Below are 72089 nucleotides of genomic sequence, written 5' to 3'. Positions count from 1 at the left end.
TGTTTGTTTGATCTATAGATGGGTCGAGGGCATGGCGCCTGTTTTCTCAAAGTCCGCTTGGCCATGTGTGTGGCATCTTATCCAGGTAGACTTTATCTTCATATGATTTCTTAACCATGTTCTGTATTTGAACTTCTATTGTACCAGACAATATGACTGTTTTCCTTTCAGTGATCCACAAGTTCTGAGCATGAATTGTACAATATGGTTTATGGTGTAGCATTAGATGTCCATGTGCATCGTATTCCTATTTTGGAATTTAGAGTCAGGGAATACTTGGAACATGCTTAACCGTGAGTAACCATGTTGAGAAAAGCAGGGGTGGAAACCCAAACAGGCAAAGCTAATACAATTTTTAACCTGGGCTTAGTGTTGAGTCTTCACATTTTGTTTCTTTCTGATATGTGTGATGTCTTTATATTTTGCTTCTTTCTGAAATAATATGGAGTGCAGAAGCAATAGATATATACAAGCTAGGAGCTAACTACTTGTCTCATTGGCTACAATATATTTTTTGATTTATAATATTCACAAATCACAAGGTCAGTTTTGACGCTACATTCGTCAACATTTTGTGTCATTACTTGTGGATAATTCTTGAATTAGATTCATGTTATTTCTATGTATTATTATCCTCTAGCTGAGTTGGTTAGGTGGCTTGAGTAACACTCCTCAGGTCCTTGGTTCGACTCCCCGTGGGAGCGAATTTTCAGGCTAGGGTTAAAAAAATCTCGTCTGTCCCATGGCAAAGCACAGGTCTAAGGCCCAGCCCCGATCGTGGTCGTTCTCACATGGGCTATGGTGCTGCTGTGTATGGGTGGGGAAGGGGTTTGAGGGTTTTCTCGACCTTCTTAATGCAATGCTTGAGGGCTGTCTTACACCCGTAGGTTGAGTGTTTTTATGGTCCTAGTTTTATAGGTGTTTATGAACTCACTACAGTGCCTTCACATACCTTCATTGCTCCACGCATTGTCACTGCTGCATTTATCAGGGACACAGGCAAATATGAGTCCACATTAGTTCATAGGTCTTTAAGCTGTTTTTGAAAAAAAAAAAGTACTTTATGTGATAATCTCCTTTGTCTTTTATGGTTTTACCTGATTGATTTTTGTGGAGTATTCCAGATATTAATATATCTACATTGTATTTATACAGAATGATCTTATCCATGGATGGGGTATCGATTACAAGTTTGGATATTGTGCTCAGGTTTGATAAAAATGTTGTTCAAGTAACTGTGGCATGCCTTATAATTTAAGTTCATCTAAAGCACAAAGTATTGAAAGTTTTCGTTTGACCTTTGTCCATGCAAAAAAAAGTGTTTATTTTAAATTATATATTATGATCAGTATTCCCAAGAAAAATCATATAGCACTATTTTCCATCTGTTCAATTAATATAATTTTTGTATGGTAATCTATTGAAAGTTATCGTTTTTTGCCCGAGGTGATATATAAAGGAATAGAAACATTTGTACCTCTTTATGCTCTTATGCATCTTGCATCTTTTAACATAGTCATTCTGAGTTCATGACCTCATTGTCCAAGCAAACTTTGTCGTCTTTTTAGTAAAGACTTGAAATAAAAGTTTTATTTTTCAAAAAAAAAAGAGTTTTTTTCTTAAACTGATTTCAGGGTGACAGGACAAAGAACATCGGCGTAGTTGATAGTGAATTTATAGTTCACCGAGGAGTGCAGACATTAGGAGGTTCTACAGTAACAAAGGTTTGTCTTAACTCCTGTTTTGTTGCTGCAAGTTAGAACCTTGGTGTTTCCTGCAACTCTTGCATACAAAACATGGTTATGTCTAAGAACAATAGATCATGGCAATATTTTTCAGTACATTCCATGAATTTGAGCTGCGCTTCCTAATGCAATAATACGCAAGCTTTTGTGTTTTCTCAGAGAAAAAAAAATGTGGTTCATCTGCACTTGTGCATAATTCATACAATCCTTAATTAAGTTTTTTTTATGAGAACAAAAGCCCTTTGTTTCCTCATAAAACTGGTTACATGCCATCAAACTTCTGTATTTCTGTTATGGGAGTATTGGAAATGGGGTTGACCTCAGTTAAGAAAAGCCCTTTGTCATAATTAAAAAAAAACTCGACCCGTGGGGTTAAGACAGCCTCCGGCATTCTACTTAAGATAGAAGGTAACCTTCTCACGCAGGTCGAGAAAACCCCCGAAACTGCCCCACCCATATACAGCGGCACCATCACCTATGTGAGAACCTGAGCTGGTTCTTAGACCTATGTTTTGGCGTGTGACAGATAAGGGGATTTTTTAACCCCATCCGTTCGCTCCCGAGAGTTACTAGAGCCATCTATCCAGTTCGGCTAGAGTCATAATTGATATTTTATGAGGTAAAGTTATTATGGGAACTAGGAACTTTGGGGCCGTTCACTGGTCTTATCAGACCAGCCCGCCGGCTGATCCCCCCTCTCAATACACTGTTCACCAAACCAGCCAAACAATGTTTTTCTCTCACAACAAACCAGCCGGAACAGTGTTTTCCAGCCAAGTTTCAGACCAGCGAACGGGGCTAAAGGAAATGTCTTTTGATAATACTATGCCTTCTATCTGTATATTATGAATGTTCTTTGTTGGTGTGCAAATTAATGTAAAATGTTTCCTCTGTTTTTTTTTTAAATTCTGGAAGGATGGTACTCGTGGCAAAAATGCCCAGCCACTTCGTCAGAAAGCAGCTCAAGTCCAAAAAACGAGAGTATGTTCTGTGTGCCTGACCTTAAAGAAAAGTTTGATGCATACTACGTATGTTGCTGTATTTTATTCTGCGACCTTGACACCTTTTATGATTTACCAGGGGAAGGCACCAGGCCTTGATATGCGAACAAAGGTGAGCTAACAAAGCATTTGGTATACTGTACATCGTTTCAAGTGTCTAACTCGAAAAATGTCGGTGGAAGCTGAAAATTCAGATTTCAAAACCCTGTCACTTCACTTGAATTAGTTTATTTTTATGGGAAAACACATGAAATTAAAAAAAAACTCAACCCGCGGGGGTAAGACAGCCCCGGGCATTGTGTTTAAGAAGAAGACCTTCTCACGCAGGTCGAGAAAACCCCCGAACCTCTGTTCCATCCATACACAGTGGCACCGCAGCTCCCGTAAGACTAGGCTGACCTTAGACCTGTGCTTTGGCGTGGGGCAGACGATAGGATTTTTTTCAACGCGCAGATAAACTGCGCCTCCTCCGACCAACAAATTCGCCCCGAGGGGATTCGAACTCTGGCTGGGAGGGTGCAAAGTGCAGAACCAGACCAACCGGTCTAGCATTCGCTGGGCCTAATTTTTTTTATTTCCCTTCAGTTGACAATAACAGCGTAATAATCAGCTCTAGCTATCCAGATTATGCAACGCATCAGAATTTGCATGCCATTAATCGATCAGTCCTCACAGTTTGCCACAACATTGTTTCGACCTTGCAGATCCGGAGAAAATCACGATCGGAGCTTCGTGATTTCCAGAAGCGCTGGGACCGGGCTGCAAGGGAAGACAGAACATGGGTTGATCCGTTTGCCCGCTCCCGAAGAAAGCGGAGGAATAGAAACCCACAATAGATCAGCATAATCTTTACTGTTACACTTGCACAGAATTCCATTTGCACCTTCGATTTTGATAGAGTGTATAATTGAATAATCAACGCTCGCAAGGACGAAACGAAACAGATGACCACACGTGAAATTTTGCGGGGCAGCGAGTTCCCACTGGAAGCTGTTGCTCATACTGACGAACTAGTTTGTGTTCCTAATCACTCAACTGGGACTCTGCTTTCGAAGAGCGTGGGCAGTGAGTGCAGCCGTAGCATAAAAACAGAGGTACCCACCCATTAGCAATGAAAATTAGTGGCTCGATTGCTGATTGTAAGCCATGGGGGGCAAACAAACAGGCCCCGAGTACAGTGGTGTTTTTGTCGTTGGCTACTTGGCTAAACTCTGCATGTTGCTACCCTGTGACTGCCTTCGGAAACAAAACTCAGCACAGCGAAATGTCTGATCGTGCCTGGGTTGTTGACTGTCACGCACGAGCGAGGAAAACAGAACTGACGGACATGTCGCACGTCCACGCAATTTGTCGCCGCGTCGTGTTTCAGGGACACATCCAAATCGCTGTTTGGTAATTCTTGAAACAGGGCGTCCGTTCGTGCCGGACGCTTAGAATGGTGAGTCTTGCGAGCCGGTCCAACTACCGCCTCTAAAAGAAGAGTCTGAAGCGATGTATGGTGTGGCCTTATCATTTAAGCGAGTTAGTCTCATCTATTATTCACTGAGCCAAGGGGTGCGTGAGATTTTGCTTAAAAAAAAGGTGGGCGAGATGCTGACCCAAACCTAGCTCACTAGAGTAACTGCTGTGGCGATTCGGAGATTCAGTGGTGGTGGCATGGGTTCAGCGATGCAGCCGCAAAGGCAACGACATCCACCTTGCGCACGGCAGCCCATCTCCGTTCCCCAGCGCCGCGACGTCAGGGATCTTCTACGCTTCTCTTCTGCACTCTTGCGGCCCGCACCTCCAGCAACCACTGCGCTTCACGCGTTCGGTTGTCGGCGCACAAGCAAGGTAACGGCAGCTCCGAGGCCGGCGCGCGTGGGAGGCAAAGGTGCCTCCGGAGGCCCACGTGCGAGCGTCGCGTGGGAGACGAGCACGGCGACGGAGATCCGCATCGCCGCGCAGAAGGCAAGGGTGGCTATGGCATGGAGCTGGTAATCCGTCGCGGCCTTCTAGAGCGTGTGGATCCGCAGCAGCCTTCTCCACCGAACCTGTCGCGGCCTTCTCTACCAGAGAGGTGAGCTCTATGCCACTAGCGAGCTCTATACCGGTGAACTCCACGAGCCGATGAGCATCCATTCCGAAACAGCAAGGAAATATTGCGCTAAAAGTGCATGCTGCAAGCATATGTTTCAAGTGTTTCAGATGTTTCAGAGAATGTTTTATGCGGATGTTGCAAAAGTACATCGCGATGTTACACATGTTGCAATAGTTGTACACGTATGTTGCAAGCTTCTGTTTGCAATGTTTCATCTGTGTTTTTTTCAACGTATGTTACAAGTGTGTTTATTTCGATGTTGCATATGTTTCACGCTTATGTTGCAAGTGTTTTATCTGGATGTTACGTATGTTTTGCAATGGCTTTCAAGTGTTTTTGCAAGTGTTTTAGATGCATGTTTCAAAGTGTTTCATCTGTCTTCGGGCGTATATTGCAATTGTTGCATCTGGATGTTTCAAAAGTAGATTGGGTGTTGCATCTTCTTCCTCGCTTTCTGATGCCTTCCTCTGCGTCTCCTCCTCCTCCCGACATCGACTGGGCATCCACCGCCCCCTCCCTCTCTTTCTCGATGCTAGTGACGTTCGGGGCGACGTGGACCTCATGTAGGCGCACGAAACCGCATGAGAAACGGCTGCAAGCGTGAGCGTCCGGACGTACGGCCGCTAGCAAGCTCTATCGCTGTTGCAGCACCAAATATGCATTGAGACCATGGCCCCTCGAAGTTCCATCAAACCTGTTATGGTCCTTGCACGACGGCCGTGTGTTTTCCTTGTGTAAACGAAAACAGAGCCGCACTCGGTTCCTCTCTTTCTCTCCCCCGGAATTAGGTATCCACCCATGTCAGCTTCGTAATTGACTTATCCAGCAACAATTTGTTTACCCCATGCCGCGTCATCGCCTGTGTGTAAGCGTATTAACGCTTAAAATGCTACTGGTACTCATCGTCACAACTCACAAGAACAAAACACAGCTATCACTAAAATAGGGGAAACAAGATTAAAAGACGAGGTTATATAATCTATGTATATTTTTATCTATATAATCTTTTGTAAAGCAAAACCTCACTACAAGTCTAAATTTGCTCCATCGATGAGCCCCATAACCAAATAAACAATAGCAGTACAATTTTTGCTTCACATGTTTTAACGTTCATTCACTCACTCCATGCGACCAATCGCACTCCACCAAGGAATCAATACTTCGTCCGTTTTGTTTTATAAGTCCATTCCTATAATGAAATGAAACAAAATCCACGATGCATAGTGTCATGTCTAAATATCTAAATGTTGTATGTTGTTTTGCGATGAAATTGTCGGTGTTTCGAGTAAACACCAACGAGTAAATTTGTGTTATTACGCGTCTGGCCCGGATGGTGTGCTAAAAAGACATAAGGTTTATACTAGTTCGGATAGAATGTCCCTACGTCCAGTTCATGGCTGCTGCTCATGTTATTAGCACTAAAAAGTTTGTAGTAGGGGTTACAAATAGGCGAGAGAGGAACAGGTCCCAAGTCTCTGATGGAAACGTTGAATGGGTACTGAGAGCTTGGTTGCTGCTCAGCTACGTGTGATGTGATGCGTGATGTGTTTTTTTCGATCCCCTTTGTGGGGTGCTACGCTCTCCCTTTTATAGGCCAAGAGAGAGTATGGATTACAGATGGGAGAAAAGTGGAAAACAAGAGGCAAATGAAGTCCTTCAAGGTGCCCGGTTTTCCTTTTCCCCTATGCGGGGCCCCTGACATGGTAGGCGGTGATGGAGACAGCCCCACACTGGGCGTATGTCTGCTGACCCTGACAAGGCCATGCTGAGTGTCTACCCGCTGATGATGCCATGTCCTGGCATTATCAGCGAGTTGTCACGTCCCATCTTGCCCCGGTGGGCGGCACGGCGGACCAAGGTGCTGATCTGCAGCCATACAGGGAGCAGACGGCGTAGTGATCGCACGTCCGTTACTATAGGTGATGCGAGTTTCCTCCTAGACCCTAGTGGTTGTCGTGAGCTTCCATCAGGATCCATGCCCCAGGGCAAATGGTGGCGCCCACAACACTGAGGCAAATATCGGCGCCTACAACACTGTTTTGGGCTCTGACATGCCTAAAAGGTCGCAAAGCGCCCTTCTTATCATATCCTGATGGTACTTTCCTACAGGCGTGTAGGGTACGGTCCTCGATATTGCGGTTGACTTAAGCGTCTTGCCTTATCTACTCCGCCTGATTCCTAAGTCGGTGTCGTGGTAATGTCGTCATAGATGTCGGGCGAGACGGAGCTAGCCCTCAAGGGTCGGGAGAGACGGAGTCTACCCTCAGACATTAGGCAAGGCAGAGCCAGCCCTTGGGGGTCGAGTGAGATGGAGTCTGCCCTCAGACGTTGGGTGAGGTAGAGCCAGCCCTCGAGGGTTGGGTGAGATGGAGTCTGCCCTCAGACGTCGAGCGAGGCAAAGCTCGGCAAGCGGTGTAGTCGCGCTCTTGGTCACACGGATGAATCAATGTTGATGGTCATTAGCTCCTCCTCTTCGGGGTACCCTAATATTGGTCCCTGATAGTAGCCCCTAAGCCCTCGGACGATTCGAGCAGAATTACCTAGGGGATTTTTTGACTTGCCAGTGGGTGTAGCCCTCAAGCCTGTGGAGGAGCAGGATACTCCTTTGGAGGTTTTTCTGAAAGAGAGGATTCTAAGAGCCCTGACCCTCTTTTGTTGCCCATGGTGTGTCCTAAAGATGGTGATTTCTTCTTGCCGAGGTCGGACCCTTCGTGGGTATGGTCGTGAGATTTGGTGGTTGTTTAGCTGGATAGTTTGATTGAGGTCCTGGTATCCCATTCGTGGGGATCCAATCTAGGTAAGCCTGACTAAGACTTAATCGTGGGGCGAGATGCCCATGGCGCTTGTGTGCCTAGGCGCTGGCCATTTGTGGGGCCTAGGTCTTTCCATCCTTTGTCATAGGGGTGTTTGGAGCAGCTGTTGGACCTGTTGATGGGCCAATCGTCGAACTCCTATGCCTAGATGGGCCATAGATGCGCTTTTGGTCCATATTCCTCTTACTCATGATGAGTCCCGGTCCGCCCAGGAAGGCGAAACGTCCGATGAGTTTTCCGAAGGAAAGGATAGGGATTGTGTGCACGTATCCCATGGCGTGACATTATGGCAGATCATGGGAGGCGCGGAGATCTAGGCGAATGATTGGTTTCCTCGTATTCATCGCCCCTATAAAACCAAAAGGTTTGCCCCTAGGATTTCATACTTTGCCTCTTTGCCTTCGCATCTGCCACCTTCACCACCAATCGCCTAAGCTCCCTACATCCGTGTCTCAGTCGTCATCAAGTTCGCATCTAGCCACCCCCATCTTCCAATGGAGCTATGGTGCCACTCTGAAATCACCCTCCAGCGCCTAGAGGACCTTGTCCACCATGGTCTTCTCTGCGCGCGAACCACCGCCGAGTGGTGGCTGCCTGGCGAGGAGGATGTGTCGTCACCACTCGATGGCTACGTCGTCTTGTTCGTGCGCTTCCATGAGTGTGGGTTCACCACCCCTGCCCATAGATTCCTTCGAGGACTGCTGCACAATTACAAGATAGAGTTGCAGCACCTCAACCCTAATGGGATCCAACACATGGCGACGTTCATCGCCCTGTGTGAGGGATTCCTAGGGATCAGCCCTACTTTGATCTATGGCGGCACTTCTTCACCGTCACCCTCCAGAAGAAGAGGAAGAAGAGGCAGGAGCTGAATATGCCAATGGGATGCACCGACATCTAGCTTTGGAATAACCGGGTCAGTGACTACCTAGCAATGCGGTTGTCGACCTCCAACAAGGGGTGGCATTCGCATTGGTTTTATCTCAAGAATGATGAAGTCGCCGCCTTGTCAGAGTTTACCGGGTGCTTAATCGAAGAGCCCCCAGATTCATAGAGAAAGTGGGGTGTCCCAGAGAAGGACAAGAAGAGGAACTAGGCCCATCTCGCCGCCATCCGCTTCCTGAAGGAGAAGGGGTTGAAGGGGTCGAGAATCATTGGCTCCTACCATGTGAGGAGGGTGGCACCACTAATGAGGCATGCGCTTCCCCCATACGCGATGGCGCTCGGGGCGTGTGGGGGTATTAACCCCTATACCCTTACGGCTGGGCTTGGGCCGGGCTAGACCAGGGGGCCTGGCTCACTAGAAGACGACGCGTGGCCCGACCAATCTGTTCGGAGTCCCGCGTAAGGAATCAAGACAGATTTGGAGATCAAGCAAGATCCTGGTCGAATAGAATATGAATCCTTATCCGGCCACCTATGGTAATTATAACTAGTTAGGATTAGTTTCTAGATCTGTAACCCTACCCTTGGATTATATAAGGCGGGTAGAGGACCCCTCTAAAAAACATCTCTCATTGACATACAGCAATACAATTAGACGCAGGACGTAGGTATTACGCCTTCACGATGGCCGAACCTGGATAAAACCTCGTGTTTGTCTTACGCCACCATCTTATTTGTAGCTTGCGTATCTGTCTACCGATAATCTACTATCTTGGACATACCCCTAGGTAGACTGCCGACCATATTTCGTCGATAGTGGCGCGCCAGGTAGGGGGGTGTGCGTACTACTCTCCAGGCGAACAAGATGGTCATCATCCCCGGTTCCATGGCTACGTCGAACGGCCTCATGTTCACCATTGGCCAGATCACCTAGACCACTAGCTCTGATGACTTCATTGCCATGACCATGGAGGAGGCGCGGATCCAATCTGCGTCGACCACTGCTTTGCCTACATCAGCTACGGCTCTGACCATGGTGGATCTAGCTCCAGCCATGCTAGCATCGTCTTTAGCCACGCCGACAACCCATCGTTCGCTTCCTCGCTACAAAGGGAGGCAGATCGACAGCACCGACCTGCTCGACTCCATCAATCAGGTCGGCACCAAACTTGCTGAAACCCTTGCTCTGGTAAGTTTGATTCAAAGTCAACCTAATGAGTAGGTAACCACTACCCACAATAGATCTACCCGACTAGCTCGGGCCAGTTGTCCTGCATGACTTCGTACAGATCTTGTGGTCACATCTACTCCTGAAGGGTGCTCCGTTCGTCGTTGACCAGCCCCCATGATGGGTCTCTAGCTCTCCGAGTACGAAGCCTCGATGGAGAACTACCAGGCCTAGCCCTATGGCCTACGCAACTTCATCAACATGGTCTGAATTGAGGATTATCAAGAAGGATTGGTCCACACAGTTCAAGAGGGTGGCTCAAGCTCCTCATTTGGCATCGCATCTAATGCCTCCGTCCATATCGAGCTCCAACATCATGATGATGAAGGCATTGAATACGATCTGGATATCCCAGACCATGCCCTGGGGTTCCCACGATTCCCGTCCTTCCCACCAAGGTGAGGAGACTTGATCAATGTTGTTAGTAATAATGAACCACCGGCGGTTGGTGAAATAGAACAAGAAAGGCTAGTACGCGAAGCACGCAATATTGATCGGTTTAATCACTAACAAATCGAAGCCGAGGCAGAAGAGGAGGCCCGACGCATAAGGGTCCAGCCACATGACCTTAACAATGCCTTTGATAGGGTGGGGGACAAGCAGGTCTTTAGGACCCCAAGCGCCAACATAGCTGTTGCTATGTCGACAATGCAACGACTACCCAATACCCTGGAAACCCAGGCAATTCACGATGATATACAAGCTTACCTGACGGCTGCTATGGCCCAGACTGCAGAGATTGTAAATCAAGCCCGGGCTCCATCCATCTCAGTCGAATCAAGGCACAGCCGCCAGTACTCAAGTCGCTCATAGCCACCCAACCAACATGGCTCACGCAACAATGACCCATCAGACAACCGTCAAGGCGGAAAAGGTGGCCATGATGGTGGTCGGGATGACAACCATCACCGGGATGATAACCGTCGCGACTATCGGGAGGACAACCGCCGAGACAACCACGACAATCATCATGATAACCGCGGTCGTAGGATTAACCAGGGTGGCAACCAGGATCGCCGTGATGGCAATAATGATCTCCACCATTACCTAGGAGAACATGATCTGCGCGATCGCATTAACCAAAGAGCCAATGATCGTGCATCCCACGAAAGCTATCGCCGTATGGAATATGATACTACCCACGGCCCTCCGAGTTTGAAGCAGTTTACTCCACACCTTCGCCAAGTCATATGACCTAAGAACTTCAAACTCGAAAAACTTTAGAAGTACGACGGCAAGGAGAACCCTAAATTATGGGTCATGCTCTACGAAACCGCGTGCAGATCAGCCATGGCTAATGAGCACGTCATGTCTAATTACTTCCCAATCACCATCGGCCATGCAAGCCACCAATGGCTGGTCAGCCTATCGGCGAACTACTTTGATTCTTGGCAAGAGCTCAAGCAAGCATTCATCGACAACTTCATTGCTACTTGCGAGCAACCCGGCAACAAATATGATCTGCAGCGGATTCGAGATCGGAAAGATGAGCCACTGTGTGAGTACGTCCGGCGTTCCTTGGAGATGCACATCAAGGTCCCATCAATCTTCGACAATGAGGCAATCGAGGCTTTCATCACTGGTCTCCACTTCCATGATGCCCTAAGGGACAAGCTTCTCTGCAAGAGACCTAAATCAGTCACAGCACTCCTGGCCACTGCTAAGAAATATGCGGATGCCGACGATGCTAAAAAGATAATCATCGAAGAAGCAGCAAGGGTTCCATGCTTCGACCACCCCCACACCACGACGACTACCACGACAACCATGGTCAGAACGACAATTTTGATCGCCACAACCAGCGCAACGACTCCCGCGACCACCATGACTAGCGTAATCAGTGGCGTAATCGTCGTGATGATTACAGGGGCAAGCGTGCTCAGGAAGACGACGACAAGGTCAACACCGTTAAAAAAGGTGGCGGATGTCGCAACTACGAAGAAGATTATGCCAAAGCATTGAAAGGACCCTACTAGCTCCATCCCAAGTCAAACCATACCATGGAGAATTGTCGTGTTCTCAAATCTATCTACACACGCCAACAGGCTCTGGATACATCCAACAAGCCTAACGACGCCGAGGAGCAGCGTAACAAGAATAATGACGATAAAGACGCAAATTCCTGTCACAAGTACGTCAAGCCAACCGATCGCGTCTACACCATCATTGGAGGCAAAGTGTCCATCAAGACCAAACGAGAACGCAAGTTGCTCGCCCGCGCCTGCTTGAACGTGGCCAACACCAACAACCTCATCACCGATCCGCGGCTCCCTCCTTGGTCTCACCATGAGATCTCCTTCAGCAAAAAGGACCAATGGGCTGCAATACCTGAGCTAGGATGTTTTCCTCTGGTCCTTGATCCTTGTATCAACAAGGTTCAGTTCAACAGAGTGCTGATTGACGGTGGCAGTTCCATCGAGATACTGTTTAAGAATAGTTTGCTAGCCCTAAAGATAACCCAGGCGGATCTCAAGCCATACGAGGCATAGTTCTGGGGTGTTCTCCATAGACAAAGCTCTACACCTCTCGAGCAGATCATGCTACCTGTGCAATTTGGTACCCCGGACCACTTCCGCACCGACTACATCAACTTCGTGGTCGCTGACTTCGACGACACCTACCATGCTATCCTTGGTTGACCATCGCTGACCAAATTCATGGCCATACCTCACTACAGGTATTTGGTGCTCAAGATGCCTACCGAGAAAGGGGTTCTAACTCTCAGGGGCAATGTATACGCAGCTTATACCTATGAGGACGACAGCTTCAAAATAGCAGAGTCTCACGACCTCTCTATTTGCATGGCTGAGACCACGCTCGACGCCAAGAAGACCTTAGCCAACCACCTAGAGATCTTAGAGCTCGAGGCCCCACGCAAGAACATCAAGTCCAAAGAGCACAAAGCGATCTAGCTGGTCGATGGTGGTCCTAGCAAAATGGCCCTTATTGGGGCCAACCTGGATCCTAAATAGGAAGACACGCTTGTCAGGTTCTTGAGGAGCAACATGAGTGTGTTCGTATGGAAACCTACTGACATGCCCGGTGTACCTTGGAACTTGATCGAGCACTCCTTAAATGTCGATGGCAAGGCCAAACCTATCAAGCAGAAGCTACGACGGTTTGCTCGTGACAAAAAGGAGGCTATTAGGGTAGAAGTTACATGGCTTTTGGCAGCCGGATTTATCAAAGAAGTGTATCATCTAGAATGGTTAGCCAACCCAGTTCTTGTACGCAAAAAGAATAATGAATGGAGAATGTGCGTTGATTACACTGATCTCAACAAACACTGCCCTAAAGACCCCTTTGGCTTACCTCGCATAGACGAGGTCATAGATTTAACTGCCAGTTGCGAGTTGCTTTCCTTTCTTGATTGCTACTCTGGTTATTACCATATCGCTCTAAAAAGGATGACCAGATCAAGACATCCTTCATCATGCCCTTCAGCACTTACTGCTACATGACCATGTCGTTCGGGCTTAAGAACGCTGGGGCTACCTACCAACGCGCCATATAGGCCTACCTCAAAGATGAGATAAAAGACAACCTCGTCGAGGCTTATGTTGACGATGTAGTTGTTAAAACCAAAGAAGCATACACCCTTGTTGACAACCTCAAACGTACCTTTGCAGCTCTTAACATATTCCAATGGAAATTAAACCTAAAGAAGTGTATCTTTGGTGTTCCATCTGGTATATTGCTCGGCAACGTTGTTAGTCACGACGGCATACGCCCTAACCTAGAGAAGGTAAAAGCTATCTTGGACATGAAGCCGCCCAAAAAGGTGAAGGATGTTTAGAAGCTTACCGGATGCATGGCTGCCCTAAGTCATTTCATATCAAGATTAGGCAAAAAAGGACTACCATTTTTCAAGCTGCTGAAAGCATCCAAGAAGTTTGAGTGATCGGAGGAAGAAGACGCTGCCTTCACATAGCTGAAACAATTCCTTATGTCACCTCCGGTCCTCACTGCTCCCAGATAAGACAAAACCCTCATGCTTTACATTACGGCAACTAATCGAGTGGTCTCCATTGCCATGGTGGTCGAGCGCGACGAGCCTGGCCACATCTACAAGGTACAACAACCAATCTATTTCATCAGTGAGGTACTCAATGAATCCAAGACCAGGTACCCACAGATTCAGAAACTAATCTACGCCATACTGATAACATCCCAAAAGTTGAAACATTACTTCAACGGATATCGTGTGGTGGTCATGACCGAGTACCCTCTAGGAGACATCATTCGCAACAAGGATGCGAATGGGCGCATCGTCAAATGGGCAATGGAGCTATGCCCTTTCTCCTTGGAATTTGCAAGCCGTACTACAATCAAGTCTCAGGCACTTGTCGATTTTATCATCGAGTGGATAGACTTAAGCACATCTGCCTCTTAGGGGCCCGACGAGTATTGGAAGATGAACTTCGACGGCTCTCTCAACATCGACGGCGCAGGAGCAGGAGTCCTTTTTGTGTCACCATTCAAGGAGCAGCTCTGGTACGTCCTTAGGATTTATTTCCTGGCGTCCAATAATGCCACCGAGTATGAAGCATGCCTACATGGTCTGCGCATTGCGATTGAGCTCGGTGTCAAACATCTCTATGTCTATGGAGACTCGGCTCTGGTCATCAACCAACTCAACAAGGACTAGGATACGACCAGTGAAAAGATGGATGCATACTGCAAATCAATCAGAAAGCTGAAAGGCAAGTTCTATGGCATTGAGTACATACTTGTGGTCTGGGACAAAAATCAAGCAGCAGATGTGTTGTCAAAGTTAGGATCATCCCGAGCCAAAGTCCCACATGGTGTATTTGTTCAAGACCTGCTCATGCCTTCCATCAAAGAAGAAGATCCCACCATCGACAAGCCTCTAGACCAGCTATTGGTGGCTATGGTTCTAGCGTCAAACACCACCGAACCACCTCCGACCACTAAGGAGCCTGACTGGAGAGTACCTTTCATCAAGTACCTGACAGATGGTAGCGGTTACACCAATCGAACAGAAAACGAATGCCTGATGCGTCGCAGTAAGCAGTATCTGCTCGTCGATGGCAAATTGTGGCACAAGAACGCGGAGGAAATCTTGATGAAGTGTATAACCCAGGAGGATGGTGAACATCTCCTAGACCAAATCCACTCTGGCTCTTGCGGCAACCACGCAGCCTTAAGAACACTGGTTGGCAAGGCTTTCTGAGCAGGGTTCTATTATTCGTCAGCCGTAGCCGATGCAGAGAAGCTAGTCCGCCATTGTGAAGGTTGTCAGTTCTTCACCAAGAGAATCCATGTGCCAGCACACAAGATTTAGACAATACCAGCCTCTTGGCCCTTCGCATGCTGGGGACTGGATATGATCGGACCTTTCAAACCGGCCCGTGGGAAATTTACATGCGTCTTTGTGCTGATCGAAAATTTTTCCAAGTGGATAGAGTACATGCCCCTAGTCTAGGCATCTTTAGAAAAGGCTGTCATGTTCATCGATCAGGTCATCCACCGCTTCGGTATACCCAACAGCATCATCACTGATCTGGGTACTCAGTTCACCGGAAATGCTTTTTAGGACTTCTGCGATGAAGGAGCATAGTAGTAAAATATGTCTTGGTGGCGCACCCTAGAGCTAATGGACAGGTCGAATGGGCAAATGGTATGATCTTGGACGCACTTAAGAAGAGGATGTACAGAGAAAATAACAAGGCTCCCGGAAGATGGCTCAAAGTGTTACCAGCCATGGTCTGGGGTCTCAGAACCCAGCCCAGTTGCAATACCGATGTATCACCATACTTTATGGTTTATGGCACTGAGGCAGTGCTCCTAGTAGATATAGCTTTCAGATTAGCACAGGTAGAAAACTTCAATGAAGACAAGGCCAATGAAGTACAGGAGCTAGAAGTGAATAGTGCAGAAGAGAAGCGGCTCGATTCTTATGTACGTACAGCCAAATACCTTGCTGTTTTGCACAGGTACTACAACAAAAATGTCAAGGAACAGTTCTTTGTGGTTGGGGATCTGGTCCTAAAGTGGAAGACGAATCAGGCTGGCGTCCACAAACTCGCAACCCCATGGGAAGGGCCCTTCATGGTCAAGGAGGTTACACGACCAACGTCTTACAGGTTAGCTCACCTGGATGGTACAGACGTACCCAATTCATGGCACATCGACAAGCTTGGACGTTTCTATGCTTAATTACTAAGATATGTACTTCTCTTATATTTTCGATTTAATTCAATAAAGCTATTATGATTTCTCCGACCACTATAATGTGTCACTTCGAAGTCCATTGTTAATCTAACTCAACTAGTTAAAACCGACCACCATCCCTTCTTAGTTTTCGGAGCAGGCCCTGTCTCCGGTTCCTCCCAACGCATGCATGGGATCTGCTCTCTACACTACGGGTGATCGGCAGGTGCTCTCTAGTTTGACTTGTGTGTGTCTACGTGTGCACAGGCTGCTGTAGCACCCGGTTTTAAAGACAAAACTAGATACACACTATGGTAGCGGTTAAACACCACCGAACCACCTCTGACCACTAAGGAGCCTGACTGGAGAGTACCTTTCATCAAGTACCTGACAGATGGTAGCGGTTACACCAATCGAACAGAAAACGAACGCCTGATGCGTTGTAGTAAGCAGTATCTGCTCGTCGATGGCAAATTGTGGCACAAGAACGCGGAGGAAATCTTGATGAAGTGTATAACCCAGGAGGATGGTGAACATCTCCTAGACCAAATCCACTCTGGCTCTTGTGGCAACCACGCAGCCTTAAGAACGCTGGTTGGCAAGGCTTTCTGAGCAGGGTTCTATTATTCGTCAGCCGTAGCCGATGCACAGAAGCTAGTCCGCCATTGTGAAGGTTGTCAGTTCTTCACCAAGAGAATCCATGTGCCAGCACACAAGATTTAGACAATACCAGCCTCTTGGCCCTTCGCATGCTGGGGACTGGATATGATCGGACCTTTCAAACCGGCCCGTGGGAAATTTACATGCGTCTTTGTGCTGATCGAAAATTTTTCCAAGTGGATAGAGTACATGCCCCTAGTCTAGGCATCTTTAGAAAAGGCCGTCATGTTCATCGATCAGGTCATCCACTGCATCGGTATACCCAACAGCATCATCACTGATCTGGGTACTCAGTTCACCGGGAATGCTTTTTAGGACTTCTGCGATGAAGGAGCATAGTAGTAAAATATGTCTCGGTGGCGCACCCTAGAGCTAATGGACAGGTCGAATGGGCAAATGGTATGATCTTGGACGCACTTAAGAAGAGGATGTACAGAGAAAATAACAAGGCTCCCGGAAGATGGCTCAAAGTGTTACTAGCCATGGTCTGGGGTCTCAGAACCCAGCCCAGTTGCAATACCGATGTATCACCATACTTTATGGTTTATGGCACTGAGGCAGTGCTCCTAGTAGATATAGCTTTCAGATTAGCACAGGTAGAAAACTTCAATGAAGACAAGGCCAATGAAGTACAGGAGCTAGAAGTGAATAGTGCAGAAGAGAAGCGGCTCGATTCTTATGTACGTACAGCCAAATACCTTGCTGTTTTGCGCAGGTACTACAACAAGAATGTCAAGGAACGGTTCTTTGTGGTTGGGGATCTGGTCCTAAAGTGGAAGACGAATCAGGCTGGCGTCCACAAACTCGCAACCCCATGGGAAGGGCCCTTCATGGTCAAGGAGGTTAAACGACCAACGTCTTACAGGTTAGCTCACCTAGATGGTACAGACGTACCCAATTCATGGCACATCGACAAGCTTAGACGTTTCTATGCATAATTACTAAGATATGTACTTCTCTTATATTTTCGATTTAATTCAATAAAGCTATTATGATTTCTTCGACCACTATAATGTGTCACTTCGAAGTCCATTGTTAATCTAACTCAACTAGTTAAAACCGACCACCATCCCTTCTTAGGTTTTCGGAGCAGGCCCAGTCTCCGGTTCCTCCCAACGCATGCATGGGATCTGCTCTCTACACTACGGGTGATCGGCAGGTGCTCTCTAGTTTGACTTGTGTGTGTCTACGTGTGCACAGGCTGCTGTAGCACCCGGTTTTAAAGACAAAACCAGATACACACTATATGTGAGCCCAGGAAGTCAAATATCACATATAGCCACAAATTAGGGTAATATCAAGAGACAATACTTATTACATAATGTATTGGTAAAAAGAAAATAACCTCAGAGTAAAGACAGCGGAAAGTTGACTCCGATCTTCTGGCGAAGACTCCAAATTCATAGGGACGACTGACTGGTTGACCACAAGCCTAACTCCTCCAAACCAGCAATCTGGTACCCATCCAGGATTTTTATCCAATGTATAGAAAAGTAAAATAAGCGTAAGTACATATCGTACTTAACAATTATATCATGGGGTTCATGAGGCTCAAAATGGCTGACACTAGTTTACTGCGATTAGCTTTAATAGATCATCTTTTTAGCAATTGGTTGGCAACAAGTTTATCCATAAGCCCATAAACTCATGATCAAGTAAACATGAATAATGTATAGCATAAACAATCAATTATTAGCATCATCATTATCCATTAGTGATCATCTCTATTCCATAAGGGTCCAAGGTCGCTCGTGTCTGTGAGCATGGCTGTTATAACAGTTTTACACTCTACAGAGTTTGTACACGTTCACTGTGAGTTGTGATTTACCCTTTTGCCCGAGGTAGCTATTCTCTTGACCCACTTCCAAGGAAGGTCGGTAGGGCTCACTATGAAGCCTTTCAAAGAATTTGTCTAACAAGTTAGGGCCGCCTGGCGTATGTGGCCCATCTCTAGGAGTGGCATGCGTGGGCATCGCAGCATGATACACACTTCCTAGCAGCAAAGGAAACATACCCCGCGCCTGAAAGGTAACCACTAACAAGCTAGAAAAGATCCTTATACTAAGCTAAAGCCAGAGCCATATGGCCCTCACAGCTGTATTGTAAGTCCTGGATGATCACTTACAGATAAGTCCTTAGGGAGAGGAATCTGAAGCATATAAACACTTTAGCCCCCTATTTCCATGTTATTAAAAAGTCATGTTTTAATGTTTATTGCATATACCATTAGTCAAGTTACAAGATCATGGTTTTGATTAAGCACTAGCAAAAACTATCCCATGCAATATCCCAAGGGTATCAAGGTACAAGTTATCAAATATCTAGGATATCCTATTTGGCAACAAGGTAGACACATGCAATATGAATTAAGTGTTTAAATGTGAATAGGTAACAAGGATAGTCCCATGCTATACTTGCCTTACACACTGATCCTTCGGTAAGCTTTATTCTTTGATGTCTTCCTTCTTTTTCTGGATCACCACGTGTATCTCACCGACGCGAGGTCGACGATGGTGGTCGCGGTGTCTAGAAGACCTCCGAAGGCATGGTCGACGGCAGTGGTGATGGTCGTGGGGGACAACGGTGGAGCTCTGGGAGTCTTTGGCGACGAGAATAGTGCTCGGGAGGGGGAGTTCACCGGCGGCAGTGGCAAGCTACGATCATGATTAGAAAAAGGGAGAGATGGAGGGGGGGTCCGGCTGGACCTTTATAGGCGGGCGGCTGCGACGTAGAAGGAAGGGGAGCAGGGCTGACTGGCCGCTTGCCAAACGGGCGCGGGCGCGGTGGTTGACCATGCACGGCTGCGCCATCAACAGGAGCAAGAAGGGAAAGGAGACAGGGAAAAGAAGGAAGGGAGACGACAGCGTGCGGGTGGCTGACAGGCGGGCCAGTGGAGCAGTGAGAGGGAGAAGGAAGTGGCTACTGGCAGGCGTAGGCGTGTGGGCAGGCCGAGCGGACGGGGCACCAGCTGGGCCATGTAGTGGAGCTGGGCCACGCGGGCGACGACGTGCGAGCTGGGCTGCCGAGTTGGGCCAGTGCGGGAGGAGGAGTGTGGCTGGGCTGGCCAGCAGGCCAGGCCGGTTGCTGGGTCAAGAGCACAAAGGAGGCCGGGAGTTGGGCTAGAAGAGAGTTTTCAAATCAATTTCTTTTTCAATTCTTTTTCTTTTCTTAATTCAAAACAATTTCAAATGTGAACCAAATCAAGCATAAATATGATTTCAATATACTTTCTAATTCCAACATAGATGAACCAAGTTTTGGGAAGTTTCCAAAAATAACTTTTTAAGTTCTTACATTTCCAATTCCTTTTCTTTTTCTAATCTTCTAATTCTAAGCTAAATTCAAATCCAATTCGAGTATGGTTTCAAATATACTTTCCCATTCAATAAAAATAGACAATTCTATTAGGCTTTCCAAGATAAACTTTACAACTTTAAAAATACTTTTATTTTCAAAATTTTTTTCTTTCTTTTCTTTTATTTCAAAGCCATTTTCAATTTCATTTCAAAAGCATTCCAAATTACTTTGGAGTTTGGATCACACCATTCATCACAATAAATAAAATGCAACAGCATGTATGCTCACACATGTTACTACCTTATGATGTATTTTAATTTAATGAAAAAAATTTATTTCCTATATTTCATGTGCACAAGAATTCATAAATAAATCATTTGAACTCTATTTCAAAAGAGGCTAATTTAGGGTGTTACAATTCTACCCCCCTTAAGATGAATCTCATCCTCGAGATTCGGAAGACGTTGACTAAGAGATGGGAATACTCCGTCCTTGGATTCTTCTTTACTTCCTCGTGTAGTTCTATCATCTTGATTAAGATCCACTTTACTTTACATACATGTTGACCTTACTCCAAGTAATTTGCCAAACTGATTCCAAAACTTTGACAGGTGCCTTGAACAACTCTTAGGTAACCCTAATCACTAGGCCATAATTCTCTTTCCTCATATGTTCACCATCCAACAAAGCTTCCTTATCTTCTTGGTCCAAAAGAGAATCTACCACCAATCTTCAAAACATTAATGATCCTGGTGAAGTTGCTCGAACTAGGAATACAACTCTTAATCCTTAGGGTTACTCGAACCTTCTTAGCATAATTCTCCGTTGCTAAGGGCATCGGTCATGACTTCGCTTCTTAAAGTGATAGCACTTTTCCAAGTCCTAATCAATCTCATTCCAACAAGGTTATCACAAGCTCAAGACTAACTTGGTGAAGATATCCTATATACTCTTGTGATCCTCCTAGATATTACTTTTACCTTCAAGAAGATGGTACTTCCATGCATCATAATGGATAACTCTAGATAATAGGTTAGTTGAACTCATGCTTATAAGGACACATCCTACACCTTCACAAGATGCATTATTGTAGATACAAAGCTCTCGTCCTGATCTAACAAACTAATACTCAGGTTTTACTTTGACCTCTTAGACTCCTTCAAACACTTGGCTAAAGTCTCTTGATCCAAACTAACTTAAAAGCTTTTCCGGTAGATTTATCAACATCTTGCTAGTCTTGGATAAACTTTTCTTGGACTTCTAACCAAAACTCATTGAAACTCTGAGTTCCTCCTGCATCATTGGGTACCACCACACTTCCGCTGTGCACTCTGATTTCCGCTGTGCAAACTCGAACGTATGATACTTCATCTTACCAATTCTTCAACTTGACTACCCCCCTTAAGATAAGGTAAGGTAGGGAATACCAAAGCATAGCTTGCATCATATTGTGATTGAAGTCTACTGTTGTCCAGAATTTCCTCATGATTTTTGATTGTCCAAAATCAGAGATATGAACCGATAAAGATAGGCTGCTTTAAAGACAAGATAGGAAAAATAGAAGAAAACCGTAACCCAACTATTTATTTCATTAATCCTTATACCTTAGGCCTATAAACTAAATGAAATTGTGGGAACACCCAACAAGATCATTGCACTCATTACAAAGATGCAAAACAAGCATAAACATAATGACAATTCGACAAAGCACTTAAAAATGCACAACTCAATCATCGACTCAACTTGCGATACTATCGTTTTTATTACATAAAGGGCACAAATTCCTAATTCTTAAAAATGGCATGATTGCAGGGACATCTCTCGCATGGGAGTAACACGTCATCCACTACATCAATTTCATCATGGGCTTCCCTTGTATTATGTGTCACCATCGTTTGCTGGTGGTAGTCCTGTATCGACCTAACTCTGGCTACCTCCATGGCATAATTGTTGATCCTTCTGTGGGCAAGATTTAACATAATGTCCTTCCTACTGGCAATGATAACACTTTCTCTTAGCTAGATCTTTAGTGATGTCATACTCCACAGAATTGTTGCTTAGAGTATTGTCAGCTTGCTGACTCAGTAAGTTCATCTTTGTTTGACTAGACCGCTTTTTAGCTCGCTTGATTTTTTGGGGTTGAATCTCTGTGTAGGTGATTGTCCACCCATCTATGCATACCTCATGTGGAAAGACTAGAGTAACCTTAGCTTGAGAAACTTTCAATTCTTTAGAGTCTGAGTTTATCTGACTAGGGATTGGAGTTGGATGTGATGATGTAATAGAACTTGAATGTTGATTGCTTCCCAATTCTGACTCTGGTGAGATCTCCTTTCTCTTCTTATCCACATTATCCTCAGGTACAGGCTAAATACCTTCATACTCAATTCTTTCTCTTGACAGTGTGGTTAGAAGCACCGAACACTGGGCATACTTGATCACTCCTTTACAAGCAAATAGCCATCCTATTCCAAGAATGACATCAATGTCCACTAACTCTAATACAATAAGATTTGCTTCAAATTTCACCCCTTTGATGTTAAGACTAACTGTTGGGCATTTGTGGTTTGCCTTCATTTCTCCTTCTGGGGTCTTAACTATCATTGGTCTCCTCATTGGAAGCATAGCTATCTTATGTTCCTTTATGTATGCGCTGGAGATAAATGAATGTGAAGCTCTGGGGTCAAACAACACTGTGGCAGAAGCTAAGTTTACTTGAATGATACCATACACAACCTCCTTAGCTCCATGAGTGGTCGTCATATCCACATTATTCAATCTTCCTTAGATGTAGTTTCTCTTTGCTTTACTTCCTTGCTCCTGTTTCTTCTGGACTTTCTGTTCTTGCTTCTATTGTGGGTGATCTTGGCATTCATGTGCCGTCCTTCCAACATCTTTGTTGGACTTCATATTCTTCCAAGCTTCTACTACTTGTCTCTTCACTGGTACATTTGGTATGTTGGTTTGACCTTGTGGCAAGCACTGTTGAACACTCCTAGGTTGAGTCACTCCTTCTGGTGCTTGTTGTTGCATAGCTACAAACTTCTCCTTGTTGAATGCAGTCAAGGACAACATAGCTTGGTCCTCCTGATCTCTGATGTTGGCAGTTATCTCGTTATGTTCCATCTATATAGACAAAGATAGAGGATTGAGAATAGAGACAAAGTTTTCATAATAGACAGGGGCGGAAGTGAGCATAACTTTTAGCAAATAACAAGGTTGGAGAGAAAACAAGAACTAAGCAAGATAAAAGCATGCTAAAACGTCCAGTTCTATCTAGGCTTGCGTCCTACAGTCAGCATTGCTTTGATACCACTTTGTAGCACCCGATTTTAAAGACAAAACTAGATACACACTATATATGAGCCCAGGAAGTCAAATCTCACATATAGCCACAAATCAGGGTAATATCAAGAGACAATACTTATTACATAACATATTGGTAAAAGAAAATAACCTCAGAGTAAAGACAGCGGAAAGTTGACTCCGATCTTTTGGCGAAGACTCCAAATTCACAAGGACGACTAACTGGTTGACCACAAGCCTAACTCCTCTAAACCAGCAATCTGGTACCCATCCGGGATTTTTATCCAATGTATAGAAAAGTAAAACAAGCGTAAGTACATGTCGTACTTAACAATTATATCATGGGGTTCATGAGGCTCAAAATGGCTGACACTGGTTTACTGCGATTAGCTTTAATAGATCATCTTTTTAGCAATTGGTTGGCAACAAGTTTATCCATAAGCCCATAAACTCACGATCAAGTAAACATGAATAATGTATAGCATAAACAATCAATTATTAGCATCATCGTTATCCATTAGTGATCATCTCTATTCCATAAGGGTCCAAGGCCGCTCGTGTCCGTGAGCACGGCTGTTATAACAGTTTTACACTTTGTAGAGTTTGTACACGTTCACTGTGAGTTGTGATTTACCCTTTCGCCTGAGGTAGCTATTCTCTTGACCCACTTCCAAGGAAGGTCGGTAGGGTTCACTATGAAGCCTTTCAAAGAATTCGTCTAACAAGTTAGGACCGCCAGGCATATGTGGTCCATCTCTAGGAGTGGCATGTGTGGGCATCGTAGCACGGTACACACTTCCTAGCAGCAAAGGAAACATACCCCATGCCTAAAAGGTAACCACTAACAAGCTAGAAAAGATCCTCATACCAAGCTAAAGCCAGAGCCATATGGCCCTCACAGCTGTATTAGTAAGTCCCGGATGATCGCTTACAGATAAGTCCTTAGGGAGAGGAATCTGAAGCATATAAACACTTCAGCCCCCTGTTTCCATGTTACTAAAAAGTTATGTTTTAATGTTTATTGTATATACCATTAGTCAAGTTACAAGATCATGGTTTTGATTAAGCACTAGCAAAAACTATCCCATGCAATATCCCAAGGGTATCAAGGTACAAGTTATCAAATATCTAGGATATCCTATTTGGCAACAAGGTAGACACATGCAATATGAATTAAGTGTTTAAATGTGAATAGGTAACAAGGATAGTCCCATGCTATACTTGCCTTACACACCGATCCTTCAGTAAGCTTTATTCTTTAATGTCTTTCTTCTTCTTCTGGATCACCACATGTATCTCACCGACACGAGGTCGACGGTGGTGGTCGCGGCGTCTGGAAGACCTCCGAAGGCGTGGTCAACGGCAGCGGCGATGGTCGCGGGGGACAATGGTGGAGCTCTGGGAGTCTTCGGTGATGAGAATAGCACTCGGGAGGGGGAGTTCGCTGGCGGTAGTGGCAAGCTTCGATCATGACTGGAAAAAGGGAGAGATGGAGGGGGTCTGGCTGGAGCTTTATAGGCGGGCGGCTGAGGCGTAGAAGGAAGGGGAGCGGGGCTGATTGGCCGCTTGCCAAACGGGCGTGGGCACGGTGGCTAACCATGCACGGCTGCGCCATCACCGGGAGCAAGAAGGGAAAGGAGACAGGGAAAAGAAGGAAGGGAGACGACGGCGTGCGGGCGGCTGACAGGCGGGCCAGTGGAGCAGTGAGAGGAAGAAGGAAGCAGCTGCTGGTGGGTGTAGGCGCGCGGGCAGGCTGAGCGGACGGGGCGCCAGCTGGGCCACGCGGTGGAGCTGGGCCGCGCGGGCGACGACGTGCGAGCTGGGCTGTCAAGTTGGGCTAGTGCAGGATGAGGAGTGTGGCTAGGCTGGCTAGCTGGCCAGGCCGGTTGCTGGGCCGAGAGCACGAAGGAGGCCGGGAGTTGGGCTAGAAGAGAGTTTTTCAAATCAATTTCTTTTTCAATTCTTTTTCTTTTCTTAATTCAAAACAATTTCAAATGTGAACCAAATCAAGCATAAATATGATTTCAATATACTTTCTAATTCCAACATAGATGAACCAAGTTTTGGGAAGTTTCCAAAAATAACTTTTTAAGTTCTTACATTTCCAATTCCTTTTCTTTTTCTAATCTTCTAATTCTAAGCTAAATTCAAATCCAATTCGAGTATGGTTTCAAATATACTTTCCCATTCAATAAAAATGGACAATTCTATTAGGCTTTACAAGATAAACTTTACATCTTTAAAAATACTTTTATTTTCAAATTTTCTTTTCTTTCTTTTCTTTTATTTCAAAGCTATTTTCAATTTCATTTCAAAAGCATTCCAAATTACTTTGGAGTTTGGATCACACCATTCATCACAATAAATAAAATGCAACAGCATGTATGCTCACACATGTTACTACCTTATGATGTATTTTAATTTAATAAAAAAAATTTATTTCCTATATTTCATGTGCACAAGAATTCATAAATAAATCATTTGAACTCTATTTCAAAAGAGGCTAATTTTAGGGTGTTACAGCTGCGCACCTTACACTCCGACCACAAGACAAACTAGGGCCATACAAACCTTTCAGGATGATATGTCGATTAAACTAGTACAACTAAACAGAACGCTAACATGTTCTCATTTAGTTACACCAACACGATATTCAAGCTTAAATACATTTTCTACAAAACAAACAAGATTATGCTGATATACAGTTACGTTATTACAAGCTTGCCTGAAAGGGTCTAAGTTTACAATAACACAACTATATCTTCTTCCACAGCTATAGCCTATACTATTGGCTGGTCGGGGCACGCGGCACCTGCTGCTCGCTGGGCCTGACATCGTGCAAGGGTCTCGAGGACTCTGGCATTGTTCGAGCTGAAGAAGATGGCCCCACCGATGCCTGGCTGGTCAAGACCGCAGGCTTCGCCGGTTGGCTTAAAAATGACAGCGCTTCCAGTTGACTTGTTGATGGTGTTCCCTGTATAGGTGTTGTCGTGCCTCCATACAGGTTAATGTCGCCAATTATTTTCGTCGACAAGTCTAGCTGGGTCATCCGTAGCTCCTCAGCCTTGTTTGGATCTACCTCCTTTGGGTATCTAGCCTCCAGGCGCTTGAGGTCAATCAGGGGGTAGTGAGCATATACCATGCTTAACACATGTGCGTCTGTGTACCCTCCCGCCTCCTTCACGAACTCCTGGAACCATCCCCATGCCTTTCGGCATCTCTCGATCAATCCCAGCTACGGCATCCTTGGCACATCCTCTATTAGCGCTGGATCGATGAGGTTAAGGACCGGCAAAATGCCCGTTGCCACCTCCTAGCACCGGCTTTTCCAGGTGTCATGATCCTTGGTGATCTCTAGGCACTGCGCCTGCCAGCCATCACGGTCTTTTATCACGGCCTCCGGATGCTTCTTCGCGTTGATTTTTATAACTGCAAACTGTACATGCTGTTAAGACGCTATATTACGCCAAACTACGGTAGGCAACAAAAATGAGCAAAGGGGTTTAGAAAACTTACTGTTCAGCTCCTCTATCATCTTGGTCATGTGGTCCTAGAGCTATGACTGGTCGTGCGCCAGTTTTCTATTGTCCTCTTTTAGGTGATCACACTCCACGACCGCATGACTGTTCTCCTCTCAGAGATGGACCACTTCGGCTTCTAAGCATGCACTACAGCTGTTACTACCAACAATGCAACAACACTGGCAGTATTCATTATGATAAAGTGGCTACTTACTTGTTCTTTCCTGCTCTTTATTACTGAGCTGGATGACCAGGTTTTGGTTCTAGGACTCTTGCTCCGCCTTCTCATGGTTGGTGGCTTCAAGTCGGTGGCGTAGGCGTTCCACCTCCACCGTTAGCTCCTTATTGCTTGCAGTGATCCCCTCAATCTGGTCGAAGCATTTCTTGCGGTACCTTGCGGCCTTCATTAAGTCCTGTGTGCAGATAGCTAAGTAAGACAGCTCTACTAGATAGCAAGATCAAGTGGTGAAGCAAAGCCTACCTAGACCTCCATCACCAGCCGTTTCGCTGCCCGTTCAACTTTCTTGGTCTCTTCGACCTCCGAGATTTCCTCATGAACAACCCATTGGTCGTTCCACCAATGTGACACATACACATGTTGTCGCTTATCCTGTGGACGGCCCAGGACCTCCTCCACTTCGTCCTCTTCGGGCTCTTCTTCATGTCTACAGCATCGACAAACATGCTCTGTGCTCTCACCTTCGGCCGCTGCTCCTCAGTCTGTTCCATTACCCTTGATGCTAAGGTGTTGCCCTTAGCAGGTTTAGCGCTCGGAGTACTCATGCTCGGCTTGGCACTTCCCTCGACCCCCTGCTCGGGGACTGTTGTCTGACTGTTTGTTTGCTGAGGCATTGATGGATCTTCTGCTATGGGTTCCTCGATGGCCGGCTGCTGGGCAGTCTGCTCTGAAATTACTGGTGGAGCCACACCACTTCCGGCTAGCTGGTCCAGACTTTCGATGGACGCCAAGCTAGTACATCCGAGATAAGTTCAGAAGGCAATCATATTCAATGCAAATTGCTAGCTTACATCAAGGTTACAAATACTTACATGTTCGAAGCACAGAATGATGTGGTGAAGGCATGTCTCTTCGGCCGTGCTTGCTCCACGTGCTGTGCGGGTGACTCCTTGTCTCCCTCTACATCTAGCACTGTTGCTGGGCCTTGGTGCTTGACCCCTTCCCCGCTTGTCCTTCGCGCTGCAGTGGTCGGCGATGTAGGTCCCACCGGCATAGAGGAGCCACCTTGCTCCATTAACTCTAGTTGCCTCCTCTTTCGAGGGACAAGTCGAAAGGTGTCTGCATCCTCTCCCTCCTCTGCATCATCGTCTGACAAAGTAAAAATCACCTAACAACGCTTGCTAGCCGCTGGCCGCTTACCAGTAGCTTTGGCCGCTGCCTCCTCTCCAGCTCCGAGCACCGCCCAGTCGACGTCCTTGATCTCAACGCTGGTCTGGATGGTTGGGTCAGCTCCTTGTGGCCAATCTACTCTAGGGGGTGGTGACACAAACACTGTCGCTCTATCCTGACCATTAATCTGGGAAACAAATGGGAGTGAACATAGTGAGTTTCTACCATAGTATAAGACTATGGGTACAAGGCAAGATGAGTTACCTTTGGGGGAGGTTGGGCGAGCTTGAAAGCATGCTCGATGTCGCTCAATCTGATATAATTTGGATCAGCTAAGTTAAATAGCTCTCCAATTCTAGCTCTGACTTCGTTTTTGTCAAGTGCCACCTGCCTCATCCTCGTCGGGTTCACGCTACCTTGATACTCGTAGCCAGGATGTACCCTCCTTTGGCAGGGCTAGATCCGTCGGCTGATGAAGCTCCCGACCACGCTTGGACCGTCTAGTTTTTTCCATGGAATCATCCCAAATATTTCTAGAATCTGTTCTGGGTGCTCGGGCTTCTCTGACTAGCTTGTCCTCTTCTCCGAAATGTACCCCACGTCGCACAGTGTGATCATGTTTGGCTCTTCGTGGATGTAGAACCATTTCTTGTGCCAGTCGTCAAGCGACGTGTTCTATGGGCAGTGCAGGTACTAGGCTTTCATGCCATCATGGAGGCTGAGGTACACACCTCCAGCAATCTTCGATCCACTGCTTCCTTTCTTTCGCAGACAGAAAAGATGGCAAAAAAATCGAAATGGGGCTAGAAGCTGCCATATGCTTCGCAAAGATGAATGAAAGTGGCGATAAGGAGGATCGAGTTGGGATGCATATTGCAAATCTCAATCTCGTAGTAAAGATAGAGCCCCTGAAGAAAAGGATGAACAGGAACCCCAAATCCCTGCTTAAAGAAGTCTTCGAACACCATGATCTCACCTGGTTGTGGATCGGGGTACCCCTCACCCTCTGGCGCACGCCATCCTGTGAGCTCCTTGTTGTGGAGTACTCCCATGGTGACGAGGTCTTCAATGGTCTGCTCGTTGCTTCTCGATTTCCACCACTCCTTCGCCATGACTCCGGCTTTCTTCTGCGCATCGCTTTTCACCATGAATCTGCCCTTATTGATGAACGAGGAACTGGCAGAGGATTGATTAGTATTAGGGTTGGTGAGAAGAAGAAGATGGCTACAGCTGCGAATGGCAATGGGGTGCAGTAAAAAGTAACTTACCTATCCTATACTGTATTTAACCTAAGAGTTATGCCGTTTCGTCTGCCCAAGATTCTTGGGAGACATGCGCACGTGCCGCAGACGGTTGTTTTCATAGCCTCGAGATCTATGCCAATATATGCGCCTCTTCGTTGCCAGTGTATGCGCCTCTTCGTTGCCAGTGTGAGAGGGCCCACGCTGACGCACCTACTTACAGGTGCCATGCAACTGTTTGCTTGACAAGACAAGAAGGCAGTATGACGTGCTATACCCGTCTACTTTTTTTTCCAGACGTGTCAGATTGGACTTGACATAGCAAGAAAAAAATACACAAAATAATAGTACAAGTGGCATATGGTTTTTCGCCGCACTTCTCGTGCTCGGGGACTGTCCAGACCACCATTGTGTTCGAGGACTATCTAGACCACTCTCGTGCTCGTGGACTATCCAGACCACCATCATGCACGGGGACTGTCTAGACCACCATTGTGCTCGGGGACTGTTTCGACCACTCTCATGCTCGGGGACTACCTCGACCACTCTCCAAACATTGCTCGAAGACTGCTCTCCTCGGCTACATGTGATTTGTACTCACATACAGTTGAGAGGCATTTATTTAGACCTTGCTACAAGGCTGATACCTAGCCTTCCAGCAAGTTCGGAGACTACATCGGTACGATGCACCTACCGGTGTATCTCGTATTGCTTGTACGATGATTGGATTCTCAACTTCAGTAGGAATTCTTTTTAGACCCTGGCACCATGTGCCTACGTCACCTACTACCAAGCTCGGGGACTAAGTGGGCACACTTCACCTTGCGGTGAATGTGCTTATTTTATCGACCCCTACACTCTAACTGTTGGCCAGAATTACTATTGTCCAAGAGTCACTTACATTTCTTTTCAGAAATACAAGTGGGCACACTTGATAAGGAAAGAAATCTTTTTCTTTTTTCTTTAGAGCACCATGCATTCTTTGGACAACCAGAATCTTCAGCTATAATCGTGGTCTACTGCTCTCTATTCTGACCAAAATACTGGCACATTCGATTGGTCAATGTTTCAACCAGTTGGAGATGACATGAAGACGGATCGTATTAGCTGAAGGAGATCGAACGGTGTGTCGTAGCATAATATATGGTGCTCGGGGACTAGCTATGGGGGTTTTAACCCCTATACCCTTACGGCTAGGCTTGGGCCAGGCTGGACCAGGGGGTCTGGCCCACTAGAAGACGACGCGCGGCCCGGCTAATCTGTTCGGAGTCCCGCGCAAGGAATCAAGACAGATTTAGAGATCAAGCAAGATCCTGATCGGTTAGAATAGGAATCCTTATCCAGCCACCTATGGTAATTGTAACTGGTTAGGATTAGTTTCTAGATCTATAACCCTACCCCCGGATTATATAAGGCGGGTAGGGGACCCCTCTAAAAACATCTCTCATTGACATATAACAATACAATCAGACGTGGGATGTAGGTATTACGCCTTCACTGTAGCTGAACCTGGATAAAACCTCATGTTTGTCTTGCGTCACCATCTTGTTTGTAGCTTACGCATCTGTCTGCCAATAATCTACTACCTTGGGCATACCCCTAGGTAGACTGCCGACCATATTTCATCGACAGGGCATCATTTGATGGGACGACGCTTGCTAAGGAGGCGCTCTCCCCCTTCGAAGTCGCACATCGCATCAAGGAGGCGATGGAGCCTTCTCGGGACAGCGCAAGCGCCCCTCTTGATTTTGTGTACCCAGTGCCAGGGCATCCCCTGATGCGATCGAAACCAGGGTATATTTTTCCTTGTAAGTTTTCTCTTCCTCGTGTCTTCTTCAATTGAACTTCCGACCCCTTGATACTGACATTGAGATTAGGGGACCAGCCGAGGGACCTCATCCTCACAGATCTCCCAACTCCATTGTTGAGGGATCTATCCATGAGGGCGGTGAACCGCGTCGAGGCCGAGTGAAAGGTCCTAATGGCTAGAGGAGGGGTGAATAGCCTATTAAAAATTTCTACAACAACACTTAACAAAACCGGTTAGACAATTATAAGGTAAAGCAAGTGTTGCGCTAGCCTATTAAAATAGCAAGCCACCTACCATAATTCTAGTTTAATAGTTTCTATCCACACAATAGCTATGACGCTACATTAAGTTAGTGTGCTCTCAAAAACTAACTAAAGAGCCACACTAACCCAACTAACAAGCTATCACAACTAGATATACTAAAGAGCTTGACAACTAGTTTGCGGTAATGTAAAGAGAGTGAGCAAGATGGTTATACTACCATGTTGAGAAGTGAACCAATCAATCACAAGAATCAATATCAATGAAGACCAATCACCTTGGAATCAAATGATGAACACAATGATTTTTTTCCGAGGTTCACTTGCTTATCGGTAAGCTATGTTGATGGGCCAATCGTTGAACTCCTATGCCCAGACGGGCCATAGATGTGCTTTTTATCCATATTCCTCTTACCCATGATGAGCCCTGGTCCGCCTGGGGAGGCGAAACGTCCAGCAAGTTTCTTGAAGGAAAGGATATGGATTACATGCGCGTAACCCATGGTGTGACATTATGGCAGATCGTGGGAGGCGTAGAGATCTAGGCGGATGGTTGGTTTCCTCACATCCGTCGCCCTTATAAAACCAAAAGGTTCACCCCCAGGGTTTCATACTTTGCCTCTTTGCCTTCGCATCTGCCAGCTTCACCACCAATCGCCTAAGCTCCCCGCATCCATGTCTCAGTCGTCATCAAGTTCGCATCCACTCACCCCCATCTTCCAATGGAGCTGTGGTGTCGCTCTGAAATCACCCTCCAGTGCCTAGAGGACCTTGTCCACCGTGGTCTTCTCTGCGCGCAGACCGCCGTCGAGGAGTGGTGGCTGCCTGGCGAGGAGGACATGTCGTCGCCACTCGATGGCTACATCGTCTTGTTCATGTGCTTCCATAAGCGCGGGTTCTCCACCCCTGCCCACAGATTCCTTCGAGGACTGCTGCACTATTACAAGATAGAGTTGCAGCACCTCAATCCTAATGGGATCCAACACATAGCGGCGTTTGTCACCCTGTGTGAGGGATTCCTAGGGATCAGCCCTACTTTGATCTATGGCGGCACTTCTTTGTTGTCACCCTCCAGAAGAAGAGGGAGAAGAGGCAGGAGCTAAAATGCCAATGGGATGCACCGGCATCTAGCTTTGGAATAATCGATCGGTGACTAGCTAGCAATGCGGCTGTCGACCTCCAACAAGGGGTGACATTCGCATTGGTTTTATCTCAAGAATGATGCTATCGCCCCCTTGCCAAAGTTTACCGAGCGCTTAATCGAAGAGGCCTAGATTCATGGAGAAAGTGGGGTGTCCCAGAGAAGGACAAGAAGAGGAACCAGGCCCATCTCGCCACCATCCGCAACCTGAAGGAGAAGGGGTTGAAGGGGTCGAGAATCATCGGCACCTACCATGCGAGGAGGGTGGCACCACTAATGAGGCACACACTTCCCCTGTACACGATGGCGCCCGGGGCATCATTTGATGGGATGGTGCTTGCCGAGGAGGCACTCTCCCTCTCCAAAGTCATGCATCGCATCAAGGAGGCGATGGAGCCTTCTCGGGACAGCGCGGGCGCCCCTCTTGATTTTGTGTACCTAGTGCCAGGGCATCCCCTGATGCGGCCAGAACTGGGGTACATTGTCCTTGTAAGTTTTCTCTTCCTCGTGTCTTCTTCTTCAATTGAACTTCTAACTCCTTGATACTTACATTGAGATTGGGGGACCAGCTGAGGGACCTCATCCTCATGGATCTCCCAGCTTCGTTGCCGAGGGATCCATCCATGAGGGCGACGAACCGCGCCGAGGCTGAGTGAAAGGTCCTAATAGCTAGAGGGGGGTGAATAGCCTATTAAAAATTTCTACAACAACACTTAACAAACCGGTTAAACAATTATAAGGCGAAGCAAGTGTTGCGCTAGCCTACTAAAATAGCAAGCCACCTACCATAATTCTAGTTTATATAGTTTCTATCCACATAATAGCTATGATGCTACACTAAGTTAGTGTGCTCTCAAAAGCTAACTAAAGAGTCACACTAACCAAACTAACAAGCTATCACAACTAACTACACTAAAGAGCTTGACAACTAGTTTGCAGTAATGTAAAGAGAGTGAGCAAGATGGTTATACCACCATGTCAAGAAGTGAACCAATCAATCACAAGAATCATATCAATGAAGACCAATCAACTCAGAATCAAATGATGAACACAATGATTTTATTTCCGAGGTTCACTTGCTTGTTGGAGAGCTAGTCCTTGTTGTGGCGATTCACTCACTTGAAGGTTCACGCGCTAATTGGCATCACACGCCAAACCCTCAATAGAGTGTCACACAACCAACACAAGATGAGGATCACACAAGCCATGAGCAATCCACTAGAGTACCTTTTGGCTCTCCATCGGAGAAAGGTCAAGAACCCCTCAATCACCATGATCGGAGCCGAAGAAAATCACCAACCTCCGCTCGACGATCCTCGTTGCTCCAAGCCATCTAGGTGGTGGCAACCACCAAGAGTAACAAGTGAATCCCACAGCGAAGCACGAACACCAAGTGCCTCTAGATGCAAACATTCAAGCAATGCACTTGGATTCTCTCTCAATCTCACAAAGATGTTGAATCTATGATGCAGATGAGTGGGAGGGCTTTGGCTAAGCTCACAAGGTTGCTATGTCAATGCAAATGGCCAAGAGAATGAGATTGAGCTGGCCATGGGGCTTAAATAGAGAGCCCCCACGAATAGAGCCGTTGGGCTCCTCACTGCACTGAACACGGGCCGACTAGATGCACCGGTCATATTGATTGGACGCTGGACCTCAGCGCCCGGTCGCACGATGCACGCCATGTGTTCCCTCTCTTCAAATATTGAGCGCTCGATCCCAACGGTCAAGTGATGACCAGACGCGTTGCAGCGAAGTGACCGGACGCTGGACCTCAGCGTCCGATCATTTCTAATAAGCATCTAGAAACAAGAAATCATGACTAGACACGTCCAGTCATGCTCGACTGGACACACCCATCGTCCGGTCACACGGCAACCCCCTGTGTGCTGCCATGTCAACAGGACTGGACACAACCCTCTAGCGTCCGATCACTAAGTGACCCAGCATCCGGTCAGAGACCGATGCCAGTGTCTCGCTGCTTCTTCTGACCAGACGCACCGGTCCTATCGAGACCAGCATCCGGTCACTTACAGTGACCTCCATCTTTTCTATATAGGGCGCTGGTGGCACCGTCGGACTATCCGCACTCTACGGACGAACACTCTACCGGTGAAGTCCCTAACCCTTGCTTAAATATGCCAACCACCAAGTGTATCACCTTGTGCACATGTGTTAGCATATTTTCACAAAATATTTTCAAGGATGTTAGCACTCCACTAGATCCTAAATGCATATGCAATGAGTTAGAGCATCTAGTGGCACTTTGATAACCGCATTTCGATACGAGTTTCACCCCTCTTAATAGTACGGCTATCGATCCTAAATGTGATCACACTCACTAAGTGTCTCGATCACCAAAATAAAATGACTACTACCATTTATACCTTTGCCTTGAGCCTTTTGTTTTTCTCTTTCTTCTTTTCAAGTCCAAGCAATTGATCATCACCATGGCATCACCATCATCATATCATGATCTTCATTTGCTTCACCATTTGGAATGTGCTAACTATTTCATGATCACTTGATAAACTAGGTTAGCACTTTGGGTTTCATTAATTCACCAAAATCAAACTAGAGCTTTCACCGAGTGGTAGAGGAAAGCGAAGGAGGACAAGAGAAAGAAGAAGCAACAGAAATTGCGTGCGTGGGAGTGAGGGGAGGAAATTGATAGTGACGACGATGACGAGGAGGAAGAAGATGATGAGGTAGTTGATGACACCGAGCATGATGGCCTAGAGAGCGAGGACATGCTGATAGGCACCGGCTCATCCTTGCAGGGGTCGGGACCTTTCTCGTTTCATGGAGGGGAAAGTGCATCCACGAGGCTGATGGAGATGGGACAGACCGTTGACCTACCCTCAGAACTAGTAGGGGTGGGCGAACCTACCACTGTGCTTGAGGTGCCAGCGGAGGGGGGCAACTGTCGGTGTTTCGAGTAAACACCAACGAGTAGATTTGTGTTATTGCGTGTCTGGCCCGGATGGTGTGCTAAAAAGACATAAGGTTTATACTAGTTCGGGCAGAATGTCCCTACGTCTAGTTCATGGCTACTGCTCGTGTTATTAGCACTAAAAAGTTTATAATAGGGGTTACAAACGGGCGAGAGAGGGATATGTCCCAAGTCTCTGATGCAAACGTCAAATGGGTACTAAGAGCTTAGTTGCTGCTCAGCTATGTGTGATGTGATGCGTGATGTGTTTTTTTCGATCCTTTTTGTGGGGTGCTACGCTCTCCCTTTTATAGGCCAAGGGAGAGTATGGATTACAGATGGGAGAAAAGAGGGAAACAAGAGAAAATGAAGTCCTTCAAGGATGCCGGGTTTTTCTTTTCCCCTATGCGGCCCCCCTGACATGGTAGGCGGTGATGGGGATAGCCCCACACTAGGCGTATGTCTACTAACCCTAACAAGGCCACACTGAGTGTCTACCCACTAATGATGTCATGTCCTGGCATTATCAACGAGTTGTCACGTCCCATCCCATCCCGACGAGCAGCTCGGCGGACCAAGGTGCTGATCTGTGGCCATATAGGGAGCAGACGGCATAGTGACCACACGTCCATTACTTTAGGTGATGCGAGTTTCCTCTTGGACCATAGTGGTTGTTGTGAGCTTCCGTCAGGATCCATGCCCTAGGGCAAATGGCGGCGCCCACAATAGTGTGAGGCAAATGTCGGCACCTACAACACTGTTTTGGGCTCTAACATGCCTAGAAGGTCACAAAGCGCCCTTCTTATCATATCCCAATGGTACTTTCCTGCAGGCATGCAGGGTATGGTCCTCGGTATTACGGTTGACTTGAGCGTCTTGCCTTATCTACTCTGCCTGATTTCTGGGTCGGTATTGTGGTAATGTTGTCATAGGCGTTAGGCGAGGCAGAGCCAGCCCTCGAGGGTCGGGCGAGACGGAGTCTGCTCTTAGATGTCGGGCGAGACGAAGCCTGCCCTTGGCGGTTGGGCGAGATGGAGTCTGCCCTCAGATGTCGGATGAGGTGAAGCTCGGCAAGCGGTGTAGTCGCATTCTTGGTCGCGTGGATGAATCAATGTTGATGGTCATTAGCTCCTCCTCTTCGGGTACCCTAATATTGGTCCTCGACAGAAATGCTCCAAGTGGTGTTTCACTCTGTTTCCAAAGCGTAAGAATGAAACAAAACACCCCCAGTGATCCAGTTTCCACTATGTTGGTAATAGTGCATACATAGTTTTATCTTGATGAAACACATCTCTCTGTTCTCATAATTTCTATGTGTGGGGGATATACCCTCCGGTATCCATAAGACAAGACATGGGCCGCACCATCAGAGGTGACCCAGCCCACAAGATCAAGACATGCACGACACTAGTCGGCGTCCACCGCAAGATATTATATAATACCAAATAGGATACTTTCCTTATAACCCTACCCCTCCAGAGTATATAATGAGAGACAGGGGTTCCCTAGTCGATATCTACATACATCTCATATCCAATACAATACACCAAAGACATAGGACGTAGGGTATTACGTCGATTAGACGGCCCAAACCTGTCTAAATTGCTCTCTCTACGTCTTGTGTCACCATCCGATTCTTATCACGCGCACCTCCACCGATCAATCTACCTTCGTGTGATACCCCTCGGAGGACCGCCGAGCATCTTTTATCGACACTATGACACACCATCTTTTATGCGTCACCTAAACTCCATTGAGCTCCCCTAAAAAAACCTAAACTCCATTGAGCCAAGCCTAAGACGTATTCTCACATGACATGATATCCCAAATTACACTTTTAACCATTCATTTGCTTTATAGTATTTTTTATAATTATAAGCTTATGATTATTGGATAGTATATTTGATTATAAATGTAACCATATCAATTTGTATTAGAATAGTTAAATAATATTGGATAATTATTGGTCCAAAATTCTAAATTTTGAATCTTCATTTATCTATGCGCCTTAAACTGGACCGGAGGGAATAACCACTAACAAAACATGTACATGAAACAAATTTGGTACTTTGGCTATAAAAACCCTAGATCAATGAACATGCATCTTTCAAGTTGTAAGTGGAGGGATTCTTGCAACTTTTTTAGCAGCCGAAGAATCATATCTATTAACGTGCATTTCAAACTGCCTTTCTCTATTCCTCTTTTTATGACTTTCTATTACGTGCTGAAAGGTGATGAAGTTGGAATGAACATCTTGGCACGCTCTTTATAAACTCATAAGTCATAATGTTTGCATCAGATGCAAAAGCTTATAATAACCTCGAACGTACTATGAAGAAAACTCACATAGACCATCAAGATAAATTTCATAGCCACAGGTACAAATGGTAGTAAACCAACATCTTTTTCTTCAACTTTCAGCACCCTTAATTTTTAGTCCATGGCAGAAAAATTAAGAGGAGCTAATGTTCGTGTTTTGGGGGACATTAGCTCATGGGACATTAGCAACGTGTTCGGCTGCACTTCTTTTGGCTGATTTGGGCCTACTGCTGAAGCAGCCACAGTGCAAGCTTCAACCGAGCAAGCAGCCATCAGCCAACAGCAACCGAAGCGGTATCCAATTCAAATGTCTGACATCAACCAATTCAATTCAAATTCCGGCGGGAATCATCAAATGGCGCCACAACTTGTGTGCCCCATTACAATAGCTAATTAGTCATCACCAAATATTTCCAAATGTCTACAGTCCTCCATATCTACAGTAGCCATTACATGGAACAATTACAATATTCTATAGTTCAGTACATCTAACAGATAGCATCTAAGCCTACTAAAATCCACCAAGTACATAACATGAAATCGTTCTCCATAACATCACAGGTCGAGCCGATGAAAACTAAGCACACGAGTTGTGCAGTCACAAAAGAGTACATATTCTCTTTATCATCTTCAAACTTTGAGAACAGGTCTGCACAAAAGATTACACAGATAGGTCAATTAATAATGAGGATAACTGATGACTTTCAGTAAAGAGGACAGTGAGGCAATATATGCATAGCAAAGTGCTCTATGGGTGATTTCACATTAACACTAAAATATTATCTCATTCTAAATCACGAATTATAGAAAAGTGTGTGTGACAGTATAGGTACAACACAACAACATATGGTTCCATCTAGTAGCTGCAAAACTGCTAGTAGATTAAGCATCCTTAGGTGAGCTTGTTATAGATTTCCTCTGATGATAATTAACAAAAAAAGGCAAACGATACAACTCATTTGTGGCCACAGAATATCTGGAGTCAAGATCTAAACATGTCATATTCTAGATGAAATGGTAATCATTCCAGGCCAGCATATGCATGATGAACAAACTAAGGATGGTACCAGGACTGCTCAAGCATGACATGAGCTAAGATATAGATATGCAAGACAATAACGATACAACATATCACAATAGGTATCATCATATGCCTCAGTGTACATACCTATGCACTACATAGCCCATAGTCCCATAGCGATCCAATCTCACACTTGTGACATATCTTCACTTTCAACTGATGCCGCCCATGTTGACAGGTTGTAATCTACACCCCTAAGAAGATTCCTCGCCGTAGCCCTCCATCCATTTTCGCCCTCCACAAAATTGTGTAGAGCAAAACATGCAATTACCACCTTCACTTGCTTATGTCTCACATAATTTGGGACTTCGAACAGAATGTGCCACTGAGCTTTCAGCCTCCCAAACGACTGTTCCACAACATTGCGAAGCCTTGAATGCTAGTAGTTGAATTTCTCTATATATCCATCCGCCTCTCTGGCTCTAAAGTCATCTAGATGGTATCTTGCATTCCGATATGGCCCCAAATATCCTGCGCGCACAGCGTATCCAGAGTCAACCAGGTAGTATCGTCCTGCAACTCATCAAGTCATTTCACCCATTACTCACAAAGGTACTCTTACAAATTGACAACGTAGTCAACGATAATGCAATATTACCTGCTGGGGGATGCGGGTAATCTGGTTGCCCCATATAATACGTCAGAACTGACATGTCATGAGAAGACCCCGCCGATCCCGCACCAACATATGTGAAAAGCCCATCCATGTCCACTATCCCTAACACATTCATGGTAACATCTCGTTTTCTATTCATGAAGTCCACCCGTGACTTGCGACTAACTTGCACTTTGATGTGTGTTCCATCCAAAGCCCCTATGCACCCATCAAAGTAGGGTCTGAATTCGTCGAACCTAGGATGGATTTTTCTATACTTCGGATCCTTTACCGCAACAACCGTCTAGGCAAAGGAGTACATGGCGTCTGCAACCTCACCCATCTTCTCACTAACTATGCCCATACCCCTCCTAAATTTTTGGATTATCTGTCTAGTTGCCTGCTTTGTCGCACACACCCACAGGAACATAGCTAGTGACTCATACGATGACATGTCTTGTGAACTACCTAGCCCATGATACTGCACTAACTCATTGTGCAACTTCATGAAAGAGTGAGGATACATCCAAAAGTTGTCGAAGCAATTACGTTCATTATGCAAATTTGCTTCCACCCATTGTCGCCCGGTCAATTCTTCGAATGGGCACTGAGGATTCGGCATAGGACTTTGCCTGGAACAAGCCACAACAGCAAGCGCAGCTCCAAGACCCGCCAACTTGACTATGTTTGCCTTGAGTTTCTTCTTGGGGCCATCACTGGAAGTTGTGCTCTCGCTGGACTGTTCGTCGGAATGTTCAGTGCTGCTCATTCTACAAAACAGGAACTAAATCATTGAAAGAGAACAATTGGAGGCATACAAATTGGAGCTAGAAAGGATTAAATCAGCATTAGAAGCTGAAAAGGAAAGAATATCAGAAGAGCAGAATAATCTAAAACTCACAGAGCAAGAGAGGCAGGAGCATAGCTTGCTAACAGCAAAACTTAAGGAGACTGAGGAATACAGAATGTGAAGCAACTCCGTATCTGAGGAGATGGAGGATTCGAGGAAGCAACGGCAGGAAAATACAAGGACCAGCTGGAGAGTTTGCGGAGTGAGACAACAGTCTATAGGCCCACTCAGCACAAAACAGGTTGCTGAAAAGAATAATCAAGATACTTAAATAATGGCACATGGAAAACCCCTATCTTGATGTGCCGTGTAGTGTATATCATGGGCAAACCAATTTGCCCAAAAATAAGAGACCAACTAACTCTCACCGATTATATTGTACACTGACAAGAAGATACTCCATCCGTTCCAAATTATAAAACATCTTATAGGATGAACTAGATAATAGGGAGTACAAAGTTACAACTGCATAATATTGTCGACGAACATTCAGATTACCATCAACTAAGTATAAAAAATAGGTGATAGAACATAGGAAAATATCCACTGACCTCTGATGCTCCTTAGAGCACTCAATAAACTCGGCGGTGATATCAGCACTTTGATAGGATGCAAGAACAGCCCTGATGTCAGCAGGTCTTACCATAGCAACATCTACAAATTTTTTATGTGTTATAAATATTGCCAAAAAAAGAAAAATTAGCAAACTAGACAAATGGAAAAGCTTGACCTAATAGGATGAACTAGATAAAGTTCCCAATGCTTACATTCTAGAAATGGAACAAGATCAAGCAGTTGAGTGTCATCACTTTCAAGCTTCCAAGGTTTAATTTCCACACAATTTTCAGGCTGCAGGCTTGACTCTTTAGCATGAGCGCTGATATAAAGAACTTAAGCAGGATTTCTGTTCAGCTTTGACAGATCCTAGTAAGCATATGGTGGTTATCATCCGAAAGTGAGATAAGCACAATTAAGCATATCAATGCCAAAAAAAGAATAGTATTTAATGCCCTTGGATAACTTAAGGCAGCACACAAAGTGAGATAAACACAATACTGTTGTTTTCTCAAAACCATAAAATACCGCTGCAGTTTTCAAATACTGTGGTCTTTCAAATACAACATCCAAACAGGCCCTAAACTATATGCCATATATTTCCTTCAGATTCACTTATACCATGTACGACAGTATAATGAGTTACTCCAGATCAGCAATTTATAGTAATGTGTTCCCAAAAAAAGGCATACCTCACTGGCGCATGCAGAGGAAGATTTAAGTTTTTTTTAGCCCAGTTCAAGACAATCTGTGCAACAACAAATTATTATATAAATCAGAGTGACAGAGAATGTCAAAAGCCATGTTGAATATTAATCAGAAGCAAAAGGTCAATGGACAGAATGCCCAACCTTAAAAAATTCTGGAGTAATTGCAAGTCTGGGATACCGTTTTGTTAAGGACATATAATCCCTCTCATCATCCACGAAGCGAAATGGCAAAACCTACAAATAACATCATAGTTAGCATTAAGTTCACAACATTAAGTTCATTTACAGTTCAATACCTGACAGCCTTCCAACTCACTGAATAGTCAAATGTAGTCTTGCCACCCTTCTCAGGCTTCTTCACCCGTTGTCAAGTACAATAATGGCAAGCTTACATGGAGGAATATCAATGCTGATAAATATGGAATAGATCAACAAAAAACATACAGGTGAAGAAAATAGCATGACCCTTGAGAAGGAACAAATGAACAATCCTCTGTTGTTGTCTTTTTATGCAAATATGACTAAATAAATAACATAAAAGAAGGATACCGGGTAGAAGTTTATTATGATGCAGTACACAAAGAACAAAGAGTTCATGCCAAACGCTCACAGTACATGAAACAAATTCGAACAAGCAAACACACATCAATTCAAACATTTGAACACTCATGCAAAGAAATTAAACGAAGGATGCCTAAACATCAGCGTTGCTACAGTTCCATTTGTCTACTTGTTTTCCCAGTTAAAGGTGATCCAAGTTAGTCGGCCTTCGCGTGTTTTCATGGTTAGGAACATCCTACGGTTGAGTTTCTTCCTGCATAGGTACGTGGCTCTCAGGAACTCCTCGGTCCCCTCTGGAAAACCATCTTGTTCTAAAATCTGACGCACTTGGTCCATCTCCTTTTCCTCTCGGCTGAGTTGTTGACCACCCGATGCCATCTCTTTCACGGTGTCTGAGATGTCTCTCACGTAGTCCTCCAAGCTGGCACTCTTCTTTTTCTACGGGCTGTCCACCACGTGGTCCCTGGTGTGCCTTTTGGACGACTGACCAACACTGGATCCAGCTACGAAGTCCTGTGACATAGCTGCAGGAGTGGCTTCGGTCATCCGTGGCGGTGTCCTCTCATGGTGCCCACCGGCACTGAGCATTGTGCCCCTATCTCTGGGTTGGTGCCCGTACAAAGTGGTCAGTTCGTCAAGAAACTCTGGTGGAGCCCCGGGATCCACACCTTCATCAGTATGGTCCTACAGGTGAACAAGATAGTTATTCGAACAGTACATGTCATTGCACGAGTAGACCCAAAGAATAGATGAAAGGAGTTACCTCTTCCTCTTCTTGGAACAAGCTGGGATCAGCTGTGACACCTCCAGTTTGGGGGTCACGTCCGAGGCCTGTATGGGTGATACGGTCGCGCCAGGTGAAGTAGTGTTGGCGCATGGCCGATAGCTTGTTCTGCAGCTTCTTATTGTCCAACTGAAGGCCAGTTTGTGAGGCGAAACCGCGGTACACATTTCTCCATCCCAGTTTAGTTAAGCCCCACTGATTGAAGTTTATTTTGTTATTCTCAGCAATGCAAAGGTCCAGGAGAATTTTTGTCTCCTCATAGCCCCAATGGGCTCGGCCGCTGGACGTCTGTCTATGATTCCCCGACATCTATACCCAGGTGTAGTTACTATGGTGCTGTACTTACACTAGATGTATGTGGTGCTACAGTAAATGCTACAGTAAAGAAATGGGCATGATGCACGAAACATACATGCAACACAAGTAAGGAATAAACATGAGTACACTAGTCTCTTAAGGAATGATAGTTTTGAAGGAACTAATGTCCTATTTTTTTAGTTTTGTATGTATTACAGTGCTATACTTTGGGCGGGCCTATTTTTTTAGATTTATAGCTGGGCTGCTGCTTCTTTATATAAGTGAGGAGGATGCATTCTGGTTTTGGGATGTGTTTATGCCAGCCAATGGTTTATCACAGTTTTCACATATTCCTTCCCATTTTATCTAACTCTTAGAGTTTGGGATGTGTTTCTTTATGAGGTTAGAATCTTATCCTGCCATATGTGTATTTCGTGTTCAGATTGCATCTTGGTTTATTTGACTTTTCTCTAGGCAGTATTGCTTCATAAATAGTATACTCTCTTATATCTTTACAACTCCTTTCATTAGGAAACCCCACTGATTGACATAAAGAGTTTTGACTTAAGATATACTACCTCTGTGCACGAAACATACATGCAAGATGAATGTGGGGATACATTGAAGAAATGGGCATGATGCACGAAACATACAGGTAAGATAAGTAAGGAATGAACTAGAGTACACTTGCCTTTTCAAGCAACTTCGCGCGTTTGGAACGCCGGTAGTAATGCCTGGCCTCAGGTGGCGAGCACGACGAAGAGGACGACTGTGCCAGTGTGGACACCGTTGCACAGGAGGCGTTTAAAACCTGAACAAACCGCTGAGAGGGGATCCATGGAGGCCGAAGGCGATGACGACGAGCTGCAAGGCGGAGCCGTTGGCGCCGACAGAGAACACCCGGATCTGCCCACGAGGCGGTCAGAACCGGACAGGGGGAAGAAGGCGGCCTCGGATCCAGCGACGGAGTGGGGTGGTACTGCGTAGCTGTCTACGGTGGCTGGCGGCGTGGCGACGAGGAGAAGGGGCGACAACGATGGGGAATGACGTTCAGCAAGGGGAGGATGACGCCGTTGGATCCGGCGGCGGAGTGGGACGGGGGTGTGCCGGTGGCGGTCGCGGCGGCTGGCGTCGGGACAAGAAGCCAGGGCCAGAGCGACCCCAAACCCTAGGCGCGGCACGATGGGGATGATATTGAGCGAGGGGGGATGCCGGCGTTGGATCCGTCGGCGGCGTGGGGCGGGGGAGCGCTGCTGACGGCCGCCGCGGTTGGATTCGCGAGAAGCCGGGGCGAGAGCGGCGCAGAAACCCTAGGTGCAGCGTGATGGGGAATGGAGCGAGGGAGGGCGCGCAGGTGTGGTCCTCCGCTTGTGGGTCTGCCGAACGGCTGCGGGAGCTGTTTCATCTCGCTTTACTGTAGCAGTAGGTGCAGCCAGCCGACAGCAGCCAACCGTGGAGCAGCCGAACGGGTTGTAGCTCTACTACTAGCACAGTACGCCGTGACAAGGCAAGTACTACTCAGAGATATGCCTGCGTAAAAAAATTTCAGAGATGGTCCTGGCGATCTGTCCGCTGGAACTGAGCGCGTCTGAATCTGAAGGCAAATCAGCGGAGCGAGCGTGCGTGCGAGACCACCAGGTCCGATCCGGCCCCGCCGAGCCGAGGACAGCAGCGGGGGCTCGCGGTCTCCTCCTTCAGATCTCGCACCCCCTCCAGATCTCGCGCCCTCTCCATCCCATGCCCACTCCCCCTCCTCGGATCTAACCACTCCACCCCTCCTCCCGTCTACGTGGCCGGAGCTGAGATCCGCGGTCATGGCGGGCGCCGCGGGCGGGTTCGTCACGCGGGCCTTCGAGGCCATGCTCAAGGAGTGCGCCGCCAACCGCAGCAAGTTCGCCGCGCTGCAGCAATCCATCCAGTCATATCTCGGTGCGTGCGTGCGGCCCCTTTCCCCCCTCTCCTCCCGCGCATTGGGATCTCGTGGTGGCTGATGATGGAGCTGTGGTGGTCTCTGCGTGGCTCGTGTCGTTGCAGATAGCATCAAGGGGGCTACGGCGGATGGTGCGGTCATCACGGAGGCGCTCGCGTCGGCTGGGCGTGTGCTCGACGGGCCCCAGGCCGAGCTGGTGCTGCAGCCGCTCCGCCTCGCCGTCGAGACCAAGCACGTCAAGCTCGTCGAGCCCGCGCTCGACTGCCTCCACGTAATTACTAATCATCATCATCATCATCCCATTTCTGCTCTTCCTTTGCCTGCCTTGCATGCCTGAGGCTCATAAATCGTCAGACGTGTTGCATTGACGTGGAGCACTGTGATGGTGTCACTGGAGGGGTCATTCGCTCCGGCACCATGGATGCTTTGGACGTTAGCAGGCTAGAAACACGTTTCCTTGTCTAGGGTAGATACTTGTATCGACCAGTCTTCATTTTGTACACGCAGAGCCAAGGCCCTGAATTGATTGTTTGGGTTATAGATGGTAGATAGTTCCAGGTTTATGCCATTTGACTTATTTACAATTTTGAGAAGATTGTGATGTAACACAGACTGTTGTTATATGAAGACGATAGAACTCAGGATGGTAAAAATGAGTGTGCAGTATGAACAAGTAGCTGTCTAGACATTAAGTTGATACATCAATATTACATTATGCATTGACAAGGTTCAATAAGATAGGATGCTATGCTACACATTATCTAATATTCAGAAATATGATGTATAAATACGTCCATTTAAGTTATATGTTGCCATCATATACATCTCATGTAACACTGAATTTGGATCCTTGTGCAGTAATTGCTTATATGCTTACACAGATGTGAGATTTGGACATTTGGTGCTATCTTATCTTGCCCATAATCCATGCATAAATCAATTTCCATAATTTTTCCCTTATGCCATGTGCTCAAGAGTTTGGGCAGTGCTAAGTTACTTGGGGTAGAGTTAAATGTGTGGATTTTACGATAGTTGCAAAGCAGTTCAGATCAGTGTGCTATTTTCTGCTCCTTTTCCACCACATTTCATTTTGAACCAAGAATCAGTCCGCTAATATATCTGTACCACCTTTTTTTTGTTTTATGAAAACGCAATAGACACATCTTCAACAATCCATTCTGATTGAGTTGTTCAATTTCTGTTACCAGAAACTTATTGCTTATGACCATTTAGAAGGCGATCCTGGTTTAGAAGGTGGCAAAAATTCCCCAATATTTACAGACATCCTGAACATGGTATGTGGTTGCGTCGATAACACCTCCTCTGACAGGTATACATCACATTAACTGAGATAATGTCGTGTCACACTTTTGCACAAGTACTAACATGAGTATTATTCTCTGGGCTGTAGTACTGTTCTCCAAGTCTTGAAAGTGCTTCTCAATGCTGTTGCTTCAAATAGGTTTAGAGGTAACTTTTACAAGCATATTCTCTTTACTCCTAGTATTTTGTTTACTGTCTCTTTGGAGACATCTGATAGTATTTTGTTTATTAGGTAAGTTTAACTAATGCTATTTTTTGAAATGCATTTAGGAGATATGAGGTTATAGATAATGACATTATGCATTAGGCGGTTAAGTTTATGCATAACACTGCAACATGCATGCATTAGTTTGTACAATGTTCCTTCTCATACTTTTTTTCCCTGTATGTGCAAGCGTCTTTATAACAGTCACATAAGAAAATAAATTGCAAGTTGGTAATAAATTCTTATATTTTACTGCTACAAAGTCAGTGGGGTCCAAAACAGCTCTGCATGTAGCTATATTCCTTTGTTAAAGTACAATGTAAGCTGCAAGCCTCAATACATCTTTTGCGTTTGATTCTGTTTTTTGGAATGCAGTTCATGGAGAGCCATTGCTTGGGGTCATTAGAGTATGCTATAACATTGCTCTTAATAGGTACCTGTTATATCGCTATCTTCTTGTTTGCAGTATGTTGGCTTGTTGCCCTTTGCACCATGTATGATAATTTATTCATTTGTATTTTCTTAGCAAGAGCCCTGTGAACCAGGCTACCTCAAAGGCTATGTTAACCCAGATGATCAGCATTGTATTCAGGAGAATGGAATCTGAGCAGGTAAAGAATTTCCGCATATCTTATCTTGTGCATAAAAAAATGATTTGTTGAGGTTGTTTCTCTAGGTATTATTTTACTTTCTTGGTTCCAGGTTTCTGTATCACCTGCAAGCTCTGTGGTTAAAGATACGCCTTCATCTATCACAAAGGAATCTGAAAATGGAGAAATATCTACTGATAGCCAAGATGAGGAAAAAGTTACTCTGGGAGATGCATTGTCCATGAACCGGCCTTCTGAAGCACCTCCAACATCTGTTGAAGAGCTTCAGAATCTTGCAGGTGGAGCAGATATTAAGGTACTGAAACTTGATCTCTTGTTGCTATTGGAACTTCCCAATGTGTCTCATGCATTGCATTGGTTCCATCTAATTCAGAGAGTTCGTTTACAGGGGCTGGAAGCTGTTCTAGACAAGGCTGTTGAACTTGAAGATGGGAAGAAAGTGTCACGGTTCGTTAAGCTTGTTTTAAGTTGTGCTTAGTATCTGGGTTTTTGCATGTCTAAGGCGATGCATCGGGGACTCTGATGTGGCAGTAACTAACTACCTTTGCCCCCCCCCCCCCCTCTGTTTTTCCAGTGGAATTGACCTGGACACTGTGAATATAATACAGCGCGATGCACTATTGCTCTTTCGAACTCTCTGCAAGGTTGGTTGCTTGAGTAATGTTACTTTAGTGAGAGCTACAAGAAAGTAACAATTATATCCTTCCTGCGTTTTGTCATCCTTTTAGATGAGCATGAAAGAAGAAAGCGATGAGGTTGCTACCAAGACAAGGCTGCTATCACTCGAACTACTACAGGTTAGCTTACTTCTTTGGGGTTGATAATGTTTATTTTTTGTTTGTTTTGATGTCATTCGTAGCCATTCTCTTCAGGGATTGCTAGAGGGAGTCAGCAATGCGTTCACAAAAAATTTCCACTTCATTGATTCGGTCAAAGCATATCTTTCATATGCTCTTCTGCGAGCATCTGTCTCTTCATTGCCAGTTGTTTTTCAGGTAAAAAAATTGAAATTCATTCAGTTTTGGTTTTCATCATACTTGGTGTGACGGCACTGATCATTTCTGAAGACTGGGCTATCTTGCTAAGTTGACGTTTCTTCTTTTATTACAGTATGCTTGCGGTATATTTTCAGTTCTGTTGCTCCGGTTTAGAGAGAGTCTGAAGGTAAAATTATTATTAAGAGGACTCATGTATGGAAATATTGTTTGTTGTGTTTGCTTTTGGTACCATTACATTCTTTGAATTTTTCAAATATTGGTGCAGGGGGAAATTGGTGTCTTCTTTCCTCTGATAGTGTTAAGGTCTTTGGATAGCTCTGATAGCCCCCTCAGCCAGAAGGCTAGTCTTCTTAGGTGATTATCTTTTTCCTTTATGGAATCTCAGCTGCATGCATAATGCATGAACAGACACAGTTTGGTCATTGGAGACATCTAGTACATTTATGTTTGATGTTATTTGACTGATTTTACAATCAGGATGTTGGAGAAAGTTTGCAAAGATCCCCAAATGCTTGCAGATGTGTTTGTGAACTATGACTGTGATCTTGAGGGACCAAATCTTTTTGAACGCACGGTAATCATATGCTTTTTTTTTTCACAGATCCACAAAGCATAGCTTCTGAATTTGTCTGTCTTTTTTTTTCTTTGGCTTGTAACGCATCTGATTGATAATATGTCTCCTACCAGGTTAGCGCACTCTCAAGAATAGCACAAGGATCTCAAATTGCTGATACTAACTCCATTGCGTCATCCCAAACAGTTTCTGTAAAAGGCTCGTCTCTCCAGGTTACTATGATTCAGGTTACTTGAGCCTCCTTTATAATTTCTTGTTTATTGTTAGTTTGACATGAAGATTTTTTATTGCAGTGCTTGGTGAGTATTCTGAAGTCATTGGCTGATTGGGAGCAACTTAAAAGAGATTCCTCAAAGCAAGGGAGCATTGTTGAATCTCATGAAGAGGATGCTTCAAGGAGCTTGGCAACTGATGAGATGAGGAGCCAAGAGGATGGTCGGAATCAGTTTGAGAGAGCCAAAGCTCATAAGTCGACAATGGAGGCTGCAATCTCAGAGGTGGGATGCCTGCAGTTTTTATAACCACTTTGGAACTGAAATATCACATTGTTTCTTGAATGTTTTAGTTCGTAGCTGACACCTTCACCTAATTGTTTTGCAGTTTAATCGTAAACCAACTAAAGGGATTGAATATTTATTGTCAAATAAATTGATAGAAAATAAGGCATCATCTGTAGCTCAATTTCTCAAGAGCAATCCCAGCTTGGATAAGGTGATTTCGAGATTTCATTGAGCGTCTTGCTGTAACAATATAACTATTGTTTAATGTTATTTGTCAAAAAGGTGTACATACATCTAACTTCTGTTAGCTATATGCAGGTTATGATTGGTGAATACTTGGGACAACACGAGGAGTTCCCTCTTGCTGTGATGCATGCCTATGTTGATTCCATGAAGTTTTCAGGGTTGAAGTTTGATGCTGCAATTCGTGAGTTCCTGAGAGGATTTCGCCTTCCTGGTGAAGCGCAGAAGATAGATCGTATAATGGAAAAGTTTGCTGAGCGGTAGGTGTATATGTATTTATAGAACTCAACACATTTTTCCTTAAGATTTCCCCCCAGTGACCCTCAGATGCTGATATGATTATTTGCAGGTACTGTGCTGATAATCCTGAGCTTTTCAAAAATGCAGATACTGCTTATGTTCTTGCTTATGCTGTTATAATGTTGAATACTGATGCACATAATCCAATGGTATGGCCTAAGATGTCAAAATCAGATTTTGTTCGTATGAACACTGTGAGTGATGCAGAAGAATGTGCCCCAAAGGAGCTCTTGGAAGAAATTTATGATTCCATTGTCAAGGAAGAGATAAAGATGAAAGATGATTCTCATGATACTTCAAAAACCACCAAGAGACCTGAAACAGAAGAAAGAGGCCGTCTTGTCAATATCCTCAATCTAGCCCTTCCAAGACTGAAGTCAGCTAGTGATACAAAGGCAGAGAGTGAAAAGATCATCAAACAGACCCAAGCACTTTTCAAGAACCAGGGACAGAAGAAAGGTGTTTTCTACGTTGCACATCAGGTTGAGCTTGTTAGACCAATGCTTGAAGCTGTAGGATGGCCTTTGCTTGCAACATTTTCTGTGACCATGGAGGAAGGTGACAGTAAGCCTAGGGTTGTATCATGCATGGAAGGGTTTCGTGCTGGTATCCATCTTACTCGTGTTCTCGGGATGGACACCATGCGATATGCTTTCTTGACATCCTTAGTGAGGTAGGTTTATCCTTTGAACTTCTTCATATAGTGCAACTGCATTTACTTTTTATGTAGCAACTAGAAGATACTCTGCGCGTTGCTGCAGAGATTGCTAAGAATTTGGTATGAAATTAAGTGAAAATGATGTGGATAACTTGCATTAAGAGGTTGGAAGTTAGTGGGATGGCATGGCTATTAGTGGAAGATGATATGGATAGTTAATAGGGATGATGTGGATGGCTTGCATGTTGAGATAGACTTGTAGTGGGATTAGCTTTATAAGAAATATAGATATAGATATAGATATAATGCTACCCTTTTCTTTCATAACCATTTTGCAGGTTTACATTTTTGCATGCTCCCAAGGAGATGCGTAGTAAAAATGTTGAGGCACTGAGGACTCTTCTTGGTTTAGCTGACACTGATATGGATGCTTTACAAGATACTTGGAATGCTGTTTTAGAATGTGTCTCGAGACTCGAGTATATCACTTCAAATCCTTCAATTTCCGCAACGGTAATGCTGGGATCAAATCAAATATCGAGGGATTCTATAGTCCAATCGCTGAAAGAGTTGGCTGGGAAGCCTGCTGAACAAATCTTTGTAAACAGTGTAAAACTGCCAAGTGATTCAATTGTTGAATTCTTCACCGCCCTTTGTGGCGTTTCTGCTGAAGAGCTAAAACAAACACCTGCTCGTGTCTTTAGCTTGCAGAAGCTTGTAGAGATAAGCTATTATAACATGGCTCGTATACGGCTGGTATGCTCTGTTTCTTGTTCTCTGTGCCATCCATTTTACACCATTTTTCCTAGACAATAATTGTGTGAAGTGATAAAAAAGTTGGTCTGAACATGCAATCTGCCTTAGCCCACAACAACTTACCATTTATACATGAAATGTAGGTGTGGGCTAGAATATGGTCTGTGTTGGCCCAGCATTTTATTGCTGCTGGAAGCCACCATGAGGAGAAAGTTGCAATGTATGCCATTGATTCACTAAGACAGCTTGGTATGAAGTACTTGGAGCGTGCTGAATTAAACAACTTCACATTTCAGAGTGACATACTGAAGCCTTTTGTCATTTTAATGAGGAATAGCCACAACTCAAAAATCCGAGGTTTAATCGTTGATTGCATTGTTCAGGTATGCCCTTATGCATGAATTTTGACACATCTATGAAATGTAATGATCTGGTGTTTCTTTTTTCTTTTTCTTTTTTTTGCGAAACAATGATCTGGTGTTTCTTATCAAATGATGCTACATGTAAAAACTTTGCTGGATGTACATGTAGTTGATCAAGTCAAAAGTTGGTAGCATAAAGTCAGGGTGGCGTTGTGTATTCATGATATTTACTGCAGCGGCTGATGATGAGGATGAATCAATTGTTGAGAGTGCTTTTGAAAATGTAGAACAAGGTAAATAAGGAATTTATATAGCTGGCTCGTAAAGTGCCTTACCCAGCTTATATCCTACCAATGTTGAAATTTTATTGGCTGACTTCGTGAGCTAAATGATGTCTTACAGTTATCTTGGAACATTTTGACCAAGTTGTTGGCGATTGCTTCATGGATTGTGTCAACTGTCTTATTGGTTTTGCAAATAACAAGTGCACTCCTCGGATTAGTTTGAAGGCTATTGCTCTCCTGCGTATATGTGAAGATCGTTTGGCAGAGGTTTGGATTATCTGCTACCTTCACCTACATATTCATTAGAATTGGGGATGACTTTTGTGTGTCTCATTTATCTCTATCATACAGGGATTCATTCCAGGCGGCGCTGTTAAACCTATTGATGTTGTTCTAGAGGCCAATTTTGATGTGACTGAGCACTACTGGTTTCCTATGCTGGCTGGTTTGTCTGATTTGACTTTGGACTCCAGACCAGAAGTCAGACACTGTGCACTGGAAGTGTTGTTTGATTTGTTGAATGAAAGAGGACATAAGTTTTCTTCTCCCTTCTGGGAGAGTATTTTTCATCGTGTACTATTTCCAATTTTTGATCATGTAAGACATGCTGGAAGGGATGGACTTTCTTCTTCTGGGGATGATTGGCTTCGTGATACTAGCATTCATTCGCTGCAGTTAATCTGCAACCTTTTCAATACATTCTATAAGGTAACGTGTGTTGTTCTTCCTTTAAGTTGCTTCACGGACATCCTTTGCATTTCAGAATATCAGTGTGATGAAAACTGGTCATCCCCTACATTCCATTGACATCACACTGAAACTTGTTTGGTTGGTCATCGTCTGATTGTGGCATTTACACAGGAGGTATCCTTTATGCTTCCACCTCTTCTCAGATTGCTGCTTGAGTGTGCCAAAAAAACAGACCAAACTGTTGTTTCAATTGCTCTTGGTGCTTTAGTTCATCTGATTGAAGTTGGTGGTCACCAATTCAGTGATGGTGATTGGGAAACATTACTAAAGAGTATCAGGTATTTTCTGAAATTTTTGTTCCTACCAATTTTTTTTTTACTTCTCATTATTTACTCGTTATTGTTGATATCACTTGTCAGGGATGCATCCTACACAACTCAGCCTCTTGAACTGCTGAATTCATTAGGATTTCAGAAATCAAACAACCAGCAGTTACTTTCAAGAGAAGAAAGCAATGCACATGGCAATAGTTACCATGGCAGCCGGGGGGAACCCTCCATCAGTAATAATGGTGAGCATAGTCATCCAGAGGCAGGTCCACAAACTAGCCTGGAGAATTCAGAAGGTATCATGATCTGAGGTGTTCATATCGCTGTTTTGATGCACTAATTTAGTAAATTCCATACAGATTGGAATATGAAAGGTTTACACAATTTATGTATTCATCTAGGTTTACCGTCACCATCAGGGAGAACACAACCTGCTGTTTCCCCACGTGGCCAAAGCTTTGGACAAAGAATTATGGGCAATATGATGGATAATCTTTTGGTCAGAAGTCTTACGTCCAAATCAAAAGGTCGAACAGATGATATTGCTCCACCCTCACCAGTGAAGGTATATGTATGCTCTTTCCTCCAGCACATGTTGATAGGTCATAGGTACTATGGTTTGGGCATTAGTAGTCTAGTACTCTCTCTGTTCCAAATTATAAGTCATCTAGGTACATAGCTTTTGCTATGTATCTAGACATAGCATATATGTCTAGATGCATAGCAAAAGCTTTGTACTTACAAAAGCCAAAACAATATGATTTGGAACGGAGGGAGTAGTTGCTGTAGCTTGGTGTATCTACAATTCTACGCATCAATACGTATTTGACCATGCATTCCTAGAAAAAAATAAAAAAAACATATTTGCTTTATTTGGTCTTTTCTCAAATTTTGTGTTGATCCATCTCACGAAGGATGCTGGTTATTTTGTAATAGTTTGTATGTTAACTCGCTGACACCTGAGTCCATTTGGTATGTGAACAATAGATGTATTACATGGACTCTTAATTATTATGGTACCATGTATGGTTAATGAACTTATATTATGCTACTCTATTGTTGTGACAGCCAATTGTATGGGTCTTCATTAGTACTCAATGTATTATTTTGATTAAGTTTTCGAGTTAGTTTTACTAAACTCTGCTATTCCACTCTTCCAAAAATCTGGTCGTTGCTGAAGGCTAAAGCGCTCAGCTCATATGAGCTTTGTTTAGCTGTTCTAACCCTCATTTGGTAGCTCATATGGCATCCAAAAGCTAGCTATGGACATTTCTTAGTATGCCTAGTATGGAAGTACTGACATTTTCTTCTTTGGCTTTGTGCTTGTTGATCTAGGCCCCTGATGACGATGAGGCTGACAAGGCTGAAGAGGAAGAGAGCCCTATGATGGAAACTGTCAGGAGCAAATGTATCACACAGTTACTGCTGCTTGGGGCAATTGACAACATACAGGTAAGCACTTTCCACTTTATATACATGCTCTTAGATCTGAGTCCATCCATTGTCTCTCTGACAATGTGGGTCTGGATGCACCTTGTCTGTGATACAATAGAGGACTCTCAGAATTCTAGTAGCAAATAAGGAATTCATCACCCTAATATATTAGCCAGCCCTACTTGGGTTGATATATTGTGACTAACTATCGATGAAACATTTCAGAAGAGGTATTGGAGTAGGCTAAAAGCCACACAACAGATAGCAATAATGGATATCTTGCTCTCACTCCTAGAGTTTGCTTCTTCGTATAACTCACCTTCAAATCTTCGGACGAGGATGCACCATATACCTCCAGAAAGGTAAGACCTGAAGACCAAATGATTTTTGCTTTTGTTGATCTAGGAATCAGTTTCTAACATTTAAATTTGTGTAGACCTCCACTGAATCTTCTCCGGCAAGAACTAGCTGGAACAACAATTTATTTAGATATCCTCCATAAATCAACAGTGGAGCTGGGCGAAAAGGACTCCACTGAGGAAACAAATGGTCTGAATGTGGAATCTGATGACCAGGAAAAGATCAAGTACCTAGCAGAAGGGAGGCTGGTTTCTTTTTGCGGGCAGATTTTGAAAGAGGCGTCTGATCTCCAGCCTAGCACTGGGGAGGCTGCCAGTGCAGACATACATCGTGTATTAGACTTACGGGCACCTGTTATTGTCATGGTATATATCTGGATCCTGGAAGCTTTATGTTAGGTCTTGAAATTCTAATCCATGTTTTAGGATAATCTGTTTATGCTCTGACAAGAAATTTTGTTTGCATTTCAGGTTTTGAAAGGAATGTGCATCATGGATGCTCAGATCTTCAAAAGGCACCTGAAAGAGTTCTATCCATTAATTACCAAACTTATCTGTTGTGATCAGGTACGTACTTTCTCAGATGTCGTTTAGTTTGTAGGTACCATCAACGAAACATGCGATAACACCAGAGCTTTAATTTGTGGTTATGCTTCAGATGGATGTTCGTGGAGCCCTTGGTGATCTCTTTAGCAAACAGCTTACTCCACTCATGCCCTGAAGTGTGGCAGTATTTCCTCTCTTGCATATATCTTGTTGGAATATATTCGTCATCAGCATTTTTGTGCTTGACATCCTTAACATTTTTTTTTGGATGACGCAAGGGAAGTAGCTTGACTGTTGCGCACACCATGTTTTTGCTAGTGACTTGTACCTTTGAGCTATTTATCTGTGCTCGGACAGGGATGATGCTTCCATTATACAGTAGAGTAGTGTTGGTGATATGTACACATTGTTCAGGACATTGTACTTGAGGCCTGTTATTATATGGCAATAGTAGATTATTTGCGGCAAGCCTTGTTTTTGTGCGTCTAATAAAGTGGGGTCCTGAGAAGTATAGCCTTATCTGACTGATTGTTGCAGAATTGCGTTCCACATTCCTATTGTCCTGATTGTTGCAGAATTGGGTTGGCAAATTCCTGTTGTCCTCGAGTTGCTGTAATGTTGACACGGTGCATTTATCTGTTGGTATTTTTGTCTTGTCCGTGTTGGGCGCATGTGTTGTTTGATATTGTGCATCAGTGTATTTATCCGTAGTTGACAGCAATACAGATATTACTACTGTTTTCACGCAGGCGCATTGTGTATTGGGTTTCCATATTTTCAATCACCTGTCGAGAATCGAAGTGCAATGTGAATCCATATTGGTAACTAATGCTTTGTGCACCAGAATCCAATCATTCATTTGCTGCCAATGCAGGCACATTGTTTATTTGGTTTCCATATTTTCAATCACCTGTCGAGAATCCGAGAAGGCCAAGGTGAACGCAGCATATTGTCTACTATTAATACTTTATCTTGCGTACTAGAGTGATCGCTGTAGAAGTAGGACTATCTTGCGTACTAGAGTGATCGCTGTAGAAGTAGGACGAATAGGCGAGACCCTCAGACCCATAATGCAGCCGACGAGAAAACCAACCCTAGCCCAAGTGAACAGGTTCCAGAACCCAGGTACTACAATACGGAGTATATGGCAACAAGGCCGCAATGTTATTGTTTGCAAAGTTCTCCAGTCTCCAAATAGTGTGAGAAGTGCCATTTTACATATCCAATGGTCTATGATTAGAGCACCCGCAATGAGCCGAGACTTGAAATATGGGCCCCCAATCTGAACATTTTTCTCTATTCCTTCGCATGAGAAAAATCTCCATCTCTCTTCCGGCCTGCTGCAAAAGAATTATTTTGTGGATTAGAAGCCCAGGCACGCTTCGTTGAAAAGTCAGGCTAAAAAGTACTGTTCGCTGATTTGTTGTGAGAGAAAAACACTGTGCCATGGCTGATAAGCCAGACTAATAAATTGAAGCGAACATATTATGCTAGATTTCGGAGATGAAGCATCGACCCTGCAGTGTTGAAAATCGATGCTTGAATCCTGTCTCCTTTTTAAAAATCGGGAGTACTCTGCCGATGCTCTTATAGTCCCACAAGAGAGGGGACATGACCCGTTAAACCATGAAATACGTATTTTGTGTGGCGAAGAATATAGATCTTATATAAGGAAAAATAGGCTATTGACACTTGAACAATTATGCATCACAAATTCAAGTTGAGAGGAGATAAATCTTGGTTGTGTTGCCGTACGCTCACTTTCGCTAGCTAAGCTAGGAGTATTATATTATTTATCATTATATTTGTCCTAAAATATAAGATGTACACGTGTCTGAATATTCCAAGTTTGTTATTTTCACCAACAATTAGTGTAGCCATATTATTTTTTGTACTACAAAATTAGTTACACTGAATTTGTATTTAGAAATATTTTAAAATGAACACATTTTAGTAACCTTGCAATACCACGCTAAGTCAAACCTCACATCATATTATGATGAGATGAGATGGAGTCAGTATTCCATAAATAGTTGATAAATTCTAAGACAAGAGCGAACAAATTTGTGTAGTCACAAGTACTAAGCATAGTCCATTTACGTAAATCTAAGTCTGAATCTTTAGTACTATGTTTGGATCTTTAGTACTAAAATTAGCACTATGTTTAGATACTAATTAGAAAGATTAAGCGTGAACTAATTTCAAGACTAATTGCATAAGCGGTGACTAATCAGCGAGTCAAATCTATTAATCCTAATTAGACTATGGTTAGCTTATATGGTGCTACAACAAACATAGGCTAATCAAGGGCTATTTACGATTAATAGATTCGTCTCATAAATTAATCGCTGCTTATGTAATTAATTTTAAAATAAGTTTATATTTAATCCTTTTAGCATCAAACGTAGCCAACCAGGACCGAACAAGCCCCCCTTAACACATGTACTCGTATTTTTCGCTAATTATACCTTGGTCCACGTCGAGCTGGCGGCGAGAGTTGACTCGCGTACGTGTTGATCTAAAATACGTATTCTTTAGACCTCGTCACTGGTGCCGCACAGTCGAACCGTGTGGACCTGTTCGCTTACGTGTTGATCTAAAATAAGTAGCGCTATGTTTATTTAGCTTATAAGTCGTATTTTTTCAATTAACGAATAATATATTTTTTCTATAAATTAATCAATAGTATTTTCGACCGTGGATTATCAGGTAAGAGATTCCTGTAAACAATTTGATGGGCCCACAAGATACGGAGGGACAGCAGTGAATGATCATAAAGTTTGGGGAAAAAGTCTACTTAACATCTCACCTTTCATATATGGTCTATTTCACCCCCAACTATGAAACCGTCTGTTTTACCCCCTGAATTTTCCAAAACCGTCTATTTTATCCCCCTGGGCGGTTTTTGACAGCGGTCTGCTACAGTAACAGCGGGTTTCCAACAGTAACAGTGTGTTTGCTACAGTATGGTGGGTTTGAATTTTTTATTTTCGGTGAATCTTTGAAAAATCACAGTAAATCATAGAAAAATCATAAAATAAAAGATCTAATTTTGTTGGACTCCAAATGAGTAGATCTACATAGTGAATATATAATACGGTATGCTTTAGTATAAAATTTTTACTGTAGCCTTAGATTAATTGAAAAATCTAATTTTGTCTGTAATTAATTAGAATAATTTATAGTTGTAGCTTTTATGGTCCAATTGTGGTGAAATTATTGTACTAAAGCAACGATTAATTTGTACAGACAAAATTGGATTTTCCAATTAATCTAAAGCTACAAAAAAAATTTGTACTAAAGCATACCGTATTATATATTCACTGTGTAGATTTACTCATGTGGAGTCCAATAAAATTAGATTTTTCATTTTATGATTTTTCTATGATCTACTGTGATTTTTCAAAAATTCATCGAAAATAAATAAAAAAAGAAATCCAAACCCACCGGCACTGTAGCAAACCCACCGTTGTTGTCGGAGACCCGCTGGTACTGTAGCAAACCGTCACTGAAAACCGTCCAGGGGTAAAATAGACGGTTTTAGAAAGTTCTCAGGTAAAACCGACGGTTTTATAGTTGAGGATGAAGTACACAAGTATGAAAAGTTTGACCCACGAGCAGTTACTGGCCGGACAGGTGGTTTCCGCGTGTGCACGTTCACCCGCCTCCTCTCCTTCGCAAGACGGCAAAGAGGAGTCGCCATCGCCCGCCCCATCTAGTCTGTGTCGGTGCGGCCGTGCGGGGGCGGTGCTGCGGTCCTCTATTCGGCAGGACTCTTCATCGCCGCCTCACTACTCCAATCTCCATCGCCATTGCCGGCGCAAGCAAAGCAAAAGGGGCGGAGAAGCATGGCGGGGCGCTACGACAACAACCCCTTTGAGGAGGAGGACGTGAACCCTTTCTCGGTACGTGCGCCCATCCTCCACCCCTATGGCGCAGATCTAGTTTCCTTATCTGGCATCGGTTTTCTTCCGAGAATCAGTGGGGTGTTCGCTACTTCGCTCCTGTTTGGATCTGGACGGGGCGCAGAACTGACCACGTCCCGGCGATGGAAAAACAAATGCATATTACCCCCTTGCAGTATCGCCGACGCTGCTAGTGTTTTTTTTTATTCTGGCCTGATGATGCAATGGCGCTTGAACCTCTTGTGCGTGTCTGTGGTTCAAGTTTTTATCGGTGCGTTTTCCTTACACAGGAACAAGCGCGCGGCAAGGCTGGCGGGCAGTCCAACTTTGGCAGTGGCGCGTTTTACATGCCTGTGAGTTGTTCTGTTCTTATGAAGTTATGAGTTATGTGACCTACATGGTATACCACATCAGTTAGGGGTGCATATTGCTTGCCTGCTTAATGTTGTGTGATTTCTGCTGAAATGTAGAACCCCAGAAACGTGCCTCCTGCATCCAATTCACGTCTTTCGCCGCTTCCTCCTGAACCGGCAGACTTCAGTGCTACAGTGGATATACCCCTTGACTCGTCAAAGGTGTGTATGAATGTGCATTGCCTCCCCACATGCAAAATGCGGCTGCAATGACCACACTTACTAGGAAATGCTGTTCAGGGCAACCAATAACATGTGCTTGTGGATATCCAGGACCTGAAGAAAAGGGAGAAGGAGCTGCAAGCAAGGGAAGCGGAATTGAACAAGAGGGAGAAGGTATGCTGCACATGACACATACCTCTACATCTTCCTTTCAGTTTCGACTAAACACAACACAATCACGGCTCCTTAGATAATTGGTTTTGTTGTTGTTGAGATGATCAATTTAATTTTCATTCCAAGCATGGATTGTTGCTTACTGGGCTCTATTTTTCTGCCCCAAATTGTATTTTTCTGCTGTACCCTGATATATTTGGAGGAATCTCTGAAAAACTGTTGTCAGTTTCTGACTGTCTGTTGTATCTGTTATATTGACTAGGAACTAAAACGAAAAGAGGAGGCTGCAGCAAGAGGTAAATGCTCATTGTTTTTTTTTTTGTTTATTAATGACTCAGTAGAAGAACTGTACATTCGTAGTGTCTTTGTCTCTTCCCATTGAAGAAGAAATAAGCATGCAATTTACCTAATGTTGACAGGTTAGAAGTATGGCATTTTACATCTGATGATATGAAATAATAACATGGTAGCTAATGCTATATATATCCTGAATCTTGTAAAACATGTCTACTGAGCCTCAGCCACACTGGTTCGTTAACGTATAAGCACTAACCTGGCTCTAATTGCTTTCTTGAAGGTAAACGGTACTGTGGTAAATGACACTACATAATTATATGTAAAACAAGTATGAATAGTAAACATCAGAAAGTTTGGAAGGCTTTTATACATTCATTCTCTTTTTCACTCAACAGGGCATTGACATGAAAATTATTATGATCCATGTTTTTAAGATAAAGTTCATTTTGTTTCACAAGTTGCTAAGCTTACATTTCCTTATTTTGTTTCGCAGCTGGCATTGTCATTGAGGAGAAAAATTGGCCTCCTTTTCTGCCACTCATCCATCATGATATCACCAATGAGATACCGAGTCACCTTCAAAGAATGCAATATGTTGCATTTGCGTCATTTCTTGGTATGCTGCTTCTGATTCACAACATCCTGAAAACTTTCACTCTGATGAATAATATTCAATATTCTCCTTTATTTAATGGTGCAATCTGCAATGGACATGCTTTCCCTCCAAATATATTGGATGATGTTCTTTTAAGTTCTACATTTTGGATTTTCCATTGGTCTTATCTTCTCACTGGTGGGTTGTGAACCTGTGTAAGACATGCAAGCGATTTCTTCCAACCTTTGAATCAATGACGCCAGCATTCCTGTAATGGTTTTGGTCAGATATATTTTAGAATGGAAAACTGATACTTCCATTGATACATTTCTTATATTTTAGCCAGAATACAAGTTATTAAATTGATATGCATGCTGATGGAATTATCAGTGACACTAATGGTTGTGTTCTTGTATGTCTGCATTCTCCAAACATGTTAATTTAATTTCTTAAACATAGGGAGGAGCTTTTAGTAAGATATTAATGGTATTGAAAAGTTGCATTCCTTTTGAAGTTATACAGAGCTATATCGCATTGAGAAATCTACATATTTTGAGAGGCAAAGATCGAAGGATTTAGAAATTTATCTTATTAATTTGCATATGATTTATTTAAGCATATTATTTCAACAGTTTTATTTGGTATTGAATAGGGTTGGGTTGCTGCCTCTTCTGGAATGTCATAGCAGTTACTACAGCTTGGATCAAGGGGGAAGGTATGCTGAGTCCTTTTGGTGTTATTTGTGGTTCTATCAAATTATCTCGTGCTCACATTTTTAAAATTGTATTAACCGTTTCAGGTGTTAAGATCTGGTTATTGGCGATAATCTACTTCATATCTGGTGTTCCTGGTGCATATGTTTTGTGGTATCGTCCTCTGTATAATGCAATGAGGTAATTTATTTGAAATATCATCACATTATTTTGTGGCTCTACCATATTTTTTTGTATGCATGGATGGGTAATGTTTGCTGGCAACTTGTTTTGTAGGACTGATAGCGCATTGAAGTTTGGATTGTTCTTCTTGCTTTACTTGGTAAATATAACAAGTTTCTTAAGTGTCAAAGAGTTATGATTTTTATTTATATTATTATTATGTTCATTAATGCTTGAACCTCCTGTGCTTGCAGTTCCACATTCTTTTCTGCGTATTTTCTGCTGTGGCTCCTCCTGTTGTATTTGAGGGAAAATCATTGGCGTAAGTTTCTTGCCTGCCTTTTCCTAAAAGCTTTTGGCTTCTGTAAACTTGCACTCGATCAAATATGTTTTTTACTATGATGTATGGGTGACGCAATCTGTAGATCTTGCACATTTCAATGTGTCTGTAAAGTAACATTGATGTTAAAACTAGTTTAGTTGGCTTATATAGAACAAATCTCCACTGCTCTATTTCCTAGTTGGACAACCCCATCACTGGATGAAGATAAAAACACGAAGTGTTTTACTGGTCTGGACAATGGCATCCCAAGATCTTGTGGTTGATGTTTAGAGGGGCAATAGATAACTGAGACATCCTTGCAGTACCTTGTGGATCTTTGGCATATGAACTAACTCCTGTTGTTTACTCTTGCAGAGGAATTTTGCCAGCAATTGATCTTATCAGCGTGAATGCTTTGGTTGGGGTAAGCTGAGCATCTTTTTGTTTGCCAAATGAGAGCTATGAAATTTTTGATAAATTAAACCTTGATGCAAAATGTAATTCTCTGATTTGTTTAGTAACTGAGTAATCCATATGATTGTTCTGCAGATATTCTACTTTGTTGGATTTGGATTGTTCTGTCTGGAATCGTTGCTCAGCATCTGGGTCATCCAGGTCAGTTTTCTATGATCAACCGTTCTAATTTTCCTGAACCAACTTCAGACTGCAGGGCGACATATCTGAGCCCTTTTTGGATTCTCCGCGTGCAGCAAGTGTACATGTACTTCCGTGGAAGTGGAAAGGCTGCAGAGATGAAGCGTGATGCGACAAGGGGTGCAATGAGAGCTGCATTTTAAGTGCGGTGTGGTATTTTTGTGATGATAGTCCTAGTCCCAAGCGCATACTTCCGGTGGATAGGTTGTGCCACAAACAAAAGCACATGTTTCTTCCTTGGTTGCTGACTGATACCAAACTGCCAGTAGGTTATCGTGATGTTACAAGTGACATTATATCACTCGACGTCCTGTTTTAACTAAATATAGGGAATGTTAAGCTTTTACAGCTTTACTTCATCGTTTTCTTCTTGCTTGTTGAAATGTGGAGTGAATTATGAACCATCTTTAATTGAGTTGTACAGTGCTGTTAACTATTTGTTCTTTTTTGAGCGGCTTTTTGTACTTGTTGAATGAGTAGTGCCAATAAATTTCTAGCGTGTGGGAGGTGCACATGCGTGTATAATCGTGTACTAGTTTGAACGCGGTGTGCGAAGTGTGTGCGTCTTTAATTGAAAATGGGTTGTCAATTCTTTAATTTGAATCCCACAATCCAAGGCCTTGCTTGCTTAAGCTTATCAGCCTGAACTGGCCCTACTTCTCAGTTATGGAAGAATGTTTCTCTCATAATAAATCAGCACTATAAATTAGCCACAACAGTAATAAGTCCTGTCGAACAGGGCCTAAATTAACTGGCCAATGAAGGCCTCTAATGCCAATGAGGCTGCCCTAGGGGTAGTCCTGGGCATAATTGACCGAAGACCAAACTAACTGAGATCGAAATGATAGAGACTAAAGTTTTTGGTCACTAGATTGGTTTCGAGTTCCTCGGTCATTAGTTCGTTCTCAAGTCCATGCTACTTGAACTTTTTAAGGTTAGTTTGGTTACAATGTCACGAGTAACCGAACTAACTGAACATTTGGATTTTGTTGACATAACGTGTACTTTAGACTATTATTAGTGATGTAATATTCATTTTAGTGGGTTTATATCAATTATCACTCTTATCACTTTGTTTAATCTATCTGTTGTATTGACATTTTTGCCTTAAAATAGAAAAAATATTACTAAAATTCACTTTGTTTAATCTATCTGTTGTATTGACATTTTTGTCTTAAAATAGAAAAAATATTACTAAAATTATGCTACTTAGTGGTTGTTTTGTCTAGTTCGATAATGATCGAGACCGAACCAAACTTTCTCGGTTCTGAGTTTTAAAATGGACCGATTGATCTCCATTTTTAGATAACTGCAACTTCCAAAATGACCGCACAACCGATCGATTTGCTTTTGTAAGACTGAATGCTCACCCCTACCTAGGGGACCTACCCTTCCTAACACATACAAGCTCGATTGTCAGCCTGTTCGCTTGGTCGTAAACGATCATAGATTATAAGTCAGAACAATATTTTTTTCTCACATCAAACCAGCAAGCAGTAATAATTCACGATCGTTTCACCCGAAACGAACAGGCTGTGTACAGTCAGCAGCCATGCGTGCAATTTTGGAAGTTAGTGACTTGGATGGCATCACCGTAAGTTTAGGTATCTCGTCCCATTTAGCAAGATTGGGGAGATATATAGATATGAACTTTTAAAAGTTTGAGAGCTAGATGGCCGTCCAAATTTAGATACTAGACCAATATATCATGTTTACGTCAACATGCCACATCAGCACGTGGATTGGGTCGAAATCCGTTTCAACCGGTGTCGGAGTCCAGGACAGGTTTAAGGATTAGAAATAAAATGATTAACGGAATTGCTAGCGTCTGATTCGGGCGCTAGCGTTCGGACGCTGCCCGCACAGGAAAGGAGCGAGCGCCTAGCGTGTCGGGCTCGCGAGCGAGCGCAGCAGTAGTGGGCCCGCGCTGCCACGGACGTCGCCCCGGATGTCGCCCATGCCGCCCCGAACGTCGTCCGCGGCACCAGCCGCTTCTAATGTTGGAGCTAGAGAAATTTAAGGGAGGGTGCACCAGCCTTGTGGGTGTATCGACTTTTACAGTATGGGTGCATATATGGTGGAGAATTGAACATAATCACTGCTTTTTAATTTTTTCGTGGGTCCGGCCGCACCCGCTACAATGAACATACATCCGCCCCTGGTCGCTTCCCACACGCATCCCATGTATAACACCCGATCTACTTTATAAACATCTAGATGCAACCGTTGCAACGTATAAAAAAGATAGATGAAACACATGAAAAAGGTGTATGAAACACTTGAGAAAACACCTGAAAAATATTTGAAAACCATTGCAAACATATGCAACATACTAATTGTAAGGAAAATGGACCCTATGCCCATTTATTTTGGATTTTGGTGTTTGATGACCAACACAACAAAATTGGACTAATGAATTTGCAAGTGATTGTTTTGTAGTTCAATAGGATACAAGACATGACTTGGACAAAGGCGACGTGATGATCCGATGATCAACATCTCAAGCAAGACCTTGGGAGCACAAGAGAAGACCTAAGATATCAAGCAAAGTCCAAGCATGAAGATAGGAACCAAGCCACATGCAAGATCGTGAAAAAACGAGCTCACAGAAGCGACCGGACGCTGGAAGAAAGTGACCGGACACTCTGATTAGTGGCTCGGCAACAACAGGCGTCAGCAGCAGCAACCAGACGCTGAACAAGTGAATCGACCGGACGCATCGATGGCACTGTTCTTCAGTCCGGCAACACACCCAGCAAGTGACCGGACGCTGGCGGCAAACCGACCGGACGTAGCACAGCAACGTCCGATCGAGTACAGAGAGTGTACCGGACGCTGGCAGCGTTCGATCAGTTGTTCGCGGCTCCAACGGTCGGGACGACCAGACGCGTTCGATCAGGACGACTCCAGCGTCTGGTCAGTAGCAGAAAAGCGGGACTTCGTCCCCAACGGCTACTTTCTCAGTGGGGCTTATAAATACAACCCCCAACCGGCCAAATGATATGAGTGGAGTTGAGAAAACATACTAAGGGTGTTGATACACCATTTTAGTGATCTCCACTTGCATAGTGCTTAGTGTTTAATTAGGTGATTAGCGTAGGTACTTTGCGAAGTGCTTAGCGAAGTGCTTAGGTTGATTAGACCACCACTTATACGCTTGCTCTAGGTTTAGGCCTAGTGTTTAGTGAGGTTTGCATACCTTTTATCACTCGGTGCTTGCACGCACCATTATTGTACATCGGAGGGGTTTGTAGTCTTGCAAGATCACATCAACCGCGTCTGTGGTGTGGCCGCCATCGTGTACTAGAGGGAACAAGGCCCGTGGTGTTTCGACCTGAAGCTTGATAGTGAAGATGGTGGAGAGCATCTAAGAGAGGCTTGCTGAAAGGCACGTCGAAGACCCACTTGCGCGTGGGGAAGGCCCGAGGCTATCCACGGAGTTACCCGACCGGGAGCTTAGCCCTTGCGAGGGTTTTCTTGCGAGGGGCTCCAACGAGGACTAGGGGGAAGCTTGCGTGCTTCTCAATACCTATATAAAAATATCGGAGTCATTGATGGGAGTTTGCATATCTCTATCTTGCTCTTTAGCTTCTGCATTTACATTATTTGTATTACTCTTTTTGCGGTAGAGATAGCAACACACTAGTAAAATCGTAGTTGCACATTTAGATAGATATCTGTTGCATAGATTTTGCTAGGGTTAGAAAAAGAGGCCATAGTTTAGGGTTAGATTTTTAAGTTGTCTAATTCACCCCCCTCTTAGGTGTCACGGTCCCTTCAATTGATATCAGAGACGGTTGGCTCAATTTAGACCTTTGGCTTAATCGCTGTTGAGTCGACGCTATTTAGAGTGGTTGGGATGGATACCTCTAGGCCTCCGCACTTTGACGACACTAACTTCCAATACTATAGAGCTAGAATGGCTTGCTACCTTGAGGCAGTTGATTTGGAAGTTTGGAGAGTCACTCGTGACGGGATGAAACCCATTAAGAATATCGATAAACCCACAAAGAGTGATGAAAAGAAAATTTATTTCAATGCTAGAGCAAAGAATTGCTTGTTTGAACCACTTAGCATGATGTGTTTAACCAAGTATTCACTTTAAACATGGCACATGAAATTTGGTTAAAACTTGAAGAGCTCCATGACGGCACAAGTAATGTCCGTGAGCAAAAACATTGTCTAGCCAAACAAAATTATGATTCCTTCAAAATGAATGATGATGAGCTTGTTCGTTATATGTATTCTCGTTTGAATCTAGTTATCAATGAGCTCCATTCTATAGGATTAACAAAGCTAGATGATGTGGACATCGTGAGAAAGATAATCTCCGTGCTACCATAAAAGAAATATGTAAGCATCATCATCATCCTTCACAACATGGAGGACTTGAGCACCATGACCCCGGCCATAGTCATTGGCAAGATAGTGGCAGTTGAAATGTCACGCAAGATGGGTCAAGAAGAAGCCTCTTCATCAAGCAAAGGCAAAGCTCTTGCATGTGGCAAGAAAAAGAAGATAAAGGGCAAGCAAGTTGAGACAAGCTCAAGCTCAAGCTCCTCAAGTGAAGAAGAAGAAGAAGATGATGAGGATGATGATGATGATGAAGATTCAAGTGATGATGATCAATCTTCCTCCTCTGCCTCTGACCTTGATGAAGAATCAATCAAACTTATCAATAAGGTGGACAAGATGATCCAAAGGCTCAATGTCAAGGGTGTGCCCATCTAAATTCAAGATATCATCTTCACCAATCAAAGAAATGAGCAAAGAAAAAGAGGATGCTATGGATGCGGCGAGTTGGGGCACTTTATGAAAGTTTGTCCAAACAAGCCCACACCTAAGACAAAGAAGAAGGCGTGCAAGAACCAAGCCCTCACATCAATAAGATCATGGGATGATTCTTCAAGTGAAGAAGAACACCATCACAAGAGGCGAGGACGCAAGCACTCATCATCAAGCTCTTCACGTGTGTGTCTTATGGCATGAGTTAACGAAAGCTCATCCTCTAGTGAGAGTGATAGTGATGATAAAATGCCTTCTTATGAAGAAATTATGAAACAAAATCTTAATTATGCTAAAGTTTGCACTAGTCAACAAAAGAAGCTCAGGAAAATAAAAGAAAAATTAGATAGTTCACAAAAAGCATATAAAACTTTACTTGAACAATATGAGAACTTTGCTAATCTTAATGTTAAACTATCTACTAAAATTGAGCAACTTGAGGCTAGTGCAACAACAAATACATGCACAATCAATGATGAGCAACTTATAAAGAAAAATGAAAAATTAAAAGAAAAGTTAGCTAGCTCACAAGATGCTTATAAAAGTTTGCTTGCTAAAATGGAAACCATGTGCAAATATTGTGATGAACTAACTAATAAAGTTGCTAATCTTGAAGCCGTTAGTACAACCATCACCAAGGCATCTAAAAAGAAAAGTTCTAACATGTCTAAAAAGGATGCCTCTACTTCTTGTAATGATTTATGTTTAGACTCATCCTTGTACAACTAAGTTTGTGTTGAGAAAGTTGTTGTAGATACATGCACACAAGAGGTTGCAAAGGAGAATGAGCAACTTAAGCAAGAAGTAGCTCGCCTCACCAAGGACTTGACTCAAGTGAAAGGCAAGGCGAAGCAAGCCCAACTTCATGAAGATAACACCGTCAAGGGAGTGAAGAAGCTTGATGAAGGACAAACCGTGGTTTGCTACGTGTGCCACAAGGAAGGTCACAAGTCCAATGAGTGCAAGGTGAAGAATGGGGGAGGAGCAAAGAAGAAAGAGAAAAAACAAACAAGCAAGCTCTCCAACACCTACACCGACAAGGTGGACAAGAAGGCCTCCACACCTTATCTCTTGAAGAAGAAGAAAAATGATAAGGTGGTGGCCATCAAGGTGAACAAGCAAGACAACAATGGGGCCAAATGCTTTTATGTGCCAAAGGAAATCATTTCCAACATGAAGAGCACCAAGAAGATTTGGATCCCGAAAGGGAAGTGAGAAGTCCTATGGACTTCGAGGAATTTTAAGACTTGGCAAAGTATGGATGCATTTCATGGGGTGCATCATGATGGACAAAATTATTGCCAAGTGGGTTAGTGAATACTATGGACCCAAATTCTCCTTTCCATGTTAGGTAACTAGATTTAATTTACTTTAATTGGTAGTAGATTTAAATTTTCCTACAATTAGTATCTTTTAGCATCTAGTTACCCTTCATGCCTAGGTTTGTATTTGCATTCTTATATATTTTATCATGTATACACTAGGTATTTCATATGGTAGGCTTGCTCAGTTTCATTCTTATTCCTTAGAGCAATCCTACATGGTTTAAAATTGTTTTGGAGCACAGCACATAGCTTGTCCTTTAATTGTTCATCTAATATGTGCCAAAGTCCAAATTATAGATAATTTCTTCCGAATATCGCCTTCGAAAATGACTCTCACATTCATGTGATGTCATATTTCAAGTGGTATTTTTATTCTAAAATCAATGTGCATGTTTTCTACAAATATTCTATACTTGTGTGCACAAATTTAGGGGAGGTTACTCTACAGGTTGGATGCTTTGAGACTAACACCTTTTCAAGCTTATCATGTGTGTAGTAGTCTCATTGCAAGGAAAATGGAGTCCCCGAAGTTAAGCATCATACTTCAAATATCCACCACCGATTGCAAGTGGTAGAAATCAAATTAATTTCTACATGTGGTATTTCTAAACCAATTTCATCATGTTGATTTCATTTTGATATTTATATGCTTTCTCCGTGCATTATATAGATTAAATTCCCTTATGCAATACTTTGCCAATTATGCATGTACTTTGTCTTCTATCATGTGTATGCATATATTTAGGGGGAGCTTAGTCTATATAATGTGAGAGTCAAATTTTATGATCTATTTCACTCTACACACAAAGGATCACAAAGTTTGACCCTCCCTTATGCTACTAATGTCTTCCTTTTTGGTGTTTGATTTCAAAGGGGGAGAATTTAGAGGACCAAAAGCAAGCATCAATTTGTAGTAATGGTTCGAGAAAGGGAGGATAGTGGATTATGGATTAGCCTATGTAATGAGGAGAATTTGTAGGAAGCAAGGCTTAAATTCATAATACCACATAGGGACATTTGCAAGGGCAAGATGAGTTTTTATGTAGTCTTACAAGTAGTATCTTTTAGCATCATATAATCTTGCCCCTTGCAATGCATCCTAGCAAGTAGATAGGTTTTAAATTCAAAATTTTTATTATTTGCTTACTTTGGTCGTGTTGTCATCAATCACCAAAAATGGGGAGATTATAAGAAAAATGGACCCTAGGCCCATTTACTTTGAATTTTGGTGTTTGATGACCAACACAACTAAATTGGACTAATGAATTTACAAGTGATTGTTTTGTAGTTCAATAGGATGCAAGACATGACTTGAACAAAGGCGACGTGATGATCCGATGATCAACACATCAAGCAAGACCTTAGGAGCATAAGAGAAGACCCAAGATATCAAGTAAAATCCAAGTATGAAGATAGGAACCAAGCCACACGCAAGATTGTGAAGAAATGAGTTCACAGAAGCGACCAGACGCTGGATCAGACACTGAAAGAAAGTGACCGGACGCTCCAATCAGTGGCTCGGCAACAGCAGGCATTAGCAGCAGCGACCGGATGCTGAACAAGTGAATTGACCGGACGCACCGATGGCACTGTTCATCAGTCCAGCAACACACTCAGCAAGTGACCGGACGCTGGTGGTAAACCGACCAGACGTAGGATAGCAGCGTTCGATCGAGTACAGAGAGGTTCTAGAGTGGTGAACTTGCGACCGGACGCGTCCAGTGGCATGTGACCGGACGCTGACAGCGTCCGATCAGTTGTTCGTGGCTCCAACAGTCGGGACAACTAGACGCGTCCAATCATGACGACTCTAGCGTCCTGTCAGTAGTAGAAAAGTAGGACTTCATCTCCAATGGCTACTTTCTTAGTGGGGCTTATAAATACAACCCCCAATCGACCAAATGATATGAGTGGAGCTAAGAAAACATATCAAGGGTGTTGATACACCATTTTAGTGATCTCCACTTGTATAGTGCTTAGTATTTTATTAGGTGATTAGTGTAGGTGCTTTGTGAAGTGTTTATGTTGATTAGACCACCACTTATACGCTTGCTCTAGGTTTAGGCCTAGTGTTTAGTGAGGTTTGCATACCTCTTATCACTCGGTGCTTGCGCACACCATTGTTGTACATCGGAGGGGCTTGTAGTATTGCGAGATCACACCAATCGCGTCTGTGGTGTGGCCGCCATCGTGTACTGGAGGAAACAAGGCCCATGGCATTTCGGCCAGAAGCTTGATAGTGAAGACGGTGGGGAGCATCTGGGAGAGGCTTGCCGGAAGGCACGTCGGAGACCCACTTGCGCGTGGGGAAGACCCGAGGCTATCCACGGAGTTACCCGACCGGGAGCTTAGCCCTTGCGAGGGATTCCTTGCGAGGGGCTCCAATAAGGACTAGGGGGAAGCTTGCGCGCTTCTCAATACCTCGATAAAAATATTAGAGTCGTTGACGGGAGTTTGCATATCTCTATCTTGCTCTTTAGCTTCCGCATTTACATTATTTGTATTACTCCTTTTGCGGTAGAGATAGCAACACACTAGCAAAACCATAGTTGCATATTTAGATAGGTTATCTGTTGCATAGGTTTTGCTAGGGTTAGAAAAAGAGATCATAGTTTAGAGTTAGATTTTTAAGTTGCCTAATTCACCCCCATCTTAGGTTCACGGTCCCTTCACTGATGAAGCACTTGCAAACATACGTATGAAACACTTGGAACATACGCTTGCAACATGCATGTATATGCAACATCCTGATATACTTTTGCAACTCCAGATAAAACACTTGCAACATACGTTTGGACCGGATGAAACATTTTGAACATACACTTGAAACATAAGTGTATATCCATTACAACATGTGCAACATCTTGATATACTTTTGCAACATCGATATACAACACTTGCAATGTACCTCTGAAATATATGAAACACTTAAAATATACTCTTGCAACATTCGGTTTTCACCCTTCTTCTATACGATGCAACACAGAGCGGGAGGACGACCGATTCTGGCAAGTCGGCGGCCAAGGATGGTGGCGTGGCTTGGCAGCGGCCAGCTACGCCTCCACCTAGCCTGGGCCCGGCCAGCGGCGACCCCCTGTCTTGGCTGCCTGGCCACACACGGTGGTCCGAAGGAGCCGCCGATTTTGGCGAGGTCGAAGAGGATGCCCGCAAGGAGTGATGGGGATGGCAACGGCAGCGGTGGGGTGCGGGGATGGGGATGGGGACCAACATGTGCGGCGGTGAAAGCTCTAGTTTGATTTTGGTGAATTGATGAAACCCTAAGTGC

General features: G+C 44.0%; 3 protein-coding genes across 5 annotated transcripts in view; all 3 read left to right on the top strand.

Annotated features, from left to right (window-relative positions):
* The window catches only part of LOC136542463 (uncharacterized), a 7006-nt gene extending 3271 nt beyond the window's left edge, over positions 1 to 3735 (top strand). For all 3 annotated transcript variants that reach the window (XM_066534921.1, XM_066534922.1, XM_066534920.1), the window contains exons 11-16: positions 19 to 85; positions 1156 to 1209; positions 1635 to 1724; positions 2661 to 2726; positions 2826 to 2858; positions 3451 to 3735. In XM_066534921.1, the coding sequence (XP_066391018.1) occupies positions 19 to 85; positions 1156 to 1209; positions 1635 to 1724; positions 2661 to 2726; positions 2826 to 2858; positions 3451 to 3582 (442 nt within the window). In that variant the 3' untranslated portion in view covers positions 3583 to 3735. The remainder of the gene's footprint in view (positions 1 to 18; positions 86 to 1155; positions 1210 to 1634; positions 1725 to 2660; positions 2727 to 2825; positions 2859 to 3450) is intronic.
* Positions 3736 to 44734: 40999 nt separating this feature from the next.
* Positions 44735 to 55764, top strand: LOC136542462 (brefeldin A-inhibited guanine nucleotide-exchange protein 5-like). The gene is made up of 32 exons (XM_066534919.1): positions 44735 to 45123; positions 45229 to 45395; positions 46333 to 46454; positions 46536 to 46594; positions 47028 to 47085; positions 47179 to 47263; positions 47355 to 47558; positions 47652 to 47710; positions 47838 to 47907; positions 47992 to 48060; positions 48136 to 48258; positions 48374 to 48427; positions 48527 to 48615; positions 48739 to 48835; positions 48949 to 49047; positions 49129 to 49332; positions 49436 to 49546; positions 49654 to 49838; positions 49928 to 50551; positions 50875 to 51292; positions 51436 to 51675; positions 51824 to 51947; positions 52057 to 52205; positions 52290 to 52646; positions 52800 to 52966; positions 53048 to 53253; positions 53359 to 53522; positions 54293 to 54409; positions 54617 to 54753; positions 54828 to 55116; positions 55222 to 55317; positions 55409 to 55764. The coding sequence occupies exons 1-32, from the start codon at positions 45009 to 45011 to the stop codon at positions 55469 to 55471; spliced, it is 5121 nt and encodes a 1706-aa protein (XP_066391016.1). The 5' UTR covers positions 44735 to 45008; the 3' UTR covers positions 55472 to 55764.
* A 3178-nt stretch (positions 55765 to 58942) lies between these two features.
* LOC136546985 (secretory carrier-associated membrane protein 1) lies at positions 58943 to 63140 on the top strand. Its single transcript, XM_066538953.1, has 13 exons — positions 58943 to 59201; positions 59492 to 59554; positions 59672 to 59776; positions 59888 to 59950; positions 60213 to 60246; positions 60741 to 60863; positions 61495 to 61557; positions 61642 to 61735; positions 61832 to 61877; positions 61972 to 62039; positions 62415 to 62463; positions 62589 to 62654; positions 62750 to 63140. Exons 1-13 carry the CDS (start codon positions 59145 to 59147, stop codon positions 62834 to 62836), a joined length of 918 nt encoding a protein of 305 aa, XP_066395050.1. The 5' UTR covers positions 58943 to 59144; the 3' UTR covers positions 62837 to 63140.
* Positions 63141 to 72089: the final 8949 nt, after the last annotated feature.

The sequence above is a fragment of the Miscanthus floridulus genome, chromosome 3, assembly GCF_019320115.1.
Source record: "Miscanthus floridulus cultivar M001 chromosome 3, ASM1932011v1, whole genome shotgun sequence".
NCBI classification, from domain to species: Eukaryota; Viridiplantae; Streptophyta; class Magnoliopsida; order Poales; family Poaceae; genus Miscanthus; species Miscanthus floridulus.
The sequence above is the reverse complement of the archived record's forward strand: the minus strand, read 5'-3'. Positions and strand labels throughout refer to the sequence as shown.

What these genes read in the sequence shown, in the direction of transcription:
- LOC136546985 (XM_066538953.1), top strand. Translation starts at nt 59,145, where the DNA reads ATGGCGGGGCGCTACGACAACAACCCCTTTGAGGAGGAGGACGTGAAC. An exon ending in AGCTTGGATCAAGGGGGAAG is followed by an intron (nt 61,558 to 61,641) that starts GTATGCTGAGTC and finishes TAACCGTTTCAG; the next exon opens with GTGTTAAGATCTGGTTATTG. An exon ending in TGTTCTTCTTGCTTTACTTG is followed by an intron (nt 61,878 to 61,971) that starts GTAAATATAACA and finishes CTGTGCTTGCAG; the next exon opens with TTCCACATTCTTTTCTGCGT.
- LOC136542462 (XM_066534919.1), top strand. Translation starts at nt 45,009, where the DNA reads ATGGCGGGCGCCGCGGGCGGGTTCGTCACGCGGGCCTTCGAGGCCATG. An exon ending in ACATTACTAAAGAGTATCAG is followed by an intron (nt 52,967 to 53,047) that starts GTATTTTCTGAA and finishes ATCACTTGTCAG; the next exon opens with GGATGCATCCTACACAACTC. An exon ending in GGGCACCTGTTATTGTCATG is followed by an intron (nt 55,117 to 55,221) that starts GTATATATCTGG and finishes TTTGCATTTCAG; the next exon opens with GTTTTGAAAGGAATGTGCAT.